At 45.8% G+C, this 62,059-nt stretch overlaps 1 protein-coding gene across 1 annotated transcript; it reads left to right on the forward strand.

Moving 5' to 3' along the window:
- Window positions 1-1,130: 1,130 nt before the first annotated feature.
- LOC115188262 (protein NEL) lies at window positions 1,131-60,254 on the forward strand (the record flags this gene model as incomplete). Its single annotated transcript, XM_029747110.1, is given in 13 exon segments — window positions 1,131-1,289; window positions 17,078-17,251; window positions 21,016-21,112; window positions 26,904-26,976; window positions 28,596-28,678; window positions 29,222-29,350; window positions 32,202-32,304; window positions 33,323-33,414; window positions 36,345-36,447; window positions 39,001-39,135; window positions 51,026-51,151; window positions 59,362-59,484; window positions 60,159-60,254. Coding segments are annotated over 13 exon segments (1,441 nt in total), but the record flags the coding sequence as incomplete, so codon positions are not given.
- Between the last annotated feature and the right edge of the window lie 1,805 nt (window positions 60,255-62,059).

The following is a 62,059-nucleotide window of genomic DNA, read 5'->3' on the forward strand; positions in this document are numbered from 1 at the left end:
ACCTGGCCTCCACAATCACCCGACCTCAACCCAATTAAGATGGTTTGGGGATGGGTTGGAGCGTGGAGTGAAGGAAAAGCAACCAACAAATGCTCAGCATATGTGGGAACTCCTTCAAGACTGTCGAAAAAGTATTCCAGGTGAAGCTGGTTGAGAGAATGCCAAGAGTGTGCAAAGCTGTCATCAAGGCAAAGTGTGAATACTTTTAAGAATCTCAAATATAAAATATATTTTGATTTGTTTAACAAGAATTTAAGCTTTCTGCCAACATCAGATATGTATATGTCCTTGGATATTTTGTTGTTGTTACTTACAACCTCATGCTAATCAGATTAGCCTACATTAGCTCAACCGTCCCGCAGGGGACCCACCAATCCTGAAGAAGTTTTAACACTTTTTTGGTTAATACATGATTCCATATGTGTTATTTCATTGTTTTGATGTCTTCACTATTATTCTACATTGTAGAAAATAGTAAAAAATAAAGAAAAACCCTTGAATGAGTAGACTTGTCCAAACTTTTGACTGGTACTATATTTTGTTGGATAACCTGTATTACATAATGCAGTGTGTCCTAATTCTCTCCTCCAGTACCCACAGTTGTTGCATTTATAGATCAACTCTAATATTAGCACCTGTTTGAACTACAGCGCTTGATATTAAATTGTGGCCAACACCACTAAGATTCAGAGATCTTTGTCTCTCTCTGCTTTATCTCTCTCTGCTTTCTCTCTCTCTCTGCCTTTTATCTCTCTCTCTCTCTGCTTTCTCTCTCTGCTTTCTCTCTCTCTGCTTTCTCTCTCTGCTTTCTCTCTCTCTCTGCTTTCTCTCTCTCTGCTTTCTCTCTCTCTGCTTTCTCTCTCTCTCTGCTTTCTCTCTGCTCTGCTCTGTCTCTCTCTCTCTCTCTCTCTCTCTGCTCGCTCTCTCTCTCTCTCTCTCTCTCTCTCTCTCTCTCTCTCTCTCTCGCTCTCTCTGCTTTCTCTCTGCTCTCTCTCTGTCTGCTTAATCTTTGCTTTCTCTCTCTCTGCTTTCTCTCTCGCTCTGCTTTCTCTCTCTGCTTTCTCTCTCTCTGCTTTCTCTCTCTCTCTCTCTCTCTCTCTCTCTCTCTCTCTCTCTCTCTCTCTCTCTCTCTCCTCAGACTCATGGAGGAACGTGAGGGTGAAGGAGGATGTTGCAGAGGTGATGCTCCAGAAGCTGAGAGACAAGACAGAGTTCACTGTGCTGGCAACTCTGAAGCAGGAGAGACTCAACTCTGGAGTCCTGCTCTCCATACACTATGCAGAGCACAGGTAAGACACAGTCCTCTTCATACACCATGCAGAGCACAGGAAAGACACAGTCCTCTTCATACACCATGCAGAACACAGATACGACACACATCTTGACTTAGAAACCATTTGTGTGCTATTATGTAATGGAGGTAAGAACAGCCATAAACTCACTCCACAGCTATCTTGATATGTTGCCAATGGTGCTATTGAATTGAATCATTTTCTATAGCTCAATCTGGTCTTACCTTGTCAAGCGGGCGGACACTTGTATTTGCGAGGTAGAGGACCCTGGTTGAAGTCCAGACAGAGACATTATAGAGGACCCTGGTTGAAGTCCAGTCAGAGACATTATAGAGGACCCTGGTTGATGTCCAGTCAGAGACATTATAGAGGACCCTGGTTGAAGTCCAGTCAGAGACATTATAGAGGACCCTGGTTGAAGTCCAGACAGAGACACTATAGAGGACCCTGGTTGAAGTCCAGACAGAGACATTATAGAGGACCCTGGTTGAAGTCCAGACAGAGACATTATAGAGGACCATGGTTGAAGTCCAGACAGAGACACTATAGAGGACCCTGGTTGAAGTCCAGTCAGAGACATTTTAGAGGACCCTGGATGAAGTCCAGACAGAGACATTATAGAGGACCCTGGTTGAAGTCCAGTCAGAGACATTATAGAGGACCCTGGTTGAAGTCCAGACAGAGACATTATAGAGGACCATGGTTGAAGTCCAGACAGAGACACTATAGAGGACCCTGGTTGAAGTCCAGTCAGAGACATTTTAGAGGACCCTGGTTGAAGTCCAGACAGAGACATTATAGAGGACCCTGGTTGAAGTCCAGTCAGAGACATTATAGAGGACCCTGGTTGAAGTCCAGTCAGAGACATTATAGAGGACCCTGGTTGAAGTCCAGACAGAGACACTATAGAGGACCCTGGTTGAAGTCCAGTCAGAGACACTATAGAGGACCCTAGTTGAAGTCCAGACAGAGACATTATAGAGGACCCTGGTTGATGTCCAGACAGAGACACTATAGAGGACCCTGGTTGATGTCCAGTCAGAGACACTATAGAGGACCCTGGTTGAAGTCCAGACAGAGACATTATAGAAGACCCTGGTTGATGTCCAGACAGAGACACTATAGAGGACCCTGGTTGAAGTCCAGACAGAGACACTATAGAGGACCCTGGTTGAAGTCCAGACAGAGACACTATAGAGGACCCTGGTTGAAGTCCAGTCAGAGACACTATACAGGACCCTGGTTTGAAGTCCAGACAGAGACACTATAGAGGACCCTGGTTGAAGTCCAGACAGAGACACTATAGAGGACCCTGGTTGAAGTCCAGTCAGAGACATTATAGAGGGCCCTGGTTGATGTCCAGACAGAGACATTATAGAGGACCCAGGTTGAAGTCCAGACAGAGACACTATAGGGACCTGGTTGAAGTCCAGACAGAGACATTATAGAGGACCCTGGTTGAAGTCCAGACAGAGACACTATAGAGGACCCTGGTTGAAGTCCAGAAAGAGACACTATAGAGGACCCTGGTTGAAGTCCAGACAGAGACACTATAGAGGACCCTGGTTGAAGTCCAGACAGAGACATTATAGAGGGCCCTGGTTGAAGTCCAGACAGAGACATTATAGAGGACCCTGGTTGAAGTCCAGTCAGAGACATTATAGAGGACCCTGGTTGAAGTCCAGACAGAGACACTATAGAGGAACCTGGTTGAAGTCCAGTCAGAGACACAATAGAGGACCCTGGTTGAAGTCCAGAAAGAGACATTATAGAGGACCCTGGTTGATGTCCAGACAGAGACACTATAGAGGACCCTGGTTGATGTCCAGTCAGAGACACTATAGAGGACCCTGGTTGAAGTCCAGTCAGAGACACTATAGAGGACCCTGGTTGAAGTCCAGACAGAGACACTATAGAGGACCCTGGTTGAAGTCCAGACAGAGACACTATAGAGGACCCTGGTTGAAGTCCAGTCAGAGACACTATACAGGACCCTGGTTGAAGTCCAGACAGAGACACTATAGAGGACCCTGGTTGAAGTCCAGACAGAGACACTATAGAGGACCCTGGTTGAAGTCCAGTCAGAGACATTATAGAGGGCCCTGGTTGATGTCCAGACAGAGACATTATAGAGGACCCAGGTTGAAGTCCAGACAGAGACACTATAGGGACCTGGTTGAAGTCCAGACAGAGACATTATAGAGGACCCTGGTTGAAGTCCAGACAGAGACACTATAGAGGACCCTGGTTGAAGTCCAGAAAGAGACACTATAGAGGACCCTGGTTGAAGTCCAGACAGAGACACTATAGAGGACCCTGGTTGAAGTCCAGACAGAGACACTATAGAGGACCCTGGTTGAAGTCCAGACAGAAATATTATAGAGGACCCTGGTTGATGTCCAGACAGAGACACTATAGAGGACCCTGGTTGATGTCCAGACAGAGACACTATAGAGGACCCTGGTTGATGTCCAGTCAGAGACATTATAGAGGACCCTGGTTGAAGTCCAGACAGAGACACTATAGAGGACCCTGGTTGATGTCCAGACAGAGATAATATAGAGGACCCTGGTTGATGTCCAGTCAGAGACACTATAGAGGACCCTGGTTGAAGTCCAGACAGAGACACTATAGAGGACCCTGGTTGAAGTCCAGACAGAGACACTATAGAGGACCCTGGTTGAAGTCCAGACAGAGACATTATAGAGGACCATGGTTGAAGTCCAGACAGAGACACTATAGAGGACCCTGGTTGAAGTCCAGACAGAGACATTATATAGGACCCTGGTTGAAGTCCAGACAGAGACATTATAGAGGACCCTGGTTGAAGTCCAGTCAGAGACATTATAGAGGACCCTGGTTGAAGTCCAGACAGAGACACTATAGAGGACCCTGGTTGAAGTCCAGTCAGAGACATTATAGAGGACCCTGGTTGAAGTCCAGACAGAGACATTATAGAGGACCCTGGTTGAAGTCCAGTCAGAGACACTATAGAGGGCCCTGGTTGAAGTCCAGACAGAGACACTATAGAGGACCCTGGTTGATGTCCAGTCAGAGACATTATAGAGGGCCCTGGTTGAAGTCCAGACAGAGACACTATAGAGGACCCTGGTTGAAGTCCAGTCAGAGACATTATAGAGGACCCTGGTTGAAGTCCAGACAGAGACACTATAGAGGACCCTGGTTGAAGTCCAGTCAGAGACACTATAGAGGACCCTGGTTGAAGTCCAGACAGAGACATTATAGAGGAACCTGGTTGATGTCCAGACAGAGACACTATAGAGGACCCTGGTTGATGTCCAGTCAGAGACACTATAGAGGACCCTGGTTGAAGTCCAGTCAGAGACACTATAGAGGACCCTGGTTGAAGTCCAGACAGAGACACTATAGAGGACCCTGGTTGAAGTCCAGTCAGAGACATTATAGAGGGCCCTGGTTGAAGTCCAGACAGAGACATTATAGAGGACCCAGGTTGAAGTCCAGACAGAGACACTATAGAGGACCCTGGTTGAAGTCCAGACAGAGACATTATAGAGGACCCTGGTTGAAGTCCAGACAGAGACACTATAGAGGACCCTGGTTGAATTCCAGACAGAGACACTATAGAGGACCCTGGTTGAAGTCCAGACAGAGACACTATAGAGGACCCTGGTTGAAGTCCAGACAGAGACATTATAGACGACCCAGGTTGAAGTCCAGACAGAGACACTATAGGGACCTGGTTGAAGTCCAGACAGAGACATTATAGAGGACCCTGGTTGAAGTCCAGACAGAGACACTATAGAGGACCCTGGTTGAAGTCCAGACAGAGACACTATAGAGGACCCTGGTTGAAGTCCAGACAGAGACACTATAGAGGACCCTGGTTGAAGTCCAGACAGAGACACTATAGAGGACCCTGGTTGAAGTCCAGACAGAAATATTATAGAGGACGCTGGTTGATGTCCAGACAGAGACATTATAGAGGACCATGGTTGATGTCCAGACAGAGACACTATAGAGGACCCTGGTTGATGTCCAGTCAGAGACATTATAGAGGACCCTGGTTGAAGTCCAGACAGAGACACTATAGAGGACCCTGGTTGATGTCCAGACAGAGATATTATAGAGGACCCTGGTTGATGTCCAGTCAGAGACACTATAGAGGACCCTGGTTGAAGTCCAGACAGAGACACTATAGAGGACCCTGGTTGAAGTCCAGACAGAGACACTATAGAGGACCCTGGTTGAAGTCCAGTCAGAGACACTAAAGAGGACCCTGGTTGAAGTCCAGACAGAGACACTTTAGAGGACCCTGGTTGAAGTCCAGACAGAGACATTATAGAGGACCCTGGTTGAAGTCCAGACAGAGACACTATAGAGGACCCTGGTTGAAGTCCAGACAGAGACATTATAGAGGACCCTGGTTGAAGTCCAGACAGAGACATTATAGAGGACCCTGGTTGAAGTCCAGTCAGAGACATTATAGAGGACCCTGGTTGAAGTCCAGACAGAGACACTATAGAGGACCCTGGTTGAAGTCCAGACAGAGACATTATAGAGGACCCTGGTTGAAGTCCAGACAGAGACACTATAGAGGACCCTGGTTGAAGTCCAGACAGAGACATTATAGAGGACCCTGGTTGAAGTCCAGACAGAGACATTATAGAGGACCCTGGTTGAAGTCCAGTCAGAGACATTATAGAGGACCCTGGTTGAAGTCCAGACAGAGACATTATAGAGGACCCTGGTTGAAGTCCAGACAGAGACACTATATAGGACCCTGGTTGAAGTCCAGACAGAGACATTATAGAGGACCCTGGTTGAAGTCCAGACAGAGACATTATAGAGGACCCTGGTTGAAGTCCAGACAGAGACACTATAGAGGACCCTGGTTGAAGTCCAGACAGAGACACTATAGAGGACCCTGGTTGAAGTCCAGTCAGAGACATTATAGAGGACCCTGGTTGAAGTCCAGACAGAGACATTATAGAGGACCCTGGTTGAAGTCCAGTCAGAGACATTATAGAGGGCCTTGGTTGAAGTCCAGACAGAGACACTATAGAGGACCCTGGTTGAAGTCGAGTCAGAGACATTATAGAGTACCCTGGTTGAAGTCCAGACAGAGACACTATAGAGGACCCTGGTTGAAGTCCAGTCAGAGACACTATAGAGGACCCTGGTTGAAGTCCAGACAGAGACATTATAGAGGACCCTGGTTGATGTCCAGACAGAGACACTATAGAGGACCCTGGTTGATGTCCAGTCAGAGACACTATAGAAGACCCTGGTTGAAGTCCAGTCAGAGACACTATAGAGGACCCTGGTTGAAGTCCAGACAGAGACACTATAGAGGACCCTGGTTGAAGTCCAGACAGAGACACTATAGAGGACCCTGGTTGAAGTCCAGTCAGAGACACTATACAGGACCCTGGTTGAAGTCCAGACAGAGATACTATAGAGGACCCTGGTTGAAGTCCAGACAGAGACACTATAGAGGACCCTGGTTGAAGTCCAGTCAGAGACATTATAGAGGGCCCTGGTTGAAGTCCAGACAGAGACACTATAGAGGACCCTGGTTGATGTCCAGACAGAGATATTATAGAGGACCCTGGTTGATGTCCAGTCAGAGACACTATAGAGGACCCTGGTTGAAGTCCAGACAGAGTCACTATAGAGGACCCTGGTTGAAGTCCAGACAGAGACACTATAGAGGACCCTGGTTGAAGTCCAGTCAGAGACACTATAGAGGACCCTGGTTGAAGTCCAGACAGAGACACTATAGAAGACCCTGGTTGAAGTCCAGACAGAGACATTATAGAGGACCCTGGTTGATGTCCAGTCAGAGACACTATAGAGGACCCTGGTTGAAGTCCAGACAGAGTCACTATAGAGGACCCTGGTTGAAGTCCAGACAGAGACACTATAGAGGACCCTGGTTGAAGTCCAGTCAGAGACACTATAGAGGACCCTGGTTGAAGTCCAGACAGAGACACTATAGAGGACCCTGGTTGAAGTCCAGACAGAGACATTATAGAGGACCCAGGTTGAAGTCCAGACAGAGACACTATAGGGACCTGGTTGAAGTCCAGACAGAGACATTATAGAGGACCCTGGTTGAAGTCCAGACAGAGACACTATAGAGGACCCTGGTTGAAGTCCAGACAGAGACACTATAGAGGACCCTGGTTGAAGTCCAGACAGAGACACTATAGAGGACCCTGGTTGAAGTCCAGACAGAGACACTATAGAGGACCCTGGTTGAAGTGCAGACAGAGACATTATAGAGGACCCAGGTTGAAGTCCAGACAGAGACACTATAGGGACCTGGTTGAAGTCCAGACAGAGACATTATAGAGGACCCTGGTTGAAGTCCAGACAGAGACACTATAGAGGACCCTGGTTGAAGTCCAGACAGAGACACTATAGAGGACCCTGGTTGAAGTCCAGTCAGAGACATTATAGAGGGCCCTGGTTGAAGTCCAGACAGAGACACTATAGAGGACCCTGGTTGATGTCCAGACAGAGATATTATAGAGGACCCTGGTTGATGTCCAGTCAGAGACACTATAGAGGACCCTGGTTGAAGTCCAGACAGAGTCACTATAGAGGACCCTGGTTGAAGTCCAGACAGAGACACTATAGAGGACCCTGGTTGAAGTCCAGTCAGAGACACTATAGAGGACCCTGGTTGAAGTCCAGACAGAGACACTATAGAGGACCCTGGTTGAAGTCCAGACAGAGACATTATAGAGGACCCAGGTTGAAGTCCAGACAGAGACACTATAGGGACCTGGTTGAAGTCCAGACAGAGACATTATAGAGGACCCTGTTTGAAGTCCAGACAGAGACACTATAGAGGACCCTGGTTGAAGTCCAGACAGAGACACTATAGAGGACCCTGGTTGAAGTCCAGACAGAGACACTATAGAGGACCCTGGTTGAAGTCCAGACAGAGACACTATAGAGGACCCTGGTTGAAGTCCAGACAGAAATATTATAGAGGGCCCTGGTTGATGTCCAGACAGAGACATTATAGAGGACCATGGTTGATGTCCAGACAGAAACACTATAGAGGACCCTGGTTGATGTCCAGTCAGAGACATTATAGAGGACCCTGGTTGAAGTCCAGACAGAGACACTATAGAGGACCCTGGTTGATGTCCAGACAGAGATATTATAGAGGACCCTGGTTGATGTCCAGTCAGAGACACTATAGAGGACCCTGGTTGAAGTCCAGACAGAGACACTATAGAGGACCCTGGTTGAAGTCCAGACAGAGACACTATAGAGGACCCTGGTTGAAGTCCAGTCAGAGACACTATAGAGGACCCTGGTTGAAGTCCAGACAGAGACACTATAGAGGACCCTGGTTGAAGTCCAGACAGAGACATTATAGAGGACCCTGGTTGAAGTCCAGACAGAGACACTATAGAGGACCCTGGTTGAAGTCCAGACAGAGACATTATAGAGGACCCTGGTTGAAGTCCAGACAGAGACATTATAGAGGACCCTGGTTGAAGTCCAGACAGAGTCACTATAGAGGACCCTGGTTGAAGTCCAGACAGAGACACTATAGAGGACCCTGGTTGAAGTCCAGTCAGAGACACTATAGAGGACCCTGGTTGAAGTCCAGACAGAGACACTATAGAGGACCCTGGTTGAAGTCCAGACAGAGACATTATAGAGGACCCAGGTTGAAGTCCAGACAGAGACACTATAGGGACCTGGTTGAAGTCCAGACAGAGACATTATAGAGGACCCTGGTTGAAGTCCAGACAGAGACACTATAGAGGACCCTGGTTGAAGTCCAGACAGAGACACTATAGAGGACCCTGGTTGAAGTCCAGACAGAGACACTATAGAGGACCCTGGTTGAAGTCCAGACAGAGACACTATAGAGGACCCTGGTTGAAGTGCAGACAGAGACATTATAGAGGACCCAGGTTGAAGTCCAGACAGAGACACTATAGGGACCTGGTTGAAGTCCAGACAGAGACATTATAGAGGACCCTGGTTGAAGTCCAGACAGAGACACTATAGAGGACCCTGGTTGAAGTCCAGACAGAGACATTATAGAGGACCCAGGTTGAAGTCCAGACAGAGACACTATAGGGACCTGGTTGAAGTCCAGACAGAGACATTATAGAGGACCCTGGTTGAAGTCCAGACAGAGACACTATAGAGGACCCTGGTTGAAGTCCAGACAGAGACACTATAGAGGACCCTGGTTGAAGTCCAGACAGAGACACTATAGAGGACCCTGGTTGAAGTCCAGACAGAGACACTATAGAGGACCCTGGTTGAAGTGCAGACAGAGACATTATAGAGGACCCAGGTTGAAGTCCAGACAGAGACACTATAGGGACCTGGTTGAAGTCCAGACAGAGACATTATAGAGGACCCTGGTCGAAGTCCAGACAGAGACACTATAGAGGACCCTGGTTGAAGTCCAGACAGAGACACTATAGAGGACCCTGGTTGAAGTCCAGTCAGAGACATTATAGAGGGCCCTGGTTGAAGTCCAGACAGAGACACTATAGAGGACCCTGGTTGATGTCCAGACAGAGATATTATAGAGGACCCTGGTTGATGTCCAGTCAGAGACACTATAGAGGACCCTGGTTGAAGTCCAGACAGAGTCACTATAGAGGACCCTGGTTGAAGTCCAGACAGAGACACTATAGAGGACCCTGGTTGAAGTCCAGTCAGAGACACTATAGAGGACCCTGGTTGAAGTCAAGACAGAGACACTATAGAGGACCCTGGTTGAAGTCCAGACAGAGACATTATAGAGGACCCAGGTTGAAGTCCAGACAGAGACACTATAGGGACCTGGTTGAAGTCCAGACAGAGACATTATAGAGGACCCTGGTTGAAGTCCAGACAGAGACACTATAGAGGACCCTGGTTGAAGTCCAGACAGAGACACTATAGAGGACCCTGGTTGAAGTCCAGACAGAGACACTATAGAGGACCCTGGTTGAAGTCCAGACAGAGACACTATAGAGGACCCTGGTTGAAGTCCAGACAGAAATATTATAGAGGGCCCTGGTTGATGTCCAGACAGAGACATTATAGAGGACCATGGTTGATGTCCAGACAGAAACACTATAGAGGACCCTGGTTGATGTCCAGTCAGAGACATTATAGAGGACCCTGGTTGAAGTCCAGACAGAGACACTATAGAGGACCCTGGTTGATGTCCAGACAGAGATATTATAGAGGACCCTGGTTGATGTCCAGTCAGAGACACTATAGAGGACCCTGGTTGAAGTCCAGACAGAGACACTATAGAGGACCCTGGTTGAAGTCCAGACAGAGACACTATAGAGGACCCTGGTTGAAGTCCAGTCAGAGACACTATAGAGGACCCTGGTTGAAGTCCAGACAGAGACACTATAGAGGACCCTGGTTGAAGTCCAGACAGAGACATTATAGAGGACCCTGGTTGAAGTCCAGACAGAGACACTATAGAGGACCCTGGTTGAAGTCCAGACAGAGACATTATAGAGGACCCTGGTTGAAGTCCAGACAGAGACATTATAGAGGACCCTGGTTGAAGTCCAGTCAGAGACATTATAGAGGACCCTGGTTGAAGTCCAGACAGAGACACTATAGAGGACCCTGGTTGAAGTCCAGTCAGAGACATTATAGAGGACCCTGGTTGAAGTCCAGACAGAGACACTATAGAGGACCCTGGTTGAAGTCCAGTCAGAGACACTATAGAGGACCCTGGTTGAAGTCCAGACAGAGACATTATAGAGGACCCTGGTTGATGTCCAGACAGAGACACTATAGAGGACCCTGGTTGATGTCCAGTCAGAGACATTATAGAGGACCCTGGTTGAAGTCCAGACAGAGACACTATAGAGGACCCTGGTTGAAGTCCAGTCAGAAACACTATAGAGGACCCTGGTTGAAGTCCAGACAGAGACACTATAGAGGACCCTGGTTGAAGTCCAGACAGAGACATTATAGAGGATCCTGGTTGAAGTCCAGACAGAGACACTATAGAGGACCCTGGTTGAAGTCCAGACAGAGACATTATAGAGGACCCTGGTTGAAGTCCAGACAGAGACATTATAGAGGACCCTGGTTGAAGTCCAGTCAGAGACATTATAGAGGACCCTGGTTGAAGTCCAGACAGAGACATTATAGAGGACCCTGGTTGAAGTCCAGACAGAGACACTATAGAGGACCCTGGTTGAAGTCCAGACAGAGACATTATAGAGGACCCTGGTTGAAGTCCAGACAGAGACATTATAGAGGACCCTGGTTGAAGTCCAGACAGAGACACTATAGAGGACCCTGGTTGAAGTCCAGACAGAGACACTATAGAGGACCCTGGTTGAAGTCCAGTCAGAGACATTATAGAGGACCCTGGTTGAAGTCCAGACAGAGACATTATAGAGGACCCTGGTTGAAGTCCAGTCAGAGACATTATAAAGGGCCCTGGTTGAAGTCCAGACAGAGACACTATAGAGGACCCTGGTTGAAGTCCAGTCAGAGACATTATAGAGGACCCTGGTTGAAGTCCAGACAGAGACACTATAGAGGACCCTGGTTGAAGTCCAGTCAGAGACACTATAGAGGACCCTGGTTGAAGTCCAGACAGAGACATTATAGAGGACCCTGGTTGATGTCCAGACAGAGACACTATAGAGGACCCTGGTTGATGTCCAGTCAGAGACACTATAGAGGACCCTGGTTGAAGTCCAGTCAGAGACACTATAGAGGACCCTGGTTGAAGTCCAGACAGAGACATTATAGAGGACCCTGGTTGATGTCCAGACAGAGACACTATAGAGGACCCTGGTTGAAGTCCAGACAGAGACACTATAGAGGACCCTGGTTGAAGTCCAGACAGAGACACTATAGAGGACCCTGGTTGAAGTCCAGTCAGAGACACTATACAGGACCCTGGTTGAAGTCCAGACAGAGACACTATAGAGGACCCTGGTTGAAGTCCAGACAGAGACACTATAGAGGACCCTGGTTGAAGTCCAGTCAGAGACATTATAAAGGGCCCTGGTTGAAGTCCAGACAGAGACATTATAGAGGACCCAGGTTGAAGTCCAGACAGAGACACTATAGAGGACCCTGGTTGATGTCCAGACAGAGACACTATAGAGGACCCTGGTTGAAGTCCAGACAGAGACACTATAGAGGACCCTGGTTGAAGTCCAGTCAGAGGCTGGTTCAGGGAAGCAGCACTACATGCTAAGCTAGCACACTGGCTGTTTCATACAGTAGGGGGACTTCATCAGAGGAGGCTGGTGACGGGAGGATGGCTCATAAAAAATTGATGAAATGAGGTGAATGGAATGGTAGAAATAAACAGGCGTTTGATGCGATTCCATTAATTCCGTTCCAGCCATTACTATGAGCCAGTCCCCCGCCAGCCACCACTGGACTCCATATGTGGATCCTGTAATAAAGAGGCAAGAGCCTGAAAAGTTCGGGCCTCGGGTAACGGCAGTACAATGCTGACCTACACCAACTACCGTAATTTCCGGACTATTAAGCGCACCTGAATATAAGCCGCACCCACTGAATTTGAAAAAATATATTATTTTGACCATAAATAAGCCGCACATGTCTGTAAGCTGCAGGTGCCTACCGGTACATTGAAACAAATGAACTTTACACAGGCTTTAACAAAACACGGCTTGTAACAAAAATAAATAGGCTTTAACGAAACACGGCTTGTAACAAAAATAAATAGGCTTTATCGAAACACGGCTTGTAACAAAAATAAATAGGCTTTATTAACGAAACACGGCTTGTAACAAAAATAAATAGGCTTTAACGAAACATGGCTTGTAACAAAAATAAATAGGCTTTATCGAAACACGGCTTGTAACAAAAATAAATAGGCTTTAACGAAACACGGCTTGTAACAAAAATAAATAGGCTTTATCGAAATACGGCTTGTAACAAAAAATACAAAATTAGCAGTAAACAGTAGCCTACCAAGAAAGTCATTGGTCACTATCTTCCTCCTCCTGTGCACTGAAACCATCTCCTTCGGTGTCGGAGTTGAATAGCCTCAGAATTGCTTCATCCGATATTGGATCGTTTTCATTGTCGCTCTCGTCACTTTCATCCGGAGGAAAATCCCCCGCTGAGCCCTCTTCAACACGTAGCAGTCCAGCTTTTCGAAACCCGTTGATGGTAGTGGATTTTTTGACAATACTCCACGCTGTCTGGACCCACTGGCAGACTTGACCATAAGTTGCTCTTCGCATGCGGCCCGTTTTAGTGAAGGATTTCTCCCCACTTGTCATCCAGGCCTCCCGCTGAACACGAAGCGCCACCTTAAATGCACGATTTACACTGATGTCGAGTGGCTGCAAATACTTTGTTGTGCCCCCAGGAATCAGGGTGACAAAATGACTCCCGTAATCAGAATGATGGGAAGTTTGAGAGAGCTCGATTTAATCTAAACAGTAAACAAAAAAGTTGTTTGACCTTAACCCGTTCGGCAATTTCATTGGTCTAATGAAAGCTTCATGCCGCCAAAAAACTGAGCACGTCACAGAATGTGTTTTTTTGGAGAAAAAAAAATGTGAAAGCGGGATATTAGCCGCGTCATTGTTTAAGCCGCGAGGTTCAAAGCGTGGGAAAAAAGTTACGGCTTATAGTCCGGAAATTACAGTAGTCATACAGATCAGGCTGTGTACCATCTGCCAAGATTTCCCAAGTGTCATTGTATAAAGTTCAGCCTGCCATTGTTTTTATTGTGTGGGATTTGGGCACGGGTTTCATGGGGTCATATGAACAGTAGTGTTAGCACTTCACTGCCAAGGCTCTGTTGTTGTCTTGAAGACAGTCCATATTAGGTTAAACAGTCAGATTATGATTTAGCCCCGTTTTCATTGTTCTGACCTCCAAGGACAGCTTTATATGGATTTTTTCATTTTCTTTAATCTTAAATATGGAAAATAAATCCTTTGTGAGAACCAAAGCAAAGCAGCTTGTCCTTTCTTCAGTTGAAGCATTCCATCCCTCTATCCTTCTGATTTTCCTCAGTCCTTTTTGTAATGGCTTCAATCTATCCCTTTATCCATCCATCCATCCATTCCTCTATCCCTCCGCCCCTACATCGTTCTCTCTTTCTTCCCAATCACTTATGTAATGGCTTCAATCTATCCCTTTATCCAGACATCCATCACTCTATCACTCTGTCAATCAATCACTCTATCTATCACTCTATCTATCACTCTATCTATCACTCTATCTATCACTCTATCTATCTATCATCTATCTATCTATCTATCTATCTATCTATCTAATTATTTTTCCTTCCAAACATTTATGTAATGGCTTCAATCTATCCCTTCAACCCTCCATCCCTCCATCCCTCCATACTTCCACTCCTTTCTGCAGATGGGTAAACAGACAGAGGCGTATCTCGAATGATTGATTGTCTGTAGTCAGTGTTGGAGAAAGACCTGTGACATTTTCTCCCCCCAGACACAGTATCGATGACATGGCCTCTAAGGTCACAGTCAACCTGTCATCTTCCTTTATCTCATGGATCAGTGCTTTATTCACACACACACACACACACACACACACACACACACACACACACACACACACACACACACACACACACACACACACACACACACACACACACACACACACACACACACACACTCTCCTCTCAAGTTTGAATTCCTTACTCAGTCCAGTCTCTAGATGAATGTGTCAGCCAGCCAGCCAGCCAGCCAGCCAGCCAGCCAGCCAGCCAGCCAGCCAGCCAGCCAGCCAGCCAGACAGACAGACAGACAGACAGACAGACAGACAGACAGACAGACAGACAGACAGACAGACAGACAGACAGACAGACAGACAGACAGACAGACAGACAGACAGACAGACAGACAGACAGACAGACAGACAGACAGACAGACAGACAGACAGACAGACAATCCTAGTAGGACTGTCTTGCAGTAGCTGGATTAGTTTGATGTGATAAGGAAGCAGAAGGAATAAGGAAGCACAGTGAAAAGGGAGTGTACATGCAACTCACATCCAAACACACACACACACACACACACACACACACACACACACACACACACACACACACACACACACACACACACACACACACACACACACACACACACACACACACACACACACACACACACACACACACACACACACACACACACTCTCCTCTCAAGTTTGAATTCCTTACTCAGTCCAGTCTCTAGATGAATGTGTCAGCCAGCCAGCCAGCCAGCCAGCCAGACAGAGACAGACAGACAGACAGACAGACAGACATTCAATCCTAGTAGGACTGTCTTGCAGTAGCTGGATTAGTTTGATGTGATAAGGAAGCAGAAGGAATAAGGAAGCACAGTGAAAAGGGAGTGTACATGCAACTCACATCCAAACACACACACACACACACACACACACACACACACACACACACACACACACACACACACACACACACACACACACACACTTAAGATGTTTAAGATGTGGATTAAAGCAGCTGCAGTGATAGGATCGTGTATGAAACCAAGCGATGAGGAAGTTGCAGAGGAGAGTAGTGTGTGAGAGAGGATAGTCGGGTGTGTGTGTGTGTGTGTGTGTGTGTCTATCCCACACCAACTCTCCGAGTGCTATCAGATTTGGAGTCTATGGTGCCATTTCCACCCAACCCAGTAGATTGTAATGTCGGTGCAGGTGTAGTTTTAGCTCTAGCAGTCTGGAGAGAGAGAGAGAGTGACCAGGCTGAGAGCAGACTGGGCTGGGGGTTCTAATCAGAGAGATGAATACTCTGGCTGGGGGTTCTAATCAGAGAGATGAATACTCTGGCTGGGGGTTCTAATCAGAGAGATAAATACTCTGGCTGGGGGTTCTAATCAGAGAGATGAATACTCTGGCTGAGTGTTCTAATCAGAGAGATGAATACTCTGGCTGATGGTTCTAATCAGATAGATAAATACTCTGGCTGGGGGTTCTAATCAGAGAGATGAATACTCTGGCTGAGTGTTCTAATCAGAGAGATGAATACTCTGGCTGATGGTTCTAATCAGATAGATAAATACTCTGGCTGGGTGCTCTAATCAGAGAGATGACTACTCGTCTGTAATCTCCTCTGTAAACTCCTCCATAAACTCCTCCGTAAACTCCTCCATAAACTCCTCCATAAACTCCTCCGTAAACTCCTCCGTAAACTCCTCCGTAAACTCCTCCGTAAACTCCTCCGTAAACTCCTCTGTAATCTCCTCTGTAAACTCCTCTGTAAACTCCTCTGTAAACTCCTCTGTAAACTCCTCTGTAAACTCCTCTGTAATCTCCTCTGTAAACTCCTCCATAAACTCCTCTGTAATCTCCTCTGTAAACTCCTCCATAAACTCCTCCGTAAACTCCTCCGTAAACTCCTCCGTAAACTCCTCTGTAATCTCCTCTGTAAACTCCTCTGTAAACTCCTCTGTAATCTCCTCTGTAAACTCCTCTGTAAACTCCTCTGTAAACTCCTCTGTAATTGAGGAATTCTTTCTTGGAAGTGTTTTCAACTGTAGTCCCTGCAGTTTTAAGAGCAATGCAATGACTGTTGATTTACTTGTTTGAATGTGTCTGCAGCTTTTTCCCTGCAGCTTTTCAGTCCTACTTTTTAGTGCTCTGAATGATGACATGTTGTACCACAGAAACATAGTAGTCTCAACACCGATGTCCAAAAGGAAAAACCTACAGCCGTTACCTCTCAGGCATCAGCCATTCTAACAGATACTAATAGATTGAGTATTTACTGTGTGTCTGTTATCCAGGTATCTGGAGTTGGAGAGCAGTGGGCAGCGTAATGAGATCTGTCTCCACTACCGTACCAGGGACCAGCGGCAACACACTGAGGTGTTCCCCTACTCCCTGGCAGACGACCACTGGCACAAGCTGTCTGTGGCCTTCAGTGTCTCCCACGTGGTGCTGCACGTCGACTGTAACAGGTGAGTGTGGGCACTGGAGGGGGAGAGGGAGAGAGAGTTTAATGTTAATGTTTACTGTTCATTTTTATTCTTTATTTCACTTTTGTTTATTATTTACACTACCGTTAAAAAGTTTGGGGTCACTTAGAAATGTCCTTGTTTTTGAAAGAAAAGCTAATTTTTTGTCCATGTCACGTCCTGGCCAGTATAAGGGTTAATTGTCATTTTAGTTTGGTCAGGACGTGGCAGAGGGTATTTGTTTTATGTGGTTCAGGGTGGTGTGTTCGTTAGGAGGGCGTTTGATTTATTATTTCCAGGTTTTGAGTTATGGTCTATGTTTATGTATTTCTATGTGTAGTCTAGTAAGTGTGTTTCTATGGTTGGTTAATTGGGATTGGGATTCTCAATTGAAGGCAGGTGTTTTCCCTTTTGCCTTTGATTGAGAGTCCCATATATGAGGGTGTGTTTGTCATTTGTGGGAGATTGTTTCTTGTTTAGCGTGAGTGAGCCTTTCAAGACTGTGGCGTTGTTTGTTTTGATGTTTTTGGTGTTCACTTAGTTTGTAAATAAATACACAAGATAAGCATCAACATTCCTGCTGCGTTTTGGTCCTCATTAACCGACGACAACCGTGACAGTCCATTAAAATAACATCAAATTGATCAGAAATACAATGTACACATTGTAGTTGTTGTAAATGACTATTGTAGCTGGAAACAGCTGATTTTTTATGGAATATCTACATAGGTGTACAGAGGCCCATCATCAGCAACCATCACTCCTGTGTTCCAATGGCACGTTGTGTTAGCTAATCCAAGTTTATCATTTTAAAAGGCTAATTGATCATTAGAAAACCCTTTTCCATTTGTGCTGATTAAAGAAGCAATAAAATATAAAACCGGCCTTCTTTAGACTAGTTGAGTATCTGGAGCATGAGCATTTGTGGGTTCGATTAAAGGCTCAAAATGTCTAGAAACAAAGAACTTTCTTCTGAAACTAGTCAGTCTATTCTTGTTCTGAGAAATGAAGGCTATTCCATGCGAGAATTTGCCAAGAAACTGAAGATCTCATACAACACTGTGTATTACTCCCTTCACAGAGCAGCGCAAACTGGCTCTAACCAGAATAGAAAGAGGAGTGGGAGGCCCCGGTGAACAACTGAGCAAGAGGACAAGTACATTAGAGTGTCTAGTTTGAGAAACAGACGCCTCACAAGTCCTCAACTGGCAGCTTCATTAAATAGTACCTGCAAAACACCAGTCTCAACGTCAACAGTGAAGAGGCGACTCCAGGATGCTGGCCTTCTAGGCAGAGTTGCAAAGAAAAACCCATATCTCAGATTGGAAAAGATTAAGATGGGGAAAAGAACACAGACACTGGACAGAGGAACTCTGCCTAGAAGGCCAGCATCCCGGAGTCGCCTCTTCACTGTTGACGTTGAGACTTATGTTCTCAAACTAGACACTCTAATGTACTTGTCCTAACGATCAATTTGCCTTTTAAAATGATAAACTTGGATTAGCTAACACAATGTGCCATTGGAACACAGGAGTGATGGTTTCTGATGATTGGCCTCTGTACACCTATGTAGATATTCCATTCAAAATCAGCCATTTCCAGCTACAATAGTCCTTTACAACATTAACAATGTCTACACTATATTTCTGATCAATTTGATGTTTTTTAATGGACAAAAAATTAGCTTTTCTTTCAAAAACAAGGACGTTTCTAAGTGACCCCAAACTTTTGAACGGTAGTGTACTTCACTTGCTTTGGCAATGTTAACATATGTTTCCCATGCCAATAAAGCACTTGAATTGAGAGATACAGAGAGAGCAGTAAGGGTTGTCGTGAATGGAGGGAGAGAGAATACCTTTAGGGTACCAGTGCTTTACGCTTCGAACACAGCGACAGCGTCATTGCGTGTTGGTACACCACAAAGACATTCATTTCCAGTGAAACGCTGCGTTTGCCTTGCAGCACAGCGTTGCAGAGGCATTTGCAGTGTGTTCTGTGTGGTGCATATGTTGGATTTACCGAACGTGGAGGGACTGTATGTGTAGACGGCTTGACAGAAATGGTAGCAGAAGGTGAATGTTGAACTTTTGTTGCACACACATCCTGATGATGCTGCGTATTATTTTGCACAATGACGCTGTTGGTGTGTTCGAAGCGTTAGGGATGCCAATGGTGAGCGGATGTTGTACCAACCCAGCACTATAACACCTGAGTCAGCTAATAAACCAATCATCCAGGTCCTGATGATCTGGTGGAGCAGGTGTTATTGTGGAAGGCTGTGAGCAGGGCTGGGAGTGAAGAACTACGGCCCTGGGTAGTACTGCTGTTGTGTCTCCTAAAGCAGAGCAGGAAACATTTATCCTAATGGAATGTAAAATACAAACATTGTGTCATCTATTTGAATGAGTAATCGTTAATTATGTTCTGTGTGTAAACAGTATTCTATCCTCCAGTATGTTCTGTGTATAAACAGTATTCTATCCTCCAGTATGTTCTGTATATAAACAGTATTCTATCCTCCAGTATGTTTTGTGTATAAACAGTATTCTATCCTCCAGTATGTTCTGTATATAAATAGTATTCTATCCTCCAGTATGTTCTGTGTATAAACAGTATGCTATCCTCCAGTATGTTCTGTGTATTAACAGTATTCTATCCTCCAGTATGTTCTGTGTATAAACAGTATTCTATCCTCCATTATGTTCTGTATATAAACAGTATTCTATCCTCCAGTATGTTCTGTGTATAAACAGTATTCTATCCTCCAGTGTGTTCTGTGTATAAACAGTATTCTATCCTCCAGTATGTTCTGTGTATAAACAGTATTCTATCCTCCAGTATGTTCTGTATATAAATAGTATTCTATCCTCCAGTATGTTCTGTGTATAAACAGTATGCTATCCTCCAGTATGTTCTGTGTATAAACAGTATTCTATCCTCCAGTATGTTCTGCATATAAACAGTATTCTATCCTCCAGTGTGTTCTGTGTATTAACAGTATTCTATCCTCCAGTATGTTCTGCATATAAACAGTATTCTATCCTCCAGTGTGTTCTGCGTATAAACAGTATTCTATCCTCCAGTATGTTCTGTGTATAAACAGTATTCTATCCTCCAGTATGTTTTGTGTATAAACAGTATTCTATCCTCCAGTATGTTCTGTGTATAAACAGTATTCTATCCTCCAGTATGTTCTGTGTATAAACAGTATTCTATCCTCCAGTATGTTCTGTGTATAAACAGTATTCTATCCTCCAGTATGTTCTGTGTATAAACAGTATTCTATCCTCCAGTATGTTTTGTGTATAAACAGTATTCTATCCTCCAGTATGTTCTGTGTATAAACAGTATTCTATCCTCCAGTATGTTCCGTGTATAAACAGTATTCAGTTCTCCATTATGTTCTGCGTATAAAGAGTATTCTATCCTCCAGTATGTTCTGTGTATAAACAGTATTCTATCCTCCAGTATGTTCCGTGTATAAACAGTATTCAGTTCTCCATTATGTTCTGCGTATAAAGAGTATTCTATCCTCCAGTATGTTCTGTGTATAAACAGTATGCTCTCCTGCAGTATGTTCTGTGTATAAACAGTATTCTATCCTCCAGTATATTCTGTGTATAAACAGTATGCTCTCCTGCAGTATGTTCTGTGTATAAACAGTATTCTATCCTCTAGTATATTCTGTGTATAAACAGTATGCTCTCCTGCAGTATGTTCTGTGTATAAACAGTATAGTATTGCCTTGTATTCCTCTTGTCCTCTAGGATCTATGAGAGGGTGATAGAGAATCCGTCTATGGACATTCCCTCTGACACCACCGTCTGGCTCGGACAGAGGAACCAGGCCCATGGATACTTCAAGGTATGTGTCAAGGTTGGCTCAAGGAAGCAGGAGAGGCAGAGTCAAGCGCAGGAGACAGAAAATCCGTGAACACACTTTTAATGAGTATCCACAAAGTCCAAACACGGTAGGGCAGGGCGCATAACAAAGAAATGCTCAAAAACCCCAGCTTAAACACTAAGCAGGGACGCAGCCCACAAAACCCTCTGCGGCAAACAAAAAACACAGGCAGAGAGAAAACACTCGTTCCTCAAACTACCACAGTCCTGACATAGAACAATCACACACAAAACACAAACCTACCTAGCAAAACACAACCCCCCCCCCCCCCCCACACTAACAACTAAAACAGGTGCGTGCCTAACCTATTCCTAACCAACAGAAAGTGAAACAGAGGATTGATGCCAGCTAGTAGGCCGGCGACGACGACCGCCGAGCGCCGCCTGGGCGAGGAGGGGCGCCACCATCCGTCGGTGTCGTGACAGTATGTTGAAGGGAATAATATTTTCCTGAAAATCTACCAAGTTTCAATACGATAAAAATGTATCCAGAGAGTTCTGGGAAATACCGCAAAAATTGGAAGTGCCCATTTGAAGAGTTAAAAACCAAGATACGGTCACTATGCCAGGGTTCTCCCCAAATAAGATTGACGCTGCGCCACATTGCCGGCTTGGCTGCGCCACTATGTAAAGATTTCACAGCAAGTGAAACAGATGTTCAGTAATGATAGAGTTGCCAATGACGTTGTTGTGAATTGTGAAACAGGCCATTCATAAATTCCGAGCATTATCATGTTCCTCATTTAATTCAGCGCATTTCAGCAGTAGGCATAGGCTATCTCAACACAGAGTGCGCTCACGATGCACAGAGCGCACCACGAGTAGGCTATAGCGTTGTCAAATAATAAAACCTTTGGCAGTCAAACAAAAGTCAAATTACCAAAGTTGCTAAGCTTGCTAGATAACCTCCAACGAATGACAGAATATATCCTGTTTGTCAAAATCGAGTTGATGATTATGTTTTGTCGACAGGGGGAGGGCACCCCCAGCACCCCTACTTCCCGCGGCTGTGCCCCTGGCTTGTCTCAAGCAGTGCGATGGCTCTGTCCCAATCAAAACTGTGCTGAAATTAATCTATGTGACCACGCACAACCATTGCTTTAAATTAGTATAACGGTTGGATATGATTTGGGGAGTTTCAATACAAGCAAAAATTTGATACATGCCTTCAATTGCATTAGCCGACTTTATTACAATATTTTTCCACATTCAGTTGATTATCACTAAAGTGAGTTTTCCTCTCTGCGCTTTTTCTAGGCCTAATGACCGTTTCCTCGTCTCCTCACGCTGCCGCCCGCCTCCGCTGCGTTGTTCTCAACACCAGTTTATATCAATATAGCTTGCTGTTTTCTAGAAATCTGTCTCATTTAATTTCTGTGATGATGGACCAAGCCTGGGCTCGGGCTTCAACTCACTGGGCTTGGGTCAGACCGGGATCTAATTTTCAGTTCTGATGAGAACTCTAAACTGCATTCAGGTCTTGCGTGCAGTCCGGCAGTGTCCATTATGCGTGTGCTTTGCTTAGAATTTATGGTAACTTTGTGTGAAGTTAATACGCTAGGCTAAAGGCTTCCATGACAACCTGTTTGGATAATGTTGTGTATTTTGTGGAATGGCAGTAGTGCCACATTGGGGGAAGATATTATAATTTCCCGGGTCTTGTCATTTTAAAGAAATGGGAAAATGTGAAGAGTGGTCCCGGGATAGTCCCAGGATCCAGGTTACCGGTGTTAATCTCTAGTATGGTGTGATATGTATTTGTTGGTCATACTAGACAGACTGCTATGTTAAACAGCCAAGCACATTCAGAGTGTGAGTGTGAGTGTGTAAATTGACATGCCAGAGCTTAAACCTCACATTATCAAGGCTCAGGAGAAGACCCAGATGCAGACAATTTCGAAGTAACAAAAGTTTATTACAAAAACAGGGGGGCAGGCAAATGACAGGTCAAGGGCAGGTAGAGGTCAGTAGTCCAGAGCAGAGTCCGAAAGGTACCAAACGGCAGGCAGGCTCAGTGTCAAGGCAGGCAGAGGTAAGTAATCCAGGGTGGTGTGCCAAGGTGCAGAACGGCAGGCAGACTCAGGGCAGGCAGAATGGTCAAAAACCAGGAAAGCTGGCAACAGACAACGATCTGGCAACAGACAAACAGAACACAGGTATAAATACACTGGGGATAATGGAGAAGATGGACGACACCTGGAGGGGGGTGAAACAGATCAGGCTGAGACAGTATCCCCCCCCCCCCCCCCCCCGGGCGCATATGTGGTTGACCGGGGTGCCGGCGTTGGAACTCAGCGATGAGGCATGGATCCAGGATGTCCCTAGCGGGGACACAGCACCTCTCCTCCGGGCCATAACCCTCCCAGTCAACCAGGTACTGGAAACCCCTGCCCCACGGTCGAACCTTCAGGAGGCGCCTCACCATGTATGCTGATTGGCCGTTGATGAGACAGGGAAGAGGGGTAGGCCTAGGAAAAGTGGGATGTATACAGAGGGTACGGGGCAACCTCCGAACCCACTCGAAGACGTCCCGGGGCAGGCTGCGCTGACTACAGGCAATGGGCTTGGCAGAACGGGCTCCAGCCCATGATGGCACCAGCAGTACAGCCAATAAGGGGAGTGTGTCACTGGAGCCAAGAGAATCCCAATACCACGGGAACCTGAGGAGACTTAATTTGCATGAATTGGATAGCCTCGCTGTGGTTCCCTGACACTCATAGGTTGATGGGAGTGACCCGGCCTGTAGAGTGCCCATCCAGCGCTCTAACATCCATGGGAACGGAGAGGGGCTGAGTAGGGATCCCCAGCTCAGATGCCAGGGTAGGGTCCATAAAACTCTCATCAACCCCAGAGTTGATGAGTACCCGGAAAGATTTTGACTGGTTCCCCCACAGCAGGATGGCATGGAAAGGGGTGCGAGTAAGGGGAGAGGAAAGGTTATCCGTATGGCCCACCAGAGTACTCGCCCCTACTGTTGAGCCTGGTCTTTTGGTGGACAGGAGGACATGAAATTACCAGTAGTCCCGCAATACAGGCAACTATTCATGTGAAGCCGGTGTAGACGTTTGGCTGGGGACAGCCTAGCTCTGCCTAGTTGCATCGGCTGAGGAAGAGGTGATTTGGCAGACTTCGGAGACTCTCGTGGGGAACTCGGGTATCCTCGGGTCCTCTCAACAATGGAGAGGTCGTGGACTTCCGGGATGCCTCGGAGGCGAGGTGGAATCCTTTGGCGGACGAGTGGAATCGGACCTCCTCTCCTTCCTATGTCCCCATAGCCTCCCATCGATCCGGATGGTAAAGGCAATGAGCGAGTCGAGATCCGTCGGTAGTTCCCTGGCTGCTAGTTTGTCCTTAACCTCCTCCGATAGTCCTTGCAGGAATGTATCGAAAAGCGATTCTGGGTTCCAGGCACTCTCAGCTGCCAACGTGTGGAAATCCACCGCATAGCCTGCCACACTGTGGAAGTCTTGTCAAAGCTGGAGTAACTTCCGGGCAGCCTCTCTCCCAGACAATGGAGAATCAAAAACCTTCTTCTCCTCCGCCACGAACTTCTCCAGACTGAAGCGCATGGTCGACTGTTGTTCCCATATGGCCGTAGCCCAGGCAAGAGCCCTCCCAGACATCAGCGTGATGAGGTATGCTATCTTTGACTGGTCCAACGGGAAGGAGGAGGCCTGCAGCTTGATGATGAGAGAACACTGCACGAGTAATGCCTGACAGGTTCTCGACTCTCCAGTGAAGCGTTCTGGGGGAGGTAAGCGGGGCTTTCGGGAAACCGGGGTGGCCGGGGAGGCCACACTGCTAACTGAGGGGCTGGAACGTTACCGTTGTGGCAGGCTGCCTGTCACACACTCATGAAGCTCAGCTAGGCTAACTCATCCTGCATAGATATGATCTGAGGTCAACCTCTCCCACTCTCTCTCTCTCTCTCTCTCTCTCTCTCTCTCTCTCTCTCTCTCTCTCTCTCCTCCCTTTCTCTCTCTGTCATTCTGTCTCAACTTCTCTCAATTCAATTCCAGGGGCTTTATTGGCATGGGAAACATGTGTTAACATTGCCAAAGCAAGTGAGGTAGATAATATACAAAAGTGAAATAAACAATAAAAATTAACAGTAAACATTACACATACAGAAGTTTCAAAATAATAAAGACATTACAAAGGTCATATTATGTATATATACAGTGTTGTAACAATGTGCAAATGGTTAAAGTGCACAAGGGAAAATAAATAAGCATAAATATGGGTTGTATTTACAATGGTGTTTCTTCTTCAATGGTTGCCCTTTTCTTGTGGCAACAGGTCACAAATCTTGCTGCTGTGATGTCACACTGTGGAATTTGGAGTTTATCAAAATTGGGTTTGTTTTCGAATTCTTTGTGGATCTGTGTAATCTGAGGGAAATATGTGTCTCTAATATGGTCATACATTTGGCAGGAGGTTCGGAAGTGCAGCTCAGTTTCCACCTCATTTTGTGGGCAGTGGGCACATAGCCTATCTTCTCTTGAGATCCAGGTCTGCCTATGGTGGCCTTTCTCAATAGCAAGGCTATGCTCACTGAGTCTGTACATAGTCAAAGCTTTCCTTAAGTTTGGGTCAGTCACAGTGGTCAGGTATTCTGCCACTGTGTACTCTCTTTTTAGGGCCAAATAGCATTCTAGTTTGCTCTGTTTTTTTTGTTAATTCTTTCTAATGTGTCAACTAATTATCTTTTTGTTTTCTCATGATTTGGTTGGGTCTAATTGTGTTGCTGTCCTGGGGCTCTGTGGGGTCTGTTTGTGTTTGTGAACTGAGCCCCAGGACCAGCTTGCTTAGGGGACTCTTCTCCAGGTTCATCTCTCTGTAGGTGATGGCTTTGTTATGGAAGGTTTGGGAATCGCTTCTTTTTAGGTGGTTGTAGAATTTAACAGCTATTTTCTGGATTTTGATAATTAGCGGGTATCGGCCTAATTCTGCTCTGCATGCATTATTTGGTGTTCTACGTTGTACACGGAGGATATTTTTGCAGAACTCTGTATGCAGAGTCTCAATTTGGTGTTTGTGAATTCTTGGTTGGTGAACGGACCCCAGACCTCACAACCATAAAGGGCAATGGGTTCTATGACTGATTCAAGTATTTTTAGCCAGATCCTAAATGTTATGTTGAATTTTATGTTCCTTTTAATGGCATAGAATGCCCTTCTTGCCTTGTCTCTCTATCATTCACAGCTTTGTGGAAGTTACCTGTGGCGTGGATTTTTAGGCCACAGGCCACATGTATAGTTTTTTGTGTGTTCTAGGGCAACGGTGTCTAGATGGAATTTGTATTTGTGGTCCTGGCGACTGGACCTTTTTTGGAACACCATTATTTTGGTCTGAGATTTACTGTCAGGGCCCAGGTCTGGCAGAATCTGTGCAGAATATCTAGGTGCTGCTGTAGGCCCTCCTTGGTTGGTGACAGAAGCACCAGATCATCAGCAAACAGTAGACATTTGACTTCAGATTCTAGTAGGGTGAGGCCGGGTGCTGCAGACATTTCTAGTGCCCGCGCCAATTCGTTGATATATCTCTCTCTCTCTCTCTCTCTGTTATTCTGTCTCAACCCCTCTCTCGCTCTCCTCCCTTTCTCTCTCTGTTATTCTGTCTCAACCTCTCTCTCTCCTCCCTTTCTCTCTCTGTTATTCCGTCTCAAACTCTCTCCCCTTATATAACCCTTTCTCTCCCTCTCTCCCCTTCTCCCTTTCTCTCCCTCCTCCCGTCTCTTACTGTCTCTACAGGGTATAATGCAGGATGTTCAGCTGGTCGTCATGCCTCAAGGCTACATCTCTCAGTGTCCAGACCTCAACCGCAGTAAGACAACAGTTTTTTTATTTGTTTTATTTTATTTCACCTTTATTTAACCAGGTAGGCAAGTTGAGAACAAGTTCTCATTTACAATTGCGACCTGGCCAAGATAAAGCAAAGCAGTTCGACAACATACAAAAACACAGAGTTACACATGGAGTAAAACAACATACAATCAATGATGCAGTAGAAAAAAAATAAGACTATATACAATGTGAGCAAATGATGTGAGATAATGGAGGTAAAGGCAAAAAAATGCCATGGTGGCAAAGTAAATAAAGTATGGCAAGAAAAAAACACTGGAATGGTAGATTTGTAGTTTGAAGAAAGTTAAAAGTTAAAATATAAATATAAATAATATGGTGCAAAGGAGCAAAATAAATAAAATAAATAAATACAGTAGGGGAAAAGGTAGTAGTTTGGGCTCAATTAAAGATGGGCTATGTACAGGTGCAGAGATCTGTGAGCTGCTCTGACAGCAGGTGCTTAAAGCTAGTGAGGGAGATAAGTGTTTCCAGTTTTAGAGATTTTTGTAGTTCGTTCCAATCATTGGCAGCTGAGAACTGGAAGGAGAGACGACCAAAGGAGGAGTTGGCTTTAGGGGTGACCAGAGAGATATACCTGCTGGAGCGCGTGCTACAGGTGGGTGCTGCTATGGTGACCAGTGAGCGGAGATAAGGGGGGACTTTACCTAGCAGGGTCTTGTAGATGACCTGGAGCCAATGTGTTTGGCGACGATGATGAAGTGAAGGCCAGCCAACGAGAGCATACAGGTCGCAGTGGTGGGTTGTATATGGGGCTTTGGTGACAAAACGGATGGCACTGTGATAGACTGCATCCAGCTTGTTGAGTAGGGTATTGGAGGCTATTTTGTAAATGACATCGCCGAAGTCGAGGATTGGTAGGATGGTCAGTTTTACGAGGGTATGTTTGGCAGCATGAGTGAAGGATGCTTTGTTGCGAAATAGGAAGCCAATTCTAGATTTCACTTTGGATTGGAGATGATTGATGTGAGTCTGGAAGGAGAGTTTACAGTCTAACCAGACACCTAGGTATTTGTAGTTGTCCACAAATTCTAAGTTAGAACCGTCCAGAGAAGTGATGCTGGATGGGCGGGCAGGTGCAGGCAGCGATCGGTTGAAGAGCATACATTTAGTTTTACTTGTGTTTAGGAGCAGTTGGAGACCACGGAAGGAGAGTTGAATGGCATTGAAGCTCGTCTGGAGGGTTGTTAACACAGTGTCCAAAGAAGGGCCAGAAGTATACAGAATGGTGTCGTCTGCGTAGAGGTGGATCAGAGATTCACCAGCAGCAAGAGCGACATCATTTATGTATACAGAGAAAAGAGTTGGCCCAAGAATTGAACCCTGTGGTACCCCCAGTTACATTTAGTACCTATAAAAGTCTGGGAACTCTGAAGTTAACATGCTGACATGTACATTATTTTACAGCCACTATAAAAGTCTGGAAACTCTGCATCTAAAATGAGATGCCCACAAAAGGCAACATCAGCTACACATGCATTTACAGTATAGCTCTAATATGCTTGCCAGTACAGTTACATGGACATTGACAATGGAACTATCATGCCAACATTACATTACCATGACTTACCTGTGTTTCAGCTTGTCCCACCTGCAATGACTTCCATGGGCTGGTACAGAAGATCATGGAGCTGCAGGATGTCTTAGCCAAGACCTCCAGCAAGGTACTATAGCATAAGACAATGGGTGCCTCAATCGTCAACCATGGTTTCCTCTCCTTGTCTTCTTTCCTTCATCTGCATTGATCTGAAGGGGAGAGGAAGCCACTTGTAGACGATTGAGATTCACCCTCTGTTGTGTCTCTGGTCGAAATGCTAGCTTTTCTTACAACTCCTACTTTGTGTAATGTACAGTAGTGTAGAGTAATGGTGTAGCTGTGGACAGCTGCTCAGCCGTGTACACCACCGCCGGATGTTCTGTCAGTGTACAAGGCATAAGTGTATGAATCATTCACACAGACGGTAAGTGAGGGAACATCCATTTACTGTTCTTTACTACAGCACACTTTACTACAGCACTCTGTCACCATGCGGTTTACTGGGCTCTGGTTCCCTTGTCCTGCAACACTGGGTTGTTGAATAAATATTTAGTTAAAAAGCAGACCATAACAACGGGCTATTGACCCCCAAAAATGTGTGTACGCACATACTGTAGGCTGACACACACACACACACTAACTCTGTATCTTTGTTTTGGTGTGTGTGCAGCTGTCGCGTGCGGAGGAGCAGATGCAGGGTCTGGATGGTTGTTACTGTGAGAGGAGCTGCAGTATGAATGGAGTGCTGTACAGGGAGGATGAGGGATGGACAGACGGATGCAGGAACTGTTCCTGCTATGTAAGATTGTTTTCAGATATTTAAAAAAAATTGTTTTAATTATTTTAATTTTTACCTTTATTTAACTAGGCAAGTCAGTTAAGAACAAATTATTATTTACAATGACGGCCTATTATAACATACTATAACAGCTTATTTTTTATTTTATTTTTTATTTTTATAGCTTATAACAGGCTATAACAGGCTATAACCTAGGACTCTCTACTACCTGTTATATAGGGCTTAAAGGGACAGTTCATTTTATAATCACTGTGGTTTAAAGGGACAGCTCACACTATAGTCAGTGTAAGCTTAAATGGACAGTTCAATCTATAATCACTGTGGGTTTAAAGGTGACAGTTCAATCTATAACCCCTGTGGGCTTAACGGGACAGTTCAATCTATAATCACTGTGGTTTAAAGGGACAGTTCAATCTATAATCACTGTGGTTTAAAGGGACAGTTCACACTATAGTCAGTGTAAGCTTAAAAAGACAGTTCAATCTATAATCACTGTGGTTTAAAGGGACAGCTCACACTATAGTCAGTGTAAGCTTAAAAAGACAGTCCAATCTATAATCACTGTGGGTTTAAAGGGACAGTTCACTCTATAATCACTGTGGGTTTAAAGGTGACAGTCCAATCTATAATCACTGTGGACTTAAAGGGATAGTTCACTTCACGATCACAGTTATCCGGGACTTAAAGGGACGGCACTGAATGGAAAACCATAACCTGTGTCTGAAAAATCAACTCTATGTGATTCTCCTGATCCCAGAGATCAAGACATAGGGTGCGTTCCTAAATTCAGTTCATACTAAAACATAAACTCAGCAAAAAAATAAACGTCCTCTCACTGTCAACTGCGTTTATTTTCAGCAATCTTAACATGTGTAAATATTTGTATGAACTTAACAAAATTCAACAACTGAGACATAAACTGAACAAGTTCCATAGACATGTGACTAACAGAAATGGAATCATGTGGAACAAAGGGGGGGTCAAAATCAAAAGTAACAGTCAGTATCTGGTGTGGCCACCAGCTGCATTAAGTACTGCAGTGCATCTCCTCCTCATGGACTGCACCAGATGTGCCAGTTCTTGCTGTGAGATGTTACCCCACTCTTCCATCAAGGCACCTGCAAGTTCCTGAACATTTCTGGGGGGAATGGCCCTAGCCCTCACCCTCCGATCCAACAGGTCCCAAACGTGCTCAATGGATTGAGATCCGGGCTCTTCGCTGGCCATGGCAGAACACTGACATTCCTGTCTTGCAGGAAATCACACACAGAATGAGCAGTATGACTGGTGGCATTGTCATGCTGGAGGGTCATGTCAGGATGAGCCTGCAGGAAGGGTACCACATGAGGGAGGAGGATGTCTTCCCTGTAATGCACAGCGTTGAGATTGCCTGCAATGATAACAAGCTCAGTCCGAAGATGCTGTGACACACCGCCCCAGACCATGATGGACCCTCCACCTCCAAATCGATCCCGCTCCAGAGTACAGGCCTCGGTGTAACGGTCATTCCTTCTATGATAAAAGCAAATCCGACCATCACCCCTGGTGAGACAAAACCGTGACTCGTCAGAGAAGAGCACTTTTTGCCAGTCCTGTCTGGTCCAGTGATGGTGGGTTTGTGTCCATAGGCGACGTTGTTGCCGGTGATGTCTGGTGAGGACCTGCCTTACAACAGGCCTACAAGCCCTCAGTCCAGCCTCTCTCAGGCTATTGCGGACAGTCTGAGCACTGATGGAGGGATTGTGCGTTCCTGGTGTAACTCGGGCAGTTGTTGTTGCCATCCTGTACCTGTCCCGCAGGTGTGATGTTCGGATGTACCCATCCTGTGCAGGTGTTACACGTGGTCTGCCACTGCGAGGACGATCAGCTTTCCGTCCTGTCTCCCTGTAGCACTGTCTTAGGCGTCTCACAGTACGGACATTGCAATGTATTGCCCGGGCCACATCTGCAGTCCTCATGCCTCCTTGCAGCATCCCTAAGGCACGTTCATGCAGATGAGCAGGGACCCTGGGCATCTTTCTTTTGGTGTTTTTCAGAGGTAGTAGAAAGGCCTCTTTAGTGTCCTAAGTTTTCATAACTGTGACCTTAATTGCCTACCGTCTGTAAGCTGTTAGTGTCGTAACGACAGGTGCATGTTCATTAATTGTTTATGGTTCATTGAACAAGCATGGGAAACTGTGTTTAAACCCTTTACAATGAAGAACTGTGAAGTTATTTGGATTTTTATGAATTATCTTTGAAAGACAGGGTCCTGAAAAAGGGACGTTTCTTTTCTTGCTGAGTTTAGATCGTCATTGTCATGCGCGTCGTAAGGATTGGACCAAGGCGCAGCGGGTAAAGTGCTCATCTTCTTAATTTATTTAAAGATAACACTTAAACAAAACGAAGAAACAGTTCCGTAAGGCAACACAGGCTATACAGGAAAACAACCACCCACAACCACAAGTGAAACAAACACAACTAAATATGGCCTTCAATTAGAGACAACGACAAACAGCTTCCTCTAATTGGAGGTCATTGCCAAAACCCAACATAGAAATAGAAAAATAGATATAAACATAGAAATAGATAACATAGAACCTAAACCCCGAAACACACAAAACAAACACCCCCTGCCACATCCTGACCAAACTACAATGACAAATAACCCCTTTTACTGGTCAGGACGTGACAGTCATACTAATGACATCTGTTTTGTCTCATTCCTTTAGAATGGTACAGTCCAGGTTGGAGATCATAGATCATCATACTAATAACGTCTGTTTTGTCTCATTCCTTTAGAATGGTACAGTCCAGGTTGGAGATCATAGATCTTCATATTATTAACGTCTGTTTTGTGTCATTCCTTTAGAATGGTACAGTCCAGTGTGAGACCATCTCCTGCCCCCCTCCCCAGTGTCCCCCTGACTCCGCCCCTGCCTATGTACCAGGCACGTGCTGCAAAGAGTGTCAGCGTGAGTAACAACAGCTATCCTTCTCATGCCATGTTCTTCTCACATCTGCACAACACAATCCTCTCCTGTTCCTTCTCTAACACTTTCTCTCTACAGAACTTCTGTCTCTTTCTCTCCTCTCTACACCACTTGTCTGTCTCACTCCTCTGTACACCACTTTTCTGTCTCTCTCTCCTCTCTACACCACTTGTCTGTCTCATTCCTCTGTACACCACTTTTCTGTCTCTCTCTCCTCTCTACACCTCTCTCTGTCTCTCTCTCCTCTCTTCATAACGAACAGCTCACACGACCATGCAGCCCCTGAAATCTTATATTCTTTTCTTAATTTCTCTCAATTCAATTCAAGGGGCTTTATTGGCATGGGAAACACATGTTAACATTACCAAAGCAAGTGAGGTAGATAATAAACAAAAGTGAAATAAACAATAAAAATGAACAGTAAACATTCCACTCACAGAAGTTCCAAAATAATCTCGCTCTCTTTGTCTCTCTCTCTTTGTCTCTCTCTCTCTCGTCCTCTCACTTTCTCTCTCACACTCTCTCTCTCTTTGAATCTCTCTCTTTGTCTCTCTCTCTCGTCCTCTCTCTTGCCCTCTCTCTTTCTCTCTCACACTCTCTCTCGCCCTCTCTCTCTCTCTCTCGCCCTCTCTCTCTCTCCATTCTGTTCCCTCCTTCTCTATCTCTCTCTCTGTCATTCCTCCCCATCCCTCAGCCCACAGTGTGAAGCACACAATCATAATGACTTGTCTTAATAACTGACCACATCTCCGCGTTGCTAGGATACTCCCGCCACGTACACAGCACTCAATGCCTTCACATATACATCAATAATTCAAGGCCAGTCTTCAAAGCCTGCTGCTATCTGGAGCCAGTGTTAATATGAAACCCATTTAAGTAATGACTTAAGCTGTGTGTAACACGCTACTTACTGTACCTTGCTCCCAATGTTAAAAGGGACTAGGAATAACTAAAAACTCTGTGTGTGTGTGCACGTGTGCGTTTGTGTGTGTGTCCATAGCTGTGTGTCTGTTCAGAGGAAGGGTGTATGTGGAAGGGGACTTGAAGAGTGTGAGGGATTCATCTGGAAACTGTTTACTGTTTGAGTGTCAGGTAAGTCCAATACACTCCACATGTCTACACACTCTTAGCTTGCAATGACTACAGAACACACCTGCACTCAACACACCATGAGAATCCCTATAGAGACAACACACCATGAGAATCCCTATAGAGACAACACACCATGAGAATCCCTATAGAGACAACACACCATGATAATCCATATAGAGACAACACACCATGAGAATCCCTATAGAGACAACACACCATGAGAATCCCTATAGAGACAACACACCATGATAATCCCTATAGAGACAACACACCATGATAATCCCTATAGAGACAACACACCATGATAATCCCTATAGAGACAACACACCATGATAATCCCTATAGAGACAACACACCATGATAATCCCTATAGAGACAACACACCATGATAATCCCTATAGAGACAACACACCATTAGAATCCCTATAGAGACAATACACCATGATAATCCCTATAGAGACAACACACCATTAGAATCCCTATAGAGACAACACACCATGATAATCCCTATAGAGACAACACACCATGATAATCCCTATAGAGACAACACACCATGAGAATCCCTATAGAGACAACACACCATGAGAATCCCTATAGAGACAACACACCATGAGAATCCCTATAGAGACAACACACCATGAGAATCCCTATAGAGACAACACACCATGGTAATCCCTATAGAGGCAACACACTCACTCTGATCCAGCCTGGTCTGGGCGCGTTTCATGTTGAAATATCATCCATATTATTATCTGGTGGTGGATGGCCTAATGTACTAATGCATCAGATCAGCCTTTACACACGTCTCACAGAACAGCTTGACTATGGACACGTCTCACAGAACAGCTTGACTATGGACACGTCTCACAGAACAGCTTGAATATAGACACGTCTCACAGAACAGCTTGACTATAGACACGTCTCACAGAACAGCTTGACTATGGACACGTCTCACAGAACAGCTTGAATATAGACACGTCTCACAGAACAGCTTGACTATAGACACGTCTCACAGAACAGCTTGAATATAGACACGTCTCACAGAACAGCTTGACTATAGACACGTCTCACAGAACAGCTTGAATATAGACACGTCTCACAGAACAGCTTGACTATAGACACGTCTCACAGAACAGCTTGACTATAGACACGTCTCACAGAACAGCTTGAATATAGACACGTCTCACAGAACAGCTTGACTATAGACACGTCTCACAGAACAGCTTGACTATGGACACGTCTCACAGAACAGCTTGACTATAGACACGTCTCACAGAACAGCTTGACTATAGACACGTCTCACAGAACAGCTCGACTATAGACACGTCTCACAGAACAGCTTGACTATAGACACGTCTCACAGAACAGCTTGACTATAGACACGTCTCACAGAACAGCTTGACTATAGACACGTCTCACAGAACAGCTTGAATATAGACACGTCTCACAGAACAGCTTGACTATAGACACGTCTCACAGAACAGCTTGACTATAGACACGTCTCACAGAACAGCTTGACTATAGACACGTCTCACAGAACAGCTTGACTATAGACACGTCTCACAGAACAGCTTGACTATAGACACGTCTCACAGAACAGCTTGACTATAGACACGTCTCACAGAACAGCTTGACTATGGACACGTCTCACAGAACAGCTTGAATATAGACACGTCTCACAGAACAGCTTGGACTATAGACACGTCTCACAGAACAGCTTGACTATAGGACACGTCTCACAGAACAGCTTGACTATAGACACGTCTCACAGAACAGCTTGACTATAGACACGTCTCACAGAACAGCTCGACTATAGACACGTCTCACAGAACAGCTTGACTATAGACACGTCTCACAGAACAGCTTGACTATAGACACGTCTCACAGAACAGCTTGACTATAGACACGTCTCACAGAACAGCTTGACTATAGACACGTCTCACAGAACAGCTTGAATATAGACACGTCTCACAGAACAGCTTGACTATAGACACGTCTCACAGAACAGCTTGACTATAGACACGTCTCACAGAACAGCTTGACTATAGACACGTCTCACAGAACAGCTTGAATATAGACACGTCTCACAGAACAGCTTGACTATAGACACGTCTCACAGAACAGCTTGAATATAGACACGTCTCACAGAACAGCTTGACTATAGACACGTCTCACAGAACAGCTTGACTATGGACACGTCTCACAGAACAGCTTGACTATAGACACGTCTCACAGAACAGCTTGACTATAGACACGTCTCACAGAACAGCTCGACTATAGACACGTCTCACAGAACAGCTTGACTATAGACACGTCTCACAGAACAGCTTGACTATAGACACGTCTCACAGAACAGCTTGACTATAGACACGTCTCACAGAACAGCTTGACTATAGACACGTCTCACAGAACAGCTTGAATATAGACACGTCTCACAGAACAGCTTGACTATAGACACGTCTCACAGAACAGCTTGACTATAGACACGTCTCACAGAACAGCTTGACTATAGACACGTCTCACAGAACAGCTTGAATATAGACACGTCTCACAGAACAGCTTGACTATAGACACGTCTCACAGAACAGCTTGACTATAGACACGTCTCACAGAACAGCTTGAATATAGACACGTCTCACAGAACAGCTTGAATATAGACACGTCTCACAGAACAGCTTGAATATAGACACGTCTCACAGAACAGCTTGACTATAGACATGTTGAAGAGCAGAAAACCCCAGAGATGTATTTGTTTTATGAAACTAAAGCTTTCATGGCTGTCAAATAGATAGATAAACCAAATAAATATAATATATATTTGGATATATTATCATCTAATATAATGATCTATTGTTGTTTGAAGTGGGATGTCCATGTCTAAAGCAGAGAAGATGGATTATGACAGAGATGGTACTGTAATGGTTTTACAGGAGCACAGTATGCAGAGGGTGGAGAACGCTCCCTGTCCTGAACTGACCTGCCCCGAGTCTGAACACATCACCCTTACAGACCGCTGCTGCAAGGTCTGCAGAGGTAGGTCTGGAACACACACACACACACACACACACAGATTCTTGGAGTGATAGTGAGGTAGTGTTGATGCTCTGTGTAATAGATAAGGGAGAGTGGATATTAGAAGTCGGTTCGCTCCCTCCATCTCCTTAGATGATGTATGTCTCCTGCTTGGCTGGTAATGAGGCCTCTCTCTCACGGTGGATCCTGGGCTGTGTCCCAAATGCGCTACTTTTAGCGCACTACTTTTGACCTCAGCCGTATGTGCCCTGGTCAAAGTAGTGCGCTATAAAGGGAATAGGTGATTTGGAACGCCTCATGATATTACCCACATACACACTAGACGTGGTCAGCACACAGCCATGCATCTCTGTGACAGCAACACATACTGTTCTATTCCAGTTCCACCAGGCCTTAACAACATGTTACTGGCCAGTGTTTTTACAGCTAACGCCGGTTTGCCTGAGGCTGATGCCGTGCAGTTGTTTGTACACATGCATATACACACAGTCTCATTCAAATGCACACATGTGCACATACACTCTAACATATTCAGTTGGCCTTGCTGTTAGGATTTGTGTTGTCCTTGATGTCTTCGTTGTTTTTTGCATTGTTGATTTCTGTTTTCCTTTGTCTTTCTCTTTTTTCTCTTTTGTTCATTTTGTTGGTTGTTGGTGCACGGGGGGGGGGTCTTGTGGGTGGGGAGTGGAATAAAAAAATATATTATTATTATTATTATTTGTATTTATTTTTCTCGGGGGGGGAATCTCAGATGGTTAAGGGGCAGCTCTTGGGGAACTGTGGGGGGATCTCAGATGGTTAAGGGGCAGCTCTTGGGGAACTATGGGGGGGATCCCAGATGGTTAAGGGGCATCTCTTGGGGAACTGTGGGGGGGATCTCAGATGGTTAAGGGGCAGCTCTTGGGGAACTGTGGGGGGGATCTCAGATGGTTAAGGGGCAGCTCTTGGGGAACTGTGGGGGGATCTCAGATGGTTAAGGGGCAGCTCTTGGGGAACTGTGGGGGGGTCTCAGATGGTTAAGGGGCAGCTCTTGGGGAACTGTGGGGGGATCTCAGATGGTTAAGGGGCAGCTCTTGGGGAACTGTGGGGGGATCTCAGATGGTTAAGGGGCAGCTCTTGGGGAACTGTGGGGGGGTCTCAGATGGTTAAGGGGCAGCTCTTGGGGAACTGTGGGGGGGATCTCAGATGGTTAAGGGGCAGCTCTTGGGGAACTGTGGGGGGGATCTCAGATGGTTAAGGGGCAGCTCTTGGGGAACTGTGGGGGGGATCTCAGATGGTTAAGGGGCAGCTCTTGGGGAACTGTGGGGGGGGAATCTCAGATGGTTAAGGGGCAGCTCTTGGGGAACTGTGGGGGGGATCTCAGATGGTTAAGGGGCAGCTCTTTGGGAACTGTGGGGGGGGATCTCAGATGGTTAAGGGGCAGCTCTTGGGGAACTGTGGGGGGGGGATCTCAGATGGTTAAGGGGCAGCTCTTGGGGAACTGTGGGGGGGATCTCAGATGGTTAAGGGGCAGCTCTTGGGGAACTGTGGGGGGGATCTCAGATGGTTAAGGGGCAGCTCTTGGGGAACTGTGGGGGGGGATCTCAGATGGTTAAGGGGCAGCTCTTGGGGAACTGTGGGGGGGGGATCTCAGATGGTTAAGGGGCAGCTCTTGGGGAACTGTGGGGGGATCTCAGATGGTTAAGGGGCAGCTCTTGGGGAACTGTGGGGGGGATCTCAGATGGTTAAGGGGCAGCTCTGGGGGAACTGTGGGGGGGGATCTCAGATGGTTAAGGGGCAGCTCTTGGGGAACTGTGGGGGGGTCTCAGAGGGTTAAGGGGCAGCTCTTGGGGAACTGTGGGGGGATCTCAGATGGTTAAGGGGCAGCTCTTGGGGAACTGTGGGGGGGATCTCAGATGGTTAAGGGGCAGCTCTTGGGGAACTGTGGGGGGATCTTGGAGGGCTGGCGGTTGGGAGTTTGGGCCGGTGCCTGATGGTGCCTGATGGTGCCTGATGGATCGTTGGTTCAGGTTCCCGGTTTCTGATCTGTCAACGTCCCCTTGAGCAGGGCGTTGACCCTGGTTGCTTCTGTCTGTCACTCTAGATGGGAGTCTGTTAGATGACTAATGGGATGTAGTTGTTTACCTGCTTCCCTGCAAGTATATTGTATGTTTTAAACATTCAATAAAAACATTTAATAAATAAAAACTAAAAACAACATGTTACTGTTCTCTGATAAAGCCTTGTTTCCTCCTGACCCGTGTTCCTGCAGAGTGAACCGTGGTTTCAGCCATATATACCTGTTGTTCTGTCTATCTAGTTATTTGTCTATGGCCAGGGGCGAGACAGGGACCGTTTGAGGAAAGAAAGCACACCTTGTCTAGTGTAACACACACTCTCACACCCTCTCTCTCTCTCTCGCTCACACACACACGCACGCACACACACACACACACACACACACACACACACACACACAGGTGTAAGACAACCCAGTAAGAGTGATTTATCAGCTGTAGAATGACCAGACAGTCTTTGTCTCTTCCCCCCCCCCCCCCCCCCCCTCTCTCTCAGGTCATCATTTCTGTGTGGAGGGCCACAGTCCCAGCTGTGTGGAGAACTCAGAGTGTGTGAATCTGGAGGCTGGGTCCTGCTGCAGCTGTAAAGATGGCTACCGCGCCCTGAGGGATGACAGCGCGTACTGTGGAGGTGCAGTACTCTTACTACAACAATGGCATCACTAAGCCAACACTCATTTAAGTCATCTTCATCGCCTCAGTCCATTCTATCTACTAATCCTTGTGATCTTTGGCTCTTTTCTCTGTTGTGGCCTGGCTTTGCTGGTTGTGCACCTTGTGGTCTTGGGCTCTCTTCTCTGTTGTGGCCTGGCTTTGCTGGTTGTGCACCTTGTGGTCTTGGGCTCTTTTCTCTGTTGTGGCCTGGCTTTGCTGGTTGTGCACCTTGTGGTCTTGGGCTCTTTTCTCTGTTGTGGCCTGGCTTTGCTGGTTGTGCACCTTGTGGTCTTTGGCTCTCTTCTCTGTTGTGGCCTGGCTTTGCTGGTTGTGCACCTTGTGGTCTTGGGCTCTCTTATCTGTTGTGGCCCAGCTTTGCTGGTTGTGCAAAACTCCAATACCTAATTTAGAAGGGGTCTTTCGAGGAGCTTGGACTTCATTGTTTTTAATGTTTATCTTAGTTTGGGATTACAATCATATACTGTAGGGCTGTGTAAGTAGGTACAGGGATGACTACGATACCAAGCAGTGGTGTCTACTTTAAGCAGGAGAAATTTAGAGGGCTTATAATTAAGCTCTTCTCATTCCATATTTCTTTCCATATATTAATGATCTCTAGGAAACATTTTATTACTATGACCCCTGACCCCTCCACTCATCAGACCATCCTCACAGCCATACATGACCTGTACTACCTCTACGACCCCTGACCCCTCCACTCATCAGACCAGCCTCACAGCCATAAATGACCTGTACTACCTCTACGACCCCTGACCCCTCCACTCATCAGACCAGCCTCACAGCCATAAATGACCTGTACTACCTCTACGACCCCTGACCCCTCCACTCATCAGACCAGCCTCACAGCCATAAATGACCTGTATTACCTCTACGACCCCTGACCCCTCCATTCATCAGACCATCCTCACAGCCATAAATGACCTGTACTACCTCTACGACCCCTGACCCATCCACTCATCAGACCAGCCTCACAGCCATAAATGACCTGTATTACCTCTACGACCCCTGACCCCTCCACTCATCAGACCAGCCTCACAGCCTTAGTCCCCGGTCCATCATAAAAATACCCATGGTACATGCCAGGTTAATTTGCCACAGCTGGCAGTCTCTCCGGTTGTTCATACTGCAAGCCTTACTACCTTATTCCCCATCATACTCCAACCATGGGGTGGTAAAAATACTCCACGGTACAATGCAGAGCCCAGGTCTATTTAGCATGCCAGTCGCAGACAGACAGTCTCCCACCGACCAACCAACTGCTGCTAATGAGAACAGTTGGTCCGGTGATTAGTCAGTGTCTGAGTGTGTGTGCATAATTAAAGATGCTATCATCCCCCCTGTCATTAATTACCAGTGTGTCTAACCTTCTTGCTCTATGGTCCTGCCAGGTTTGTCTCTGTGGCCACTGTGGGTTATGGACTGTGACCTTGTCTAGGGAAGGAGGGAGGGAGGTTTGGCATAAGTCACCACTGGACTCTTGTCTTTTGATGTTGCTCTTTCTTTCTGTCTCTGTTTTGGTCTCTCTCTCTCTCTCTCTCTCTCTCTCTCTTTCTCTCTCTCTCTCTCTCTAAGGTTCTCTAATGACTATATTCTAATATGTTCTATTGCTTTCTGGGAAACATCTATTTAATTTTCTGTTAGGGAGAATACTTGGAAAACCAAAATACTTGACTTTCGACAAGGCGCTGTAAAAGTGTTGGCATGGCAGCTTAAATGTTTTCTGGGTGATTGAGTTTTGTTTTCCTATTCTGCCTGATCAAAATAGCACAACTAGGAACAAGAACACGCTCTCTCCTTGATGGCATCATGACTCATTTAAATGGCGAATGTCGCAGTTGATTGGTTTGAGTTGCGTGTTCTGAGCTCTAATTGGTTTAGCCCTGTGAGTGGGTGGGGACTGGGGATGTCATTCTGAACAGATAAGGGCGTTAAGGCTTCATAGACTGCTGGGAATACAGATGAAGTCACTTCTTAAATGTTTTATTAAAAGCAGTGGAATAGGACCCTCAGGGAGATGGAGAGAGAGAGTTTGAAAGACTGTGTGAGAGGGAAAGAAAGGCAGAGAGAGAGAGAGAGAGGGAGATGAAGAAAGACAGAGAGAGAGAGTGTTTATTGGTGTGTTAAGGAGCACCATCAGACAGGCCAAGTGTTCGGAGCAAAATGCCAAGCATGTAAAACCCAGAGAGAGCCTTTAGGTGGCTTCAGCCCCAGAGAAAGCCTTTCAGAGGTTTGGGTCTTGTCTGTCTACCTGAATGTATGTGGTCAATGCCTGCAGATAGAGTATAGAGTAGGTCATGTTGGCTTGCCTTGTTGACTTCATCTGTTAACTCAAGGAGTGACATAGTCCTGCCAGGTTCGATCATTCACTCGTGTCTTTCTACATGTCTTCTCCTCTGTTTCAATAAGTGGTACACATGATGAATAGACAGGTATTAACAATACCAAGGTACTTACTGTACTTCTGCCAAGATGACATTTCCCTCACAGCTTATAGGGGCGGCAGGTAGCCTAGTGGTTAGAGTGTTGGGCCAGTAACCGAAAGGTTGCTGGATCGACTCCCTGAGCTGACAAGGTAAAAATCTGTTGTTTTGCCCCTGAACAAGGCAGTTAACCCACTGTTCCCCGATAGGCTGTCTCTGTAAATAAGAATTTGTTATTAACTGACTTGCCTAGTTAAATAAAGGTTTAAAAAACTAAATGCGGAGAAGGTCCTATTGTCTTTGTTGTGACAGCAGTCCTAGCCATCTGTCCAAGCATGAGCACGCCACAGAACAGGCCACAGGAGTTTCCTATACAACAATGAGTCAGCACACAATGGTCCTGCTGTAACATATCCTGTTTCTTTTAGCTCTCTCACAGTCAAACCAACACCACAGGACCGTTGATGGCTATAGTCACACCAGTCAAACCAATACCAAAGGACCGTTGGTGGCTATAGTCACACCAGTCAAACCAACACCACAGGACCGTTGGGGACTATAGTCATACAGTACCATTCAAACCAATACCACAGGACCGTTGGTGGCTATAGTCATACCAGCCAAACCAACACCACAGGACCGTTGGTGGCTATAGTCATACAGTACCAGTCATACAGTATAGTCATACAGTACCAGAGAATGGGAGAGGGAGAGAAAGAGAACCGGAGAGGGAGAGAGAGAGAGAGAGAGAGAGAGAGAGAGAGAGAGTAAGAGAACCGGAGAGGGAGAGAGAGAGAGAACGGGAGAGGGAGAGAGAGAGAGAGAGAGAGAGAGAGAACGGGAGAGGGAGAGGGAGAGAGAACGGGAGAGAGAGAGAGAGAAGCGGATTGAGAGAGAGAGAGAGCTGTAGAGAGATCTAAAGAAAGTCTCTTCTTTATTTTTAGTCGTCTGTCCGTCTGTCCGTAGTTCTGCTGCCAGTGAAAGATATGTGGCCTGCTGTGCCAGCCATCCTCCATCTTCCAGCTAGACGCCAACCACCCCCTCTTAGAGAGAAATTGTATTATTTATTTCAGGGGGAAGAGAGAGACAGAGAGATAATTTAGAATGACTTTTTCAGGTGTCTGTAGTTAACAGTCATACGGAATATCATTGGTGGCTTACTTGTGACTTACCGTGCAATGGTAGAATTTATATAGTTATTCTTGTTTGTTTGCAAGCATGTGTGTGTGTGTGTGTGTGTGTGTGTGTGTGTGTGTGTGTGTGTGTGTGTGTGTGTGTGTGTGTGTGTGTGTGTAGTACAGGTGTATAGACTTATAGTCCTACTCTACACATATTTTTGCTATTTGCTGTACAGACAGGTCAGGCCAGGTCAGCCTAGATCATGAGCGCAACCCAACCCCTTAATCCAGCCACCCTAGTAGACTGTTCTCTCTGCTACTGCAGGGTACCGGAGCACCATGTCTAGGTCCAAGAGGCTTCTAAACAGCTTCTACCCCCAAGCCATAAGACTCCTGAACAACTAATCAAATGGCTACCCAGACTATTTGCATTGCCCCCCCCCCCCCTCTTTTACATCCCTGCTAGCTCTACCTACGTGAACATACTGTACTACCTCAACTAACCGGTGTCCCCGCATGTTGACTCTGTACCGGTACCCCCCCCCCCCCCGGTACTCCCCCCCCCCCCCCCGTATTTTTGAAACTGCATTGTTGGTTAGGGGTTCGTAAGTAAGCATTTCACTGTAAGGTCTACACCTGTTGTATTCGGCGCATGTGACTAATAGAATTTGATTTGATTTGACACTCTACCTGCTCTTTATACATGAATGAAAGCGAGAATGTCATGTATAAAGAGCGCGTCGTGTCGTAGCAGAATGGTTAATGAAGCAGGTCTTGGAGTTAAAGTTGCGAGAGCTGTCTACAGTACTATGTGTAGTCCTTTGAAGTATTCCTACCACGCTGCAAATGGAAACATGCGCTACTGACTCTATTTTCATTTCATTCTTTCAACCATGGACAGTATCATTATTGGAGAATATCCTCCCTCTGGCTTTTTACTGTTGTTTTGCAATATCTCTGGTTAGCTTTATGTAGTGTATCCTTTGTAATTGATTTGTTTCCAAGAGCTCAGAAAGACTCAGAAAGACTCAGAAGCCCAAAGCTAACACTGCAGCAGTTCTGACTTCTTAAATTAGGACTCGTGGGAAAGGTATTATTTTCATTTTCTTTCCTGTAAGGAAGCCACATCATACATCAGAAGAAATTGAAAAAAATAATAATATTACATTTGTCAATTACCTCAGCAGTTTGAACCGTGTTATAAGTAAAACGTTTGTTCCTGGCTTTCTGTTTACGGAGCTGCCCCCCCCCCTTCCCCTCTACTCCCCTCCTCTACTCCCCTCCTCTTCTCTGCAGAATGAACAGAACATTACAGAATGAACAGAACATGGAATGAAAGGAGATGAGGAAATAAACAGATAGTGAGAGAAAGAGAGAAAGAGAGGTAGAGCAAGGGAGAGAGAGAGGGAGAGAGAGAGGGAGAGAAAGGGAGGGGGTAGTAATCCCAATATTGTCTGGTTGTTTCAGAGGCTCAGCAGTCAGCACTGGTTGTTCTATATGATTCTCTCTGCTGCTGCAGGTATAGCTATAGCTACCACGTCTGGTCTGCTATTAAAAGCTGTGTGATTCTCTCTGCTGTTCAGTCTATAGCTACCACGTCTGGTCTGCTATTAAAAGCTGTGTGATTCTCTCTGCTGTTGCAGGTATAGATATAGCTACCACGTCTGGTCTGCTATTAAAAGCTGTGTGATTCTCTCTGCTGCTGCAGGTATAGCTATAGCTACCACGTCTGGTCTGCTATTAAAAGCTGTGTGATTCTCTCTGCTGCTGCAGGTATAGCTATAGCTACCACGTCTGGTCTGCTATTAAAAGCTGTGTGATTCTCTCTGCTGCTGCAGGTATAGCTATAGCTACCACGTCTGGTCTGCTATTAAAAGCTGTGTGATTCTCTCTGCTGCTGCAGGTATAGCTATAGCTACCACGTCTGGTCTGCTATTAAAAGCTGTGTGATTCTCTCTGCTGCTGCAGGTATAGCTATAGCTACCACGTCTGGTCTGCTATTAAAAGCTGTGTGATTCTCTCTGCTGCTGCAGGTATAGCTATAGCTACCACGTCTGGTCTGCTATTAAAAGCTGTGTGATTCTCTCTGCTGCTGCAGGTATAGCTATAGCTACCACGTCTGGTCTGCTATTAAAAGCTGTGTGATTCTCTCTGCTGCTGCAGGTATAGCTAGAGCTACCACGTCTGGTCTGCTATTAAAAGCTGTGTGATTCTCTCTGCTGCTGCAGGTATAGCTATAGCTACCACGTCTGGTCTGCTATTAAAAGCTGTGTGATTCTCTCTGCTGTTGCAGGTATAGCTATAGCTACCACGTCTGGTCTGCTATTAAAAGCTGTGTGATTCTCTCTGCTGCTGCAGGTATAGCTATAGCTACCACGTCTGGTCTGCTATTAAAAGCTGTGTGATTCTTTCTGCTGCTGCAGGTATAGCTATAGCTACCACGTCTGGTCTGCTATTAAAAGCTGTGTGATTCTCTCTGCTTTTGCAGGTATAGATATAGCTACCACGTCTGGTCTGCTATTAAAAGCTGTGTGATTCTCTCTGCTGTTCAGTCTATAGCTACCACGTCTGGTCTGCTATTAAAAGCTGTGTGATTCTCTCTGCTGCTGCAGGTATAGCTATAGCTACCACGTCTGGTCTGCTATTAAAAGCTGTGTGATTCTCTCTGCTGTTGCAGGTATAGATATAGCTACCACGTCAGGTCTGCAATTAAAAGCTGTGTGATTCTCTCTGCTGTTGCAGGTATCGCTATAGCTACCACGTCTGGTCTGCTATTAAAAGCTGTGTGATTCTCTCTGCTGCAGGTATAGCTATAGCTACCACGTCTGGTCTGCTATTAAAAGCTGTGTGATTCTCTCTGCTGTTGCAGGTATAGATATAGCTACCACGTCTGGTCTGCTATTAAAAGCTGTGTGATTCTCTCTGCTGTTGCAGGTATAGATATAGCTACCACGTCTGGTCTGCTATTAAAAGCTGTGTGATTCCCTCTGCTGTTGCAGGTATAGATATAGCTACCACGTCTGGTCTGCTATTAAAAGCTGTGTGATTCTTTCTGCTGCTGCAGGTATAGATATAGCTACCACTTCTGGTCTGCTATTAAAAGCTGTGTGATTCTCTCTGCTGCTGCATGTATAGATATAGCTACCACGTCTGGTCTGCTATTAAAAGCTGTGTGATTTTCTCTGCTGTTGCAGATATAGATATAGCTACCACGTCTAGTCTGCTATTAAAAGCTGTGTGATTCTCTCTGCTGTTGCAGGTATAGATATAGCTACCACGTCTGGTCTGCTATTAAAAGCTGTGTGATTTTCTCTGCTGTTGCAGGTATAGATAAAGCTACCACATCTAGTCTGCTATTAAAAGCTGTGTGATTCTCTCTGCTGCTGCAGGTATAGATATAGCTACCACGTCTGGTCTGTTATCAAAAGCTGTGTGATTCTCTCTGCTGTTCAGTCTATAGCTACCACATTTGGTCTGTTATTAAAAGCTGTGTGATTATCTCTTCTGTTGCAGGTATAGATATAGCTACCACATCTGGTCTGCTATTAAAAGCTGTGTGATTCTCTCTGCTGTTCAGTCTGTAGCTATAGATACCACATCTGGTCTGCTATTAAAAGCTGTGTGATTCTCTCTGCTGTTCAGTCTATAACTAATGCTACCACATCTGGTCTGCTATTAAAAGCTGTGTGATTCTCTCTGCTGCTGCAGGTATAGATATAGCTACCACGTCTGGTCTGTTATCAAAAGCTGTGTGATTCTCTCTGCTGTTCAGTCTATAGCTACCACATTTGGTCTGTTATTAAAAGCTGTGTGATTATCTCTTCTGTTGCAGGTATAGATATAGCTACCACATCTGGTCTGCTATTAAAAGCTGTGTGATTCTCTCTGCTGTTCAGTCTGTAGCTATAGATACCACATCTGGTCTGCTATTAAAAGCTGTGTGATTCTCTCTGCTGTTCAGTCTATAACTAATGCTACCACATCTGGTCTGTTATTAAAAGCTGTGTGATTCTCTCTGCTGTTCAGTCTATAACTATAGCTACCACATCTGGTCTGTTATTAAAAGCTGTGTGATTCTCTCTGCTGTTCAGTCTATAACTATAGCTACCACAATAAGGGCTTATATAGTATTGAAAGCTGCTGAGAAATGCATCTATTTCAATTTAAATGTCTACAGACTGGGGTGATCATGGAGCTTTTGAATTGACTGTTGTGACCTTGACAGACAGTGGTTGACGATGTGATTAGAATGGGTTTAAAGAGGGTGTTGCTTTGCTTTTCAAAGAACCTGGCGGTCTGTCAGTATAAATGTAAAAATATCCCCCACAAGCTAATATTCTGTTTTCAAACATATTTGGTTCGACATGGGGGATCGTATTTGGCTGTTTGAAAATTCAACATGGGATGTCGTGATTCCAGAGTTGTGCGTTGCAAAATCACTGAAGACATCATCTTACACCAGGCTCAGCGCTGTGCATCTCGTAGCGATAGCACCACCATAGAGATGAGTTAGATCATGGAGATTGAAGATCCCATTCCATTATAGGCTACAAGCTGCATGAATACTCATTGACGTGTGTGTGTTTGTGTGCTTGCGTGCTAGAGGCACTCTGAGGTTTTCCGTCATTCCTCTCTCAATGAACAGTGTTCTATAAAATAGACAGAGCACTTTGCTGTGACACTTCATCCAGATACCTTCAAGTCAAATCAAATCAAAATGACATTATATTTGTCACATGCGCCGAATACAACACTTGTAGACCTTACCGTGAAATACTTACTTTCAAGCCCTTAACCAACAATGCAGTTTTAAGAAAATAGAATTAAGGAAATATTTACTAAATAGACTATGAAAATAGTCCGGAAGCAGTCTTATGGCTTGGGGGTAGAAAGTTTTAGGGAGCCTTTTGAACCTAAACGTGGCACTCCGGTACCGATTGCTGAGTCTTTTGACAATTTTTTGGATGCTCTTGATGGTGCAGCTGTAGAATTTTTTGAGGATCTGGGGACATATGCCAAATCTTTTCAGTCTCATGAGGGGGAAAAGGCGTGGTCGTGCCATTTCACAACTTTCTTGGTGTGTTTGGACCAAGATAGTTTGTTGGTGATGTGGACACCAAGGAACTTGAAACTCTCGACCAGCTCCACTTCAGCCCCGTCGATGTAAATGGGCGTCTGTTCGGTCCACAATCAGCTACTTTGTCTTGCTCACATTGAGGGAGAGGTTGTTGGCCTGGCACCACACTGCCAGGTCTTTGGCCTCCACCCTATAGGCTGTCTCATCGTTGTCGGTGATCGGGCCTACCTCTGTTGTGTCGTCAGCAAATCTAATGAAGGTGTTGGAGTCGTGTTTGGCTACGCAGTCGTGGGTGAACAGGGGGTACAGGAGGGGACTAAGCGCGCACCCCTGAGGGGCCCCCGTGTTGAGGATCAGCGTGGCAGATGTGTTACCTACTCTTACCACCTGGAGGCGGCCCGTCAGGAAGTCCAGGATCCAGTTGCAGAGGGAGGTGTTTAGTCCCAAAGTCCTTAGCTTAGCGATGAGCTTTGTGAACACTATGGTGTTGACCGCTAAGCTGTAGTCAATGAACAGCATTCTAACAGCAGTCAGCTGTCAGGAGTTCCTTTTGTCCAGGAGGGAAAGGGCAGTGTGGTGTACAATTGAGATTTTGTCATCTGTGGATCTGTTGTGGCGGTATGTGAATTGGAGTGGGTCTAGGGTTTCTGGGATGATGGTGTCGATTTGAGCCATGACTAACCTTTCAAAGCACTTCATGGCTACCGACGTGATATTTATGGGAAAGTAGTCATTTAGGCAGGTTACCTTCACTTTCTTGAGCACAGGGACTATGGTGGTCTGCTTGAAACATGTAGGTTTTACAGACTGGTTGAAAATGTCAGTGAAGACACTTGCCAGTTGGTCCGCGCATGCTCTGAGTACACATCCTCGTAATCCGTCTGGCCCCACGGCCTTGTGAATGTTGATCTGTTGAAAGGTCTCGCTCACATCGGCTACGGAGAGTGTGATCACATAGTCGTTCAGAAAAGCTGGTGTTGTCATATATACTTCAGTGTCGCTTGCCTCAAAACGAGCATAAAAGGTATTTAGCCTATCTGGTAGGCTCGCGTCACTGGGCAGCTCGTGGCTGGGTTTCCCTAATAGTTTGCAAGCTCTTCCACATCCGACGAGCGTCAGAGCCGTTGTAGTAGGATTCAATCTTAGTCCTGTATTGACGCTTTGCCTGTTTGACGTTCGTCTGAGGGCATAGCAGGATTTCTTATAAGCATCCGGATTAGTGTGCTGCTCCTTGAAAGTAGCAGCTCTAGCCTTTAGCTCAGTGCCGATGTTGCCTGTAAATCCATGGCTTCTTGTTGGGATATGTACGGTCACTGAGGTGGCAACGTCGTTGATGCACTTACTGATGAAGCCGGTGACTGAGGTGGTATACTCCTGAATGCCATTGGATGAATCCCGTAACATATTTCAGTCTGTGCTAGCAAAACAGTCCTGTAGCGTAGCATCTGCGTCATCTGACCACTTCCATTTTGAGCGAGTCACTGGTACTTCCTGCTTTAGTTTTTGTTGTAAGCAAGAATCAGGAGGCTAGAATTATGGTCAGATTTTCCAAATGTACGGCGGGGGAGAGCTTTGTATACGTCTCTGTGTGTGGAGTAAAGGTGGTCTAGAGTTTTTTATCCTCTGGTTGCACATGTGACTTGTGCAAACAGAGGGTTCTACCTGGAACCAAAAATGTTTCTACCTGGAACCAAAAAGGGTTATCCTATGGGGACAGCTGAAGAACCCTTTTGGAACCCCTTTTTCTAAGAGTGTAGGGGAGAACGGATCTGACGGCACTCTAATTTAAAATATATTTCTGAGTTTGAATGATTCTAAAACTGTTAAAACATTCTAGGACGAGGCAGCATAGTTACTTTCTTAGAACTGAAATAAAAGAGAATAGTTAAAGCCTTAGGATTGGGAAGAGATCTGTCAAGCAAGGACTTGATTTAGGAAAGACAATGCAACTGTTCCTCTTTAACAGTTAAATGACCCACCAACTGCGGTTAGAGAGAAAGGATTTGCGGCTATATTGATCAGACTGTTGCAAACAGACAATATGGTTTTCAAAGCTTTAGGCCAATGCACAGAAGAGCATGGGAGGATTTTAACTGTCAATTGATTGTGAAAATCATAGTGAACCATGCAGGTTAGAATGTCTGAAGAAAGCCAATCAGCTGATGGGTAGTCTAATCTCAAGACCCAGAACCAGGTGTTGAATGGCCTGGCAGCTACTCAATTTGATGTAACAGTCTGTCATAAGAGACTAGCTGGTGGTTGATGAAACAGAGACTAGTTGGTGGTTGATGAAACAGAGACTAGTTGGTGGTTGATGAAACAGAGACTAGTTGGTGGTTGATGAAACAGAGACTAGTTGGTGGTTGATGAAACAGAGACTAGTTGGTGGTTGATGAAACAGAGACTAGTTGGTGGTTGATGAAACAGAGACTAGTTGGTGGTTAATGAAACAGAGACTAGTTGGTGGTTAATGAAACAGAGACTAGTTGGTGGTTGATGAAACAGAGACTAGTTGGTGGTTGATGAAACAGAGACTAGTTGGTGGTTGATGAAACAGAGACTAGTTGGTGGTTGATGAAACAGAGACTAGCTGGTGGTTGATGAAACAGAGACTAGTTGGTGGTTGATGAAACAGAGACTAGTTGGTGGTTGATGAAACAGAGACTAGTTGGTGGTTAATGAAACAGAGACTAGTTGGTGGTTGATGAAACAGAGACTAGTTGGTGGTTGATGAAACAGAGACTAGTTGGTGGTTGATGAAACAGAGACTAGCTGGTGGTTGATGAAACAGAGACTAGTTGGTGGTTGATGAAACAGAGACTAGTTGGTGGTTGATGAAACAGAGACTAGTTGGTGGTTGATGAAACAGAGACTAGTTGGTGGTTGATGAAACAGAGACTAGTTGGTGGTTGATGAAACAGAGACTAGTTGGTGGTTGATGAAACAGAGACTAGTTGGTGGTTGATGAAACAGAGACTAGTTGGTGGGTGGAATACACACATATATTGTTACACAACAGTTCATCACTTTCAATGTTCTAGACATTGGGGGGTCCACTATACAGCTATATCTGATGGTATATGCTATAGACTAGGAAGTACCAGGTATAGGCTTCATCTTAGTGCAGGACACTGGTTCTTAATTGTATCGACTAGGGGAGGGTCTGGGTCTTAGCTGGTCCCTATTGACCTTCCTGTAACAGTCTGTTTGACCCGTTGGTCTGTTTTCCAGATATTGATGAGTGTGCTGAGGGAAAGCACTACTGCAGAGAGAACACCATGTGTGTCAATACTCCAGGATCCTTCATGTGCATCTGCCACACTGGATACATCCGGATCGATGACTATTCCTGCACAGGTGAGCCCCACACACACACACACACACACACACACACACACACACACACACACACACACACACACACACACACACACACACACACACACACACACACACACACACACACACCAGTCTAAAACATATATGTGCATGGGCACACACACACTGCAGGCCAGACTTCTACAGTGTTGTTGATCAGAGAAAAGCTACTTTACCTTACGTTGCATGATTTGACATCAGGGTTGTTTGTTTGAGAAGTGGGCTAGCATTAGAGGTTAGCTGCTATGTTGGTCTTATGTTCATGACTAATTCAAACATCTCTGCTCTAACCTGAGAGAGAGAGAGAGAGAGAGAGAGAGAGAGAGAGAGATAGATAGAGACTCAGTGGGGTTGACACGGCACATTTGCTGTGGATCAGTAATTAAAAAGATAATATCTCTAATGCTAGGCAATTTAGCTCCTTCACACTGGAAGCAGATGGCATGGAGTTTAGTCACAGCTTCTATCTGTTCTGTTCCTTTGGTAAGTGACGGAGCTCTCTGTACAGAATGACTTTATTACTAGAACGACTTTATTACTAATCGTGACTTCATTACTAAATCATGCTGCGAAGCCAACAGGAAAGACTAGCCAAAGACACATTTCCACATTGCTGGGACAAAATGTTCTAGTGTTCTTATTTAGATATTTTATAACACATTTGTTTGTTCACATATGTTGTTATAATTTGGTAGATGCTGTGGGATGTTGTGACTGTGGAGATGTGTCTTGTCCACGTTTGCAATGCCCACATATGCCTCTGGAAATAGCATTGCTTCCTCAGGCAACTGAATAGCATAGGGGCTATGATGATGTTAACATTTAAAATACGTTTAATTTGGTATCTCATCTCTTGGCTGTATCCCTCATAGCTATCTCTTTAAAAATCGAATTGTGCTGCTAACAAAACTTGTCGCTTTGATGGTTATCTCAATTGTAAATGTTTCGTACAGTACCTTTACTATTTTGTGTATGGTGAAGTTATTAATTACACTTTGGATGGTGTAACAATACACCTGCTCACTACAAAAATACAGGCGTCCTTCCTAACTCAGTTCCTGGAGAGGAAGGAAACTGCAAAGGGAATTCACCATGAGGCCAATGGCGACTTTAAAACAGTTACAGAGTTTAATGGCTGTGAAAAATGAAGATGGATCAACAACATTGACCAAATGACAGAGTGAAAAAGAAGGAATCCTGTACAGACTAAAAATATTCCAAAACATGCATCTGTTTGCAGTAAGGCACTAGAGTAAAACTGCAAAAAATGTGGCAAAGAAATGTACTTTATGTCCTGAATACAAAGTGTTATGTTTAGGGCAAATCCAACACAACACATCACTGAGTAACACTCTTCCTATTTTCAGACATGGCGGTGGTGGCTGCATCATGTTATGGGTATGCTTGTCATTGGCAAGGACTAGCGAGTTTTGGGGGGGATAAAATTAATGGAATAGAGCTAAGCACAGGCAAAATCCTAGAGGAAAACCTGGTTCAGTCTGCTTTCCACCAGACACTGGGAGAGAAATTCACCTTTCAGCAGGACAATAACCTAAAACACAAAGCCACATATTCACTGGAGTTGCGTATCAGGACGAATGTTCCTGAGTGGGCTAGTTACAGTTTAGACTTAAATCGACTTGAAAATGTCTGTCTAGCAACGATCAACAACCAACTTGACAGAGCTTGAAGAATGTGAAAATATTGTGCAATCCAGATGTGCAAAGCTCTTTTAAAGACCTACCCAGAAAGACTCACAGCTGTAATCACTGCCAAAGGTGATTCTAACATGTATTGATTGACTCAGGGGTGTGAATACATATGTAAATGAGATATTTCTCTATTTCATTATCAATACATTTGCAAAAATTTCTAAAAACACATTTTCACTTTGTCATTATGAGGTATTGTGATGTCATTATGAGATATTGTGATGTCATTATGAGGTATTGTGATGTCATTATGAGGTATTGCGTGTAGATGGGTGAGAGAATTTTTTTTATTGAATCTATTTTGAATTCAGACTATAACACAACAAATGTGGAATAATTCAAGAGGTTTGAATACTCTCTGAATGCACTGTACATGCAGTGAGAGGAGGTGGCTAAAGCACATGATCTGGGACCAGACTATAACATAGAGAGAAGAGTTGGCTATATCACATAGCTACAGATCTGGGACCAGGCTATAACATAGAGAGAAGAGTTGGCTATATGACATAGCTACAGATCTGGGACCAGGCTATAACATAGAGAGAAGAGTTGGCTATATCACATAGCTACAGGTCTGGGACCAGGCTATAACATAGAGAGAAGAGTTGGCTATATCACATAGCTACAGGTCTGGGACCAGGCTATAACATAGAGAGAAGAGTTGGCTATATCACATAGCTACAGGTCTGGGACCAGGCTAATCCTAAAGCTTTCCACTCTCTAGATACTGAATGTGTCTTCACATAGAAGCCACTTTGTGCCTTTGGCTCATTACATTTAGTTCCAGGATTCAGTGAAATGCCATGAATCCATTAGATATTGTGTGGAGACTGGTGTCCATGAGTCAAACTGTTAGTTTACAGCCACAACATTATAAAGAGCTGAAAAGTTGATCTGTGTATAATGCCACCAGGTTTCTCCTCTCCTCTCCTCTCCTCACCTCACCTCTCCTGTCCCCTCATAATGAGAAACCTTTATTTTCTCCCCAGTGAAATGATAGATAAACAGCAATGTTTTAATGATTGGAGCTACTTGTCTATCCTTGTAATTACATCAGCCAAAGTGGTAGGGGCTGGTAGATTACATCGTCCAACAACCAGGAAAACATTAGCATTGAAATTATTTATTCGTCTTATCACAGCTCGCACAAGATGATTCATATTTTAGCCACTACGCTCTGGTAATATTAATGACCCAGAGTTTACAGCAGTGACAGAACACTAGTTTCTAAATGGCTCTTATTGTATGATATTAATGACCCAGTGTTTACAGCAGTGACAGAACACTAGTTTCTAAATGACTCTTATTGTATGATATTAATGACCCAGTGTTTACAGCACTGACAGAACACTAGTTTCTAAATTACTCTTATTGTATAATATTAATGACCCAGTGTTTACAGCAGTGACAGAACACTAGTTTCTAAATGACTCTTATTGTATAATATTAATGACCCAGTGTTTACAGCAGTGACAGAACACTAGTTTCTAAATGACTCTTATTGTATGATATTAATGACCCAGTGTTTACAGCACTGACAGAACACTAGTTTCTAAATTACTCTTATTGTATAATATTAATGACCCAGTGTTTACAGCAGTGACAGAACACTAGTTTCTAAATGACTCTTATTGTATAATATTAATGACCCAGTGTTTACAGCAGTGGCAGAACACTAGTTTCTAAATGACTCTTATTGTATAATATTAATGACCCAGTGTTTACAGCAGTGACAGAACACTAGTTTCTAAATGACTATTATTGTATAATATTAATAACCCAGTGTTTACAGCAGTGAAAGAACACTAGTTTCTAAATGACTCTTATTGTATAATGGTCTGGTGTCCAGACTAGAGCAGTCTAATAGAGAGGAGACTGGTCCCCAGACCAGAGCAGTCTAGTAGAGAGGAGACTGGTCTCCAGACCAGAGCAGTCTAGTAGAGAGGAGACTGATGTCCAGACCAGAACAGTCTAGTAGAGAGGAGACTGGTGTCCAGACCAGAGCAGTCTAGTAGAGAGGAGACTGGTGTCCAGACCAGAGCAGTCTAGTAGAGAGGAGACTGGTGTCCAGACCAGAGCAGTCTAGTAGAGAAGAGACTGGTGTCCAGACTAGAGCAGTCTAGTAGAGAGGAGACCGGTGTCCAGACCAGAGCAGTCTAGTAGAGAGGAGACTGGTGTCCAGACTGGAGCAGTCTAGTAGAGAGGAGACAGGTGTCCAGACTAGAGCAGTCTAGTAGAGAAGAGACTGGTGTCCAGACCAGAGCAGTCTAGTAGAGAGGAGACTGGTGTCCAGACCATAACAGTCTAGTAGAGAGGAGACTGGTGTCCAGACTAGAGCAGTCTAGTAGAGAGGAGACTGGTGTCCAGACTAGAGCAGTCTAGTAGAGAGGCGACTGGTCCCCAGACCAGAGCAGTCTAGTAGAGAAGAGACTGGTCTCCAGACCAGAGCAGTCTAGTAGAGAGGAGACTGGTGTCCAGACCAGAACAGTCTAGTAGAGAGGAGACTGGTGTCCAGACCAGAGCAGTCTAGTAGAGAGGAGACTGGTGTCCAGACCAGAGCAGTCTAGTAGAGAGGAGACTGGTGTCCAGACCAGAGCAGTCTAGTAGAGAGGAGACTGGTGTCCAGACCAGAGCAGTCTAGTAGAGAGGAGACTGGTGTCCAGACCAGAGCAGTCTAGTAGAGGGGAGACTGGTGTCCAGACCAGAGCAGTCTAGTAGAGAGGAGACTGGTGTCCAGACCAGAGCAGTCTAGTAGAGAGGAGACTGGTGTCCAGACCAGAGCAGTCTAGTAGAGAGGAGACCGGTGTCCAGACCAGAGCAGTCTAGTAGAGAGGAGACTGGTGTCCAGACCGGAGCAGTCTAGTAGAGAGGAGACAGGTGTCCAGACTAGAGCAGTCTAGTAGAGAGGAGACTGGTCTCCAGACCAGAGCAGTCTAGTAGAGAGGAGACTGGTGTCCAGACCAGAACAGTCTAGTAGAGAGGAGACTGGTGTCCAGACCAGAGCAGTCTAGTAGAGAGGAGACTGGTGTCCAGACCAGAGCAGTCTAGTAGAGAGGAGACTGGTGTCCAGACCGGAGCAGTCTAGTAGAGAGGAGACTGGTGTCCAGACAGGAGCAGTCTAGTAGAGAGGAGACTGGTGTCCAGACCGGAGCAGTCTAGTAGAGAGGAGACTGGTGTCCAGACTAGAGCAGTCTAGTAGAGAGGAGACTGGTGTCCAGACCAGAGCAGTCTAGTAGAGAGGAGACTGGTGTCCAGACCAGAGCAGTCTAGTAGAGAGGAGACCGGTGTCTAGACCAGAACAGTCTAGTAGAGAGGAGACTGGTGTCTAGACCAGAGCAGTCTAGTAGAGAGAAGACTGGTGTCCAGACCAGAGCAGTCTAGTAGAGAGGAGACTGGTGTCCAGACTAGAGCAGATTAGTAGAGAGGAGACTGGTGTCCAGACCAGAGCAGTCTAGTAGAGAGGAGACTGGTGTCCAGACCAGAGCAGTCTAGTAGAGAGGAGACTGGTGTCCAGACCAGAGCAGTCTAGTAGAGAGGAGACTGGTGTCCAGACCAGAGCAGTCTAGTAGAGAGGAGACTGGTGTCCAGACCAGAGCAGTCTAGTAGAGAGAGACTGGTGTCCAGACCAGAGCAGTCTAGTAGAGAGGAGACTGGTGTCCAGACTAGAGCAGTCTAGTAGAGAGGAGACTGGTGTCCAGACCAGAGCAGTCTAGTAGAGAGGAGACCGGTGTCCAGACCAGAGCAGTCTAGTAGAGAGGAGACTGGTGTCCAGACCGGAGCAGTCTAGTAGAGAGGAGACAGGTGTCCAGACTAGAGCAGTCTAGTAGAGAGGAGACTGGTGTCCAGACTAGAGCAGTCTAGTAGAGAGGAGACTGGTGTCCAGACTGGAGCAGTCTAGTAGAGAGGAGACTGGTGTCCAGACTGGAGCAGTCTAGTAGAGAGGAGACTGGTGTCCAGACTGGAGCCGTCTAGTAGAGAGGAGACTGGTCTCCAGACCAGAGCAGTCTAGTAGAGAGGAGACTGGTGTCCAGACTAGAGCAGTCTAGTAGAGAGGAGACTGGTGTCCAGACTAGAGCAGTCTAGTAGAGAGGAGACTGGTGTCCAGACTAGAGCAGTCTAGTAGAGAGGAGACCGGTGTCCAGACCAGAGGAGTCCAGTAGAGAGGAGACCGGTGTCCAGACTAGAGCAGTCTAGTAGAGAGGAGACAGGTGTCCAGACTAGAGCAGTCTAGTAGAGAGGAGACTGGTTTCCAGACCAGGGCAGTCTAGTAGAGAGGAGACCGGTGTCCAGACCAGAGCAGTCTAGTAGAGAGGAGACTGGTGTCCAGACTAGAGCAGTCTAGTAGAGAGGAGACTGGTGTCCAGACTAGAGCAGTCTAGTAGAGAGGAGACTGGTGTCCAGACCAGAGCAGTCTAGTGGTCTGTTGAGAGGTGTTATGCATGGCAGGTCTGAGAGCAGTATTAGTGGTCTGTTGAGAGGTGTTATGTATGGCAGGTCTGAGAGCAGTATTAGTGGTCTGTTGAGAGGTGTTATGCATGGCAGGTCTGAGAGCAGTATTCGTGGTCTGTTGAGAGGTGTTATGCATGGCAGGTCTGAGAGCAGTATTATTGGTCTGTTGAGAGGTGTTATGTATGGCAGGTCTGAGAGCAGTATTATTGGTCTGTTGAGAGGTGTTATGCATGGCAGGTCTGAGAGCAGTATTAGTGGTCTGTTGAGAGGTGTTATGCATGGCAGGTCTGAGAGCAGTATTAGTGGTCTGTTGAGAGGTGTTATGCATGGCAGGTCTGAGAGCAGTATTAGTGGTCTGTTGAGAGGTGTTATGCATGGCAGGTCTGAGAGCAGTATTAGTGGTCTGTTGAGAGGTGTTATGCATGGCAGGTCTGAGAGCAGTATTAGTGGTCTGTTGAGAGGTGTAATTAAGGAGGGTAATTGGTGTCATTCCCACTGTCACGGCCGGCTGGCTCTCATCGTGGTGGACAGGACCTCTGTCATATGTAGTTAACAGCCTGAGGCGTTGAGCCCACACACACACACACACCGCTGCCCACATCTCCACATACACACGTCCCCGTGCGCACAAACACACACAGAGACACACACACACACAGAGACACACACAAACACACAGACACACACACACAGATACACACACACACCGCTGCCCACATCGCCACATACACACGTCCCCGTGCGCGCAAACACACACAGAGACACACACACACACACACAGACACACACACACACCGCCGCAGGTAACCCTCTCACATATGTACACACACACACAGACACACACACACACACCGCCGCAGGTAACCCTCTCACACACACACCGCCGCAGGTAACCCTCTCACATATGCAGTGACAGACAGTGGGACACCTCAGCATAGTGAAGTCATGCTCTTTATTCATTCTTAACAGACTAAAGCAAAATATGATTGATGGGTTAAATCAGGGTCAGCTCTCAATGGTGATTAAACATACATTATCATGGACTACACATTGACAGTCAGTCAGAGAACTCTTTCAGGTGAATATTATTATATGTCAGCCAGTTAGTGTGTGATATTCAGAGGCTGCTTTTCATATGATATAGTGTTATCTGTAGTGTAACTCTAATCAGTTATCTCTAGTTATTTCTGTCAGAGTAGTTTAACATAGAGAGAGATGTCTAGTCTCTCTGGTTCTCATTGGTTCTAATAACAATCAGCTGCTTTTCATTTTCATCTGACTTCTCTCTCTCTCTCTCCCTGTCCCTCTCTCTCTCTCTCTATCTCTCTCTCTCTCTTTCTTGCTGTCTCTCTTTCTGTCTCTCTCGCTGTCCCTCTCTCTCTCTCTCTCTATCTCTCTCTCTCTCTTTCTCGCTGTCTCTCTCTCTGTCTCTCTCGCTGTCTCTCTCTCCCTCTCTCTCTGTCTCTCTCGCTCTCTCTCTCTCTCTGTCACTCTCTCTTTCTCTCTCTCTCTACTCTCTCTCTCTTTCTCACACATCTAACTTTGAGTTTTTTCAAAGAGGAACATTTTAGATTTTTTAAGTTTTGAATTCTCACTTTTCTGCCAAGTAAGAGCGTTTCTCTTTCTTCCCTAGTTACCTGAGGGACATGTTCAGGCTGTCTGTTAAGCATCTTAGACATCAGAGAATCACATGTTTTCAAAATGTTTTCAGACCATCAAATTGAGCCAAACAGGATTTTCTACTTTCCCCATCTCTTTTTAATCTGGGTCCAGTTGAAGGGATTGGAAGATTGAGGTACAGAGCAGCATGCAAACACACACACACACACACACACACACACACACACACACACACACACACACACACACACACACACACACACACACACACACACACACACACACACACACACACACACACACACACACAACCTTACTAGCTGACTACTGTATAGATAGAGGGGTTGAATGGAGGTGTGTGTGTGTGTGTGTTATGAGTGTAGTTATTCTCTTCTTGTCTCCATCCAGAACATGATGAGTGTACGACAGGTCTTCACAGCTGTGATGAGAATGCCATCTGTTTCAACACGGTGGGGGGCCACAGCTGCTCCTGTAAACCAGGCTATGTAGGCAACGGGTCAGTCTGCAGAGGTGAGACACACACGTATACATACCCACTTTACACTCTCACGATACGCACACATGTACACACACTCGAGCATTTAAGTACACACGTGCGGTTGACGCACACACTCGCGCACACACACACACACTTGCACACACACACACACACACACACATACACACACACACACACGCAAACACACACACACTTCCATCCTGTGTCTATCTGTCTCTGCACAGACACTTTCACATGTATTTGATTTTAATCAGGGGCCCAATGGAGACCAGGGTCTCATTATCAGTGGTGCCCTGAGAACAGATCATTCCCAAATCAACATGGCCATTCAATAAAACAGACATTTCAAGATACAGCCGTTACAGACACACTACATTTCAACAACACCTGTCTTTGCATCCACCAAATCAGCGTTTCCCAAATGGCATCATCTGTCTAGTTACTGTATGTCTAGGAAGGATCCATCATAGCATCATCTGTCTAGTTAGTGTATGTCTAGGAAGGATCCATGATAGCATCCTCTGTCTTGTTACTGTATGTCTAGGAAGGATCCATCATAGCATCATCTGTCTAGTTACTGTATGTCTAGGAAGGATCCATCATAGCATCATCTGTCCAGCTGCTGTATGCACTTGCTGTAAGTAGCTCAATCGAGACTAATTCGTCCCTCCTATGTCCCCCCCAGCTTTGTGTGATGGTTTGTGCCAGAACGGAGGATCCTGTATAAACCCGGACACCTGTACCTGTCAACAGGGGTTCACTGGGAAAAGATGTGAGACAGGTAAGAACACAGGTGGAGAAGGAAGAGGGATTCAGGGTAGGTCGGAGGGAGGAAGGGGAGTAAGGGGGAGTTAAGGATCGATGGGGGAGGAAGGGGGAGTTAGGGGTAGAATGGGAAGGCAGGGGGAGTTAGGGGGTAGAATGGGAAGGCAGGAGAGTTATAGGGGTAGAATGGGAAGGCAGGGGGAGTTATGGGTAGAATGGGGAAGGCAGGGGAGTTAGGGGTAGGAATGGGGAAGGCATGGGAAGGCGGGGAGTTAGGGGGAGTTAGGGGTAGAATGGGGAAGGCAGGGGGAGTTAGGGGTAGAATGGGAGGCAGGGGAAGTTAGGGGTAGAATGGGAAGGCAGGGGAGTTAGGGGGAGTTAGGGGTAGAATGGGAAGGCAGGGGAGTTAGGGGTAGAATGGGAAGGCAGGGGAGTTAGGGGTAGAATGGAAAGGCAGGGGGAGTTATGGGGTAGAATTGGAAGGCAGGGGGAGTTAGGGGGAGTTAGGGGTAGAATGGGAAGGCAGGGGGAGTTAGGGAGTAGAATGGGAAGGCAGGGGGAGTTAGGGGTAGAATGGGAAGGCAGGGGGAAGTTAGGGGTAGAATGGGAAGTTAGGGGAAGTTAGGGGTAGAATGGGCAGGCAGGGGGAGTTAGGGGTAGAATGGGAAGGCAGGGGGGAGTTAGGGGGAGTTAGGGGTAGAATGGGAAGGCAGGGGGAAGTTAGGGGTAGAATGGGAAGGCAGGGGAGTTAGGGGTAGAATGGGAAGGCAGGGGGAGTTAGGGGTAGAATGGGAAGTTAGGGGAAGTTAGGGGTAGAATGGGGTAGAATGGGAAGGCAGGGGGAGTTAGGGGTAGAATGGGAAGGCAGGGGAGTTAGGGGTAGAATGGGAAGGCAGGGGGATTAGGGTAGAATGGGAAGGCAGGGGGAGTTAGGGGTAGAATGGGAAGGCAGGGGGAGTTAGGGGGAGTTAGGGGTAGAATGGGGGCAGAATTAGGGGTAGAATGGAAGGCAGGGGGAGTTAGGGGGAGTTAGGGGTAGAATGGGAAGGCAGGGGAAGTTAGGGGTAGAATGGGAAGGCAGGGGAAGTTAGGGGTAGAATGGGAAGGCAGGGGAGTTAGGGGTAGAATGGGAAGGCAGGGGGAGTTAGGGGAGTTAGGGGTAGAATGGGAAGGCAGGGGAAGTTAGGGGTAGAATGGGAAGGCAGGGGAGTTAGGGGAGTTAGGGGTAGAATGGGAAGGCAGGGGAGTTAGGGGTAGAATGGAAGGCAGGGGGTTAGGAGTAGAATGGGAAGACAGGGGAGTTAGGGGTAGAATGGGAAGGCAGGGGGAGTTAGGGGGTAGAATTGGAAGGCAGGGGAGTTAGGGGGAGTTAGGGGTAGAATGGGAAGGCAGGGGGAGTTAGGGGTAGAATGGGAAGACAGGGGGAGTTATGGGTAGAATGGGAAGGCAGGGGAAGTTAGGGGGAGTTAGGGGTAGAATGGGAAGGCAGGGGAGTTTAGGGTTAGGGGTAGAATGGGAAGCAGGGGAGTTAGGGGGAGTTAGGGGTAGAATGGGAAGCAGGGAGTTAGGGGTAGAATGGGAAGGCAGGGGGTTAGGGGGAGTTAGGGGTAGAATGGGAAGGCAGGGGGAGTTAGGGGTAGAATGGGAAGCCAGGTGGAGTTACGAGTAGAATGGGAAGGCAGGGGAAGTTAGGGTAGAATGGGAAGATAGGGGAGTTAGGGTAGAATGGGAAGGCAGGGAAGTTAGGGTAGAATGGGAAGGCAGGGGGAGTTAGGGTAGAATGGGAAGTTAGGGGGAGTTAGGGAGAATGGGAAGGCAGGG

The sequence above is a fragment of the Salmo trutta genome, unplaced genomic scaffold, assembly GCF_901001165.1.
Source record: "Salmo trutta unplaced genomic scaffold, fSalTru1.1, whole genome shotgun sequence".
In the NCBI taxonomy this organism is placed as follows: domain Eukaryota; kingdom Metazoa; phylum Chordata; class Actinopteri; order Salmoniformes; family Salmonidae; genus Salmo; species Salmo trutta.